Source organism: Tenrec ecaudatus, chromosome 12, assembly GCF_050624435.1.
Source record: "Tenrec ecaudatus isolate mTenEca1 chromosome 12, mTenEca1.hap1, whole genome shotgun sequence".
NCBI classification, from domain to species: Eukaryota; Metazoa; Chordata; class Mammalia; order Afrosoricida; family Tenrecidae; genus Tenrec; species Tenrec ecaudatus.
The window spans coordinates 64,425,932-64,498,020 of NC_134541.1; positions in this window are offsets into that span (position 1 = coordinate 64,425,932).

Genomic DNA, 72,089 nt, shown 5'->3' on the forward strand with positions numbered 1-72,089 from the left:
TAGAGAACCAACAACAGCAGGCAAACCTTAAAGCACCAGACAGGACAACACAACACAACCCAGAAACCAATATCATAAAAGCAGCAACCAAAACAACACAGACACCAATAAAACCATAAAAGAAACAAAGGACCAAACAAAATCACAGCAACAAATGAAAATATATAGATGATGACACTGAATGCAAATGGATTAACTACACCAATCAGAGCAGAGAGAAGTGGACTGGATTAGAAAAGAAGCTGCATCTATGTACACGGTAAACTCAATGATAAAACTAGATAAAAACCAAATAATGGTGAAAAATCTGCCAAGCCTATAGCAACCATAAAGGCAGTAATAGCAATATTAATCTCTCATGAAATAGATATCAAAGTGAATAATGTAAGGAGAGTCAAGAATGGATACTACCTACTGATTACAGGAATAATTCACCAAGAATATGTAACCTTAGGAAACATTTATGCACTCAATGAAAGACCCTCAAAATACATCAATAAATGCTCACAAAGTTGAAAGCAGAAATAGACAGCACCATAATAATTGTAGGAGATTCAGCACACCACTCTCGAGGAAAGAAAGATCATCAGGAAAGAAACTCAATAAAGAAACAGGTTAAACAACACAACCAAACTGCTTGACCTCCTAAACATATACAGAGCACTCATCCCCCAAACAACATAACATACATTCTCCAGTGCACACAGTACATCTTCCAGAATAGATCATATGTTAGGCCACAGAGCAAATCTCAACAAATTCAAAATCATTGAGAGTCTACAAACCCTTTTCTCAGATAACACAGCTTTACAACTGGAAGTCAACAATAGGAATAACAGGAGCATAAGGAAAATCTCACAGAGCCTGATCAACATACTACTTAAAAATGACTGGGCACAAAACAAAATGCAGAGGAAACAAAGACATTCCTTGAAACTAAGAGTAACGATCGCACATCATACCAGGAACTTGGGGCTCTGCGAAAGCAGTTATAAAGGAGCAATTATAGGAATAAACACAGACATCAAAAAAGAGGAAAGATCCAAAATCAGCACCTTAGCACAACACCTCCAACAATTAGAACAAGAGCAACAACATAAACCCTTTAACAACAGATGAAAAGAAATCACAAAGATCGGTGCAGAAATAAGTGAACTGGAGACCAGAAAACAGTGGAAAAAGTCATGAGAAGAAGATGGTTTTTTTGAAAGGATTAACAAAATTAAACCACTGGCACACTTAGCAAAGGGAAAGAAAGAGAAATTTCAAATACCCAGAACTTGGGATGAGAATGATAACATCACAATAAACCCATGTGAAAGGAATACAGTAGTACTGTTAAAAAAAAAGACGGTCCTCCAACAAGTTTGATAACTTAGAAGAAATGGACAAATACCTAGAAATAGGTCGTCTACCCTAACTAACTTAGACGGACCTAGAAGACTGGGAAAGACCCACAGAGAAAGAAAAAATATAGAAGATAACCAAGAAACTTCCAACCAAGAGAAACCCAAGCCCAGATTGCTTCACAGGAAATTCTACCAAGTATTCAGTGAAGAGCTGTCAGCAACACACAGATTATTCCAGAATATAGAAAGACATCGGAAATGCCCAAACTCACCATAGGAAGACAGCATGACCCTAATGCCAAAATGAGCAGAGATCCCCAGAAGACACAAAGCTACAGACCAAAATCCCTCATGAAGATATATACAAACTTTTTTCTATTAAAAAATCATTTTATTTGGGGTTCATACAAGTTTTACCACAATCCATACATATGTCAATTGTATAAAGCACATTTGTACATTCATTGCCCTCATCAATCTCAAAACATTTGCTCTCCATGTGAGCCCCTGGCATTAGCTTCTTACTTTTTCCCTTCCCTTCCCGCTCCCTGCTCCCTCATAAACTCTTGATAATTTATAAATTATTATTTTGTCATATCTTACACTGTCTGACATCTCCTTTCACCCACTTTTCTGTTGTCTGTCCCCCAGGGAGGAGGTTATATGTAGATCCCTGTAATCGGTTCCAACAAAATTTTAGCCAATAGAATCAAACACCATATAAAAAAAAATTCATCATGACCCAGTGGGAGTCCTATCAAGGATGAAAAGATGGTTCAACATTCAAAAACCAACTAAATGTAATCCACCATATAAACAAAACAAAGAATAAGAACCACATGATCATAGCAATAGGTGCTATGTATTTAACAATGCTATGTATTTAACAATATCCAACACCAATTTCTAATAACAACATCTGAAAATATAGGTATAGAAGGGAAATTTCTCAATATAAAAATAAAGGCCATAGCTGTAAAGCCAATGGGCCAATATCACGAACTAGGCAAGGTGCCTCTTGTCACCACTTTTATTCAACATTGTGCTGGAAGTCCTGGCCAGAAATATTAGGGGAAATAAATCAAGGGAATTCACTTGCACAAAAAAGAAGGGAAGTTCTCGTTATTTGAAAATGATTTGATTTTATATAGTGAGATTCTCAGGGTCTCTAATAAAGGGCTGTTGAAACAACGGAAGATTTTTGTTAAAGTAGAGGATGCAGAAATCAGTTGGATTCCTTTATACCAGCTAAGAGAGTTCTGAAAAAGACATCCAGAAAAAAAATATCATTTTCAATAGCCACACAAAAGATTAAACAGAAGGCCTGTACAAACTGTAAAACTACAGAACATTATTACCAGGAACCAAAGAGACCTACAGACATGGAAGAAAAGAAATCACATGTCCATGGATAGGAAGACTTTATATTGTGAAAATATCAACACCACCAAAAGCAATCTACAAATACATCACAATTCCAACCCAAAGAACAATGTAATTCTTCAAATAAATGGAAAAACTAATGACCAACTTCATCTCGAGTGGGAAGAGAGCTAGGATAAGCACAGAACTTCTCAAGAAGAAGAAAAAAGTAGGAGGTCTTGTACTACTCAATCTCAAAACCCATTACACAGACACAATAGTCAAAACAACTGGTAGTAGTATAATAATAGGCAAATAGACTAACGGACTAGAATAGAAAACTCAGAAATAAAAGCATCCAGCTACAGAAAACTGATTCCAGACAAAGAACCAAAAAAGCATTAATTGGAAAAAGGACACCCTCTTGTATACATGGTGTTGGGGAAAAAATGGATCTTCATCATCAGAAGAATGAAACAGAACACATACCTCATCCAATGCACAAAAATGGGCTCAAGATGGATTAGAGATTTACATGTATACTCTAGCTCTATCAAGATTTTCAATGAGAAAGTTGGGACAAGCCTAAGAGCCCTACGGGGTAGACACAGGCTGCCAAATAAAACAAAGGAAGTGCATACAGAGGACGACAAAGAGATGGTTGGTACCTATTAAAAACAAAACACTTATGAATATAAAAAATGTTCATCAAGTAAGTCAAGAACCCACCGACTGGGAGGAGTGGGGAATCAAGTAAATGACATAACATATGAGACTAATTACAAAATCTACAGAATTCTGCAACAACCCAATAAGAAAACAACAAATAATCCACTTAAAAGGTGGGCAAAGGACCTGAACAGAGAATTCACAAAGGACAATGCTCGAATGGCTAACAATTATATTAGGAAATGCTCATGATCACTAGACATATGGGAGATGCAAATTAAAACAATGATGAAATATCATCTTACACTCATGAGAGCCCATTTCCAAAAATAAGAGAATGATATTGCTAGAGAGGATTGGGAAAGACCAGAACTCTTATATGTTGCTGGTAGGCTTTTAAATATGTACAACAATTGTGGAAAATGATCTGGCAATGCCTAAAACAACTGAGAATGGAAATACCATATGACACAGAAATACGTCTGGTGGGCCTATACCCCAAAGAAATAAGAGGCAGAACACAAACAAGCATAAGCTTTCCCTTGTTCATTGCAGCGCAGTTCACAGGAGCGAAAAGCTTGAAACAACCCACAAGACCATAAGTAGAAGAATGGATAAAGAAGCTCTCGTAAAGGGAACAATGAAGCACTTCATAACATGGAGAGACCAAGAAACCATTATGCTGAGTGAAGTTAGTCATTACCAAAGAGAAAATATTGTATGAGTTCATTACTGTAAGATGAAGGCATTGTTCTAGTCCAGTGCCCTGAGCAACGAGGTAGAGATTGCCTGGTGCCCATGAAAAAAATCACCCCATCTAAAAGTACATCTTAAAAACCACTTCGGCAAAGGAGACCCCACTTCACCTGGGGCCAGTTCTTCCAGATCTTGGGAGAGGACAAAATTGTGCTAAACTCACCAATCCAACAGGCATGCCCACCAGAGTGAGAAGGCACCCTTCTGTGAATTCAAGTCAAGATGGGGAATGGGAACATGCATGTCTCATAGTGGACAATTACTCTGTTGGTAGGAAAATGAGGAGAAGCCACTTCCCAGGGGGAAAAGAAATACTTAGCAATACTTAAGTGGAACTGTGTTACTCTGGGTACTTTAGAGAAACAAATTCACAGAAACTAATATGTATAAGAGGAAGTTTTATATAAAGGGTAAGTGCACATCAAGAGAACACCCAAGCCAGTGCTGCCCAAGCCCACAAGTCCAACATTAACCCATATGTCCGACACCAATCCACAAAGTCCTCCTTCATCTCACAAAACACACACAATGACACCAACAGCAGGAGGAGAGCCGAATCAGTGAATGTGTAAGCATCTCAGTGCGGGCAAGAGTCTCCATGCAGCTGCTCCAGCATCCAGCACTGCACTGGGGTAGGTCTATGAGGCTTCTCCTTGGGGATATCTTGCTTTGTCATTTGAAGCAGGGAACTTGCTAAGGCAGCTGCACCCTGGTCCGACCATCAGAAAGCAAGAGACCCGAGAACTAGAAAGGCGAGACTCACCGAGTCATTTATCTCTACGCCCTTCAATTAACCCCACATGTGTTTAATTGGCCAGGTTGGCACAATAAACATTAACTATCTCAGGAACCAAAGGGAAAAATACACCTGGTTGCAGGTTCCTAATTAGACACGTATGACGTAATTTCTATGCAGCCCTTGGTGACTTACGCTGTGCTATAGACTACTGGGTCTTTAGACTCTTTTCTTTCGAGGTTCACAAAATCCTTCATAAGCTCCATCAACAGGGCTGAAGGCAGAAACCCTGCTAAGTAAACTCGGCTTTACCTCAAACACACCTGTAGTCCATGGATTTAAGGCTGAAATGCTTAGTGTGAGAAGCAGAGGACTACTGCCCAAGGACATAGAGCTGGCAGATGGGAGACTTTGGTATGAATCTCTTGCCTTGAGGTTGCCCAATGAATAGTGACCCAGAACTACCCAACACTTACTAGTTTAATGCCCTCTTTGCTTCACTATGTCATGGATTAATCTGCTGAGAAAGGCTCTACTGCTATGAATGCATATTATTGGAAGATTTGCCTTGTCACTCACCCTGTTATTTGTGTAAATAGTGTCGTCACTTATGAGTTTAATTTGTACAAGTTCTTACGACATGGCTCTGCTTGATGCCTGACCTCATGAGGGGATCACTGAAGATGTGACGTTAGAGGAAAGTGTCGTGGAGACACTAGATGGTGCCTGGGTAGAAGAAAGCATAACATATGGGGTCTTAAAGATTTATTTTCAAATAAGAAGTCTTCTAAGGGAGGTGTCAATTAAGTCCACATGGAAGAAGCACACCACCATGTGGGTTCCAAGGATTGTGAATCATAATCCAAATCTAAAGTAGGGAATGACTTTACAGCTTGAATTGTGAACACCTGACTTTCAGAAGGTTATGGATGACAATGGAAGCCCCAATCTATTTACAGGGCCAAAAAATGGATTTAACCTTCACAGAAATCTCTCTAATCAGAGTTGAGGGATGTAAATAGCCTATTAACATACGGAAACCATTGTAAAGTCAATTATGGCAGACGTAGTTACATCAAAATGTAATGTATATATTTGGCAGCGTAGTGTTTTCTTTTTCCAAAACCATTTTATTGGGAGCTCTTACAGATATCAAGCCCTTCTATAGTTCAATCATATCATGTAGTATTGTACAATTGCTATTTTTTTCATTCTTGAACTCAATATTGGCTCACCTTTACCCACCTCTTCGAAACTGGATGCCCCCAGGAACCCTTATTCTACTAGTTGTCTGTATAGGTTCATCAAACCTAGGTTTCATATACCATTTTAGAGCTGTTTCCAGTTTTAAAAAAAACAACATAGAGGAAATATACATGGATTAACCCCCTGGGGAAATACAAATACAAAAATGAACTCAAGATGGATTAAAGATTAAATATAGACCATAGAACAATAACAATCATGAATGAAAAAACAGGGACAAATTTAAGGGCCCTAATAAAAGACTAAAATACACCAAGCAACTTACCATATATACTCGTGTATAAGCCAAGGTTTTTCAGCACATTTTCATGTAGCTTTTGTGGTAAAATTAGGTGCCTTGGCTGATATTCAGGTGGGCTTATATTCGAGTGGGCTTATACTCGAGTATTTAGATAATTAAAAACACGCACACTGGAACCTTCTAAAAATACTGCATTTATGTACATCAGAAGACTTCATCAAATGAGTAAGAAGGCAAGTCACAGATTTGGGAGATATTTTTGGCAATGATATCAGATAACAGATTAATCTTAAAATCTTTAGAAATTTTTAATAGTTTAATAAGAAAAACACAAATAATACAATAGGAAATTGGTTGAAGACAGGAATAGACAACTCACTACGGACAACATCCATGTGGCCAAAAATCATATGAAGCAGAGCTCATACTTTTTACCTAAAGAGAAATAAAAATTAACACAATGGTGCTATGTCAGCTCATACTAACACTGCTAGCAAAATTTAAAAAAACAGAAAATAACAAATGCTGGAGAGAATGGTACATTCATACACTGCTGTTAGGATTTCAGAATTGTACAACCACTATTGAAAGAAGTATGGCAATTTCATAAATACATGTCAGAAGAAATACCATATGACATTGCAACTTCTCTACTTGCATATATTAAAAAACAAGAATAAAATAAGAACATATATATGAGGGGGTACCAAAAATAGAATTTAAAAAAACTGCATTTATTTATTTTACAAAACAACTTTATCATTTTCAGAGTACTCTCCATTGCACTCAAATCTGCATTTCCATTCTTGGAACGATTTTTCAAACTCATCTGTTTGGATGGCTGACTGCACCTGCCTTGTTTTTTCCTTTACCTCTTCTACATCGTCAAATAGCTGTCTTTCTTTGTCGCTCTGCATTCGTGGAAACAAAAAAGAAGTCTCACGGAGAGATGTCAGGTGAGTCAGGTGCATGGAGCAAGAGAGACATGCTGTTCTTTTTGTCAAAAACTGGCACACTGAAGATGGCTGCATGAGCAGGTGCATTGTTGTGGAGGCAAAATCAGTGCCCTGTCTATCACAAATGAGACTTTTTTTGGGTCACACATTATTGTTATGCATCTTTTCAGAACTTCGAAATAGAAAGCTTGGTGAACAGTCTGACCTGGTGGAAAGAACTCCAAATGCGCTATGAGTTGACATTTTCATCCATGTGGGAAGGTGCTGGATGTCCACAATGGGTTTTGTCATCAATCTACATTTTACCTTTTGTGAAACAAGAAAAGCACTTGTACACGAGTTTTTTACACAGCGGTGCCCTCGTAACCTGTGTTCGACATCACATCCCTTCCTGCAGCATTTTTCCCAAGCAGGAAACAAAAATCCACAGCAGCTTGCTGTAGTCTTAAATCAACATTGGCAAAAAACAAAAAAAAAAACCATCTTCAAGTGAAACTGCTTTTATGAAAAAAATCATTGTGACCAGAGAGATCCTTTCCAGGTTACACCACTGGGTGCTCTAACTCAGAGTGATGGTTGCCTAGTGTGGAAAAAGCATATTATGCATGCTCCACTCTGTCAGCACAATTCCATTTTTGGGGGCTATCCCCTTGTATGGTCACCCATGTTTACTGCAGTACTTTCTGTAATAGTAAAAAAAGATGGAAATAACCAAAGGGTCACTCTGTAGAGGATTGGATAATTAAACTATGGAACATGTACGCAATAGAAATTATATATCCTAAAAAAATAGCCAATAATGACACTGCCAAACACTTCATGACATGATGAATTTGGAAGCTGTTATGCTCAGCAGTTACTCAATCTCATAAAGACAAATAATGCATGCCGTCATGATTATAAAGATAAAAAAGAAAAATTGTTTTTCACCCAAAGCAGTAGATATTGAAGGCTATGATAAGGTGAGGGTGGGGCCAAAGGGAGTGGAGGGTGAGCAAGAAGGAGAGTCAGGACGATAAGAGGGGAAAAAAGAAGAAAGAGCCACATGTTAGGACATGGAGGTTTTACGGAGACAATGTCATTATTCTGATGAGATGGATTGTACAATTGTGTTTTGTATGTTTTGCCCTGTGTGTGTAATACTCCACCAAAAAGGGGTGGGGAGATGGAAACACACACACACACACACACACACACGAGCGCGCTAGCAGAAAGTGCTTAGGAGGTAATGGTATGACCCACACACAAGACATGATGAATAAAATTAGTAACACCTGACGTGGAGGGAATAAACTCAGCTCCATTCTTGAATTACCCACATTACCCAAGTCTGATGCTCTGTTAGTAGGAAATAAAAGGAAGGAGGGAATTGCACTCTAATCACAAACAATTGATGGGACAGATACAAAGAAGCAGGTGTGAAAGAGAGGTGGGGATTGACAGGACAAAAAGAACTCTCTTTTGCCACATTACCTTTAAAGTGATAAATGATGTTCTCAAAATGGAGCGGTTCTAAGACATAACAAAAACATGAGTATAGACCAAAGGAATTGAAGAGACTAAAATATATTTAGAGTCAAGAACCTCAGTTTGCAGTCTGGATCATGATTGGCATTCTTATTACATTTCCTTGAGGTTATTAGAAAGGAGAAAGCATATTAGTTGCTGTGAAAAAATGACGTGAAGAAACAAATGTTTCAATGAATAAAAGCAAGTTGTCCTGATAATAGTCTTGAGGGAAGTTGACAGGGATGGAAAAGCTAAGCATAAACCTAATGCAAGAGAGGCGAGAATGATAGTGATTCGAGACTAAGTATCTTTGCTTAAACTTAATGCAAGGATAGCTTGACAGTGAGCATACTTGTCGATTAGCAGAGTCTGCACACAAAATAAGGGGTGCATGATCACAAACACTATGAGGGGTGAAAGGAATGTTATCTCATTGGTTGTGGCAACATACTGAGGAAATATGCTGAATAGTGGGAGATGTTCAGGAATTTACAGCCAGAGTCTAGCACAGATGGGCCTTACAAGATCAAATTCTGAGTTTGCAAATCTTACATATTTAACATAACATTTCTTATTTTTGTATTTGTGTGTCCCCACCCTATTTTTTGGCCACTATTACCCTGGGCAAACATGTGATTCAAATGAAATTTGCTGAATTTCAAGCAGCCACACGTGTATGAAAGCTGCCCAAGTTAGATATTTTGGAATGCTGATTTTTCCATACATATCAACATTTGGCAATTATCATCAGAACTATTCATGCAAGTTTAAAAGTGGAAATACAATTAAGAGAGATTCAACAAAGGTTTGCGAAGAACCTCAGAAGACCTATTTGGTAACCCTTAGAGGTAATCAGTCTTTTCAACAAATACATAACCATTAAGCGGTATGTGACCAGGCACGCTTTCAGTTCAACTTTTAGAAACATTTTAAACAGAAATATCTGACATTGCCTCTTTAAAATCCCGCAACTGGTGCAATACAAGCACATTTTAATAAGTGTGCTTCAGATTTGCAGTAAGTCTATGTTTGTATCGTTTTCTAATTGTTCGTTTTGTAAAACCAGGGCTTTCCTGGGCTTTGCTTTCATTCTGTCTTGAAGGTTTAGCACCTAGGTGTTAAATAATACTACCACTGACAGTGTGTATTAATTATTGATTGCGATGTAATAAACTACTCCAAAACCTAGCAGCAAAAATCCAGTTGCAGCCAAGTAATTTCTGACACATGAATATCAAGAGCAAAATTGTGCTCTATGGGGGGTTCCAGGGATGACTTTTCAGAAGTGGATTGTCAGGATGATTTTCAGGGGCACTTCTAGGTGGACTAGAGTAGACAACCGTGTGACTAGCAGACTAGTCACAATTTGCACCATCCAGTCGCTTCAATGTGGCAATCACCATGATGATTTCTGATACTTTTCTCCAAAATGATATAAAGTTCTGACCTGCAAACTTAAGCAACAGGTGATATATTTAAATGTTTTGTGTAAGGCAAATATCCAAATGCATTTTCTCCTTTATGAACCAATGAACTCAGCTCCATTCTTGAATTACACACATTTTTTCACTAAAAAATAATATTATTTTTGCCATATATTAACTTGAGCGTGCACGCACACGCATGTGTGTGTAGTTTGGTATCATTATTCTATTCTATTGCCTATGCTTTGGTGAATTATATGAATTATTTGGATCTATAATAAGTTTTGATATCTGGTCAGGCATGATAGTTTTTTATTTTTAATTGGTATTTTATCTTTCAAATTATTTTAATATTGTAAAATTGCACAAAATATCTGTTGGGATTTTTTTTAGGTAGAACTGCTTGGTGCTATAAATAGTTTGGGGTAATAACTGAATTTATAACATTGAATATTTTATAAGGTATTAAAATGAAATATTAATCAAAATGGTATGACTTAGAAATTATTGAAGTTCGATTGGATTCTTGTTTGATGCACCTCTTCATTGTTGTGAAATATTCCTTTTAATGGCTGCAAATATTTTAAAATCTAGTTATCCTTACTTCTAATATTTAAAAATCTGGTATAACTTACCATTTTGATAGTGTATTTTGGAGTTTTTCAAGATGCTTGTATTTTTAACTTATATTTAATTTTTATTTAAGTACATTTCATCTCCTCTATAGCAAATCATTGACATTAGTTTATCATTTTTATTCCAACATGACCATCACTTTCTTTTCATGCTCCATGTATAACACATGTCTGTCAGTTTGTAGTATGTTGATAGCTTGCATGTTGGTGAAAGTTAGGATACAGTTATTTTAAATACTAACAAGGCTTCCAGCCTAAACTGGATTAGGAAGGATGAAAGATGACCCAGAGATAAACTTCTGGAATAATTTTACCCTGAAAACTTTATGTAAAGTACTAATGTCATAATGCTGAAAGATGAGTCCTTCAGGTTAAAGGGTACTCAAAATTCAACTGGAAAGATCTGCCTCCTCAAAGTAGATAACCTTAATGAAATAAGTGGAGAAAAGAATTCAAGGCCTTTATTTACTGCAGTATCATTTCTAAAAAATAAAAAGAAACAGCTGAAAATATCCATTAATTGTTGGAAATGGAATGAATCTAGGAAAACTGGAAGTTATAGAAATGAAATGTAATACATAAGATTAAAATCCTCATTGATGAATTGAAATGAGCTAGTATTGGCCTACAATGCTGGGATGACAATTTGAAGAGAACTGCCATCACTTTCCTTGTTTAAAAGAGTAGTCAAGATCACTCCTGAGCTACAGCCTGGTCAGTGTTAGGATAATAGCCATGTTCCTATAAAGAAAACCAGTGAGTACGATTAATCATATTTACACACCAACCACTGTTGCCAAAGATGAAGCAACTGAAGACTTTTACCAACTTCTGATGTCTGAAATTAATTAACCATGTAATCAAGATGCATTGATAACTACTGGTTATTGTAATGTGATAGTTGGAAAAAAGAATAAGGATTGGTAACTGGAAAATATGACAGAAACTAAGCCATTGAGTGCAAGATAGAATTTTTAAAAATTATTAATTGGGAGTTAATGCATAAATCATATCATTCCGTAGTTCCATCATGTCAAGTAGTATTGTATAATTGTTATACAATCAGTTTCCAAACATTCTTTTCCTGCCTGGACTCCTTGACATCATCTCCTCTGACAGGGCTGTCTACCTGCTGGGGAGACCTCATCAATAGTTTACATGGCAGCCACTCGGTAGACAACATCCCCTGCCCCTTCCTTGACCATTTGATACACACTGATGCGAGGTGCCCTCTAGCAAAGTGACCTTAAAAATAGCTTAGCTAGAGCAGACAATGTATGGTTCACTGTCACTGGGCAGGCTCTCTACCAGGCTGTCTGGCCCCCTGGTCAGCAGAGTAGATGCCCTACAAGTCTGAGCTTGTGTCCATTCTGCTGTTTGTTCCTACAGCAGTGCACTCACAATATTTGTCCTTTTGTGATTGACTAACTTCACTCAGCATAACGTCTTCCAAATTCCTCCATGTCTTGAGGTGTTTCAGTTTCATCGCAGTTGGTTAGGGATGTGTAGAATTTCATTTTTTGTACATACCAAAGTTTTGGTTTTTTTATCCAATCTTCTAGTGATGGGAATTCAGGCTGTTCCCAGGTTCTTACTGTTGTCAGTGTGCTGCAATGAACATGGGGGAGTATACGTCTGTTTGTGACCTGCTTCTTAGTTCTTCTGGGTATATGCCTAGTAATGGTATTGCTGGGCCATATGGTAGCTCTCTTGCCACCTGTTTTAGGAATTGCCATATCACCCTCCACAGTGGCTGTATGTATTTGCAAGCCCACCAGCAGTGGATAAGAGTTCCAATCTAACCACACCTTCTCTGGCATTTGTTTCAGTTTTTTTTCAATTGGGCTACAGCTTCAGGTGTTAGATGTATCTCATGATTTCTTTGACTTACATTTCCTGGATGGCTAATGGACGGGGCCATTTCCTCATGTTTATTACCCATTCTAGTGTCATCCTTTGAATTGTCTGTGCAGGTCCTTTGCCCCTTGTTTAGAGGGTTATTAGTTTTTTTCTTGTTGTGGGCTTGTAATATACTGTAGATGTTAGTTATTAGTCCTTTATCCATTAAGTCATTATTAAATATCTTTTCCCCATATGTGGGTTCTCTTTTTACTCTTTTAATGAAGTCTTTCAATGTATACAAGTATTTTATTTTTAATAGGTCCCACTCATCTACTTTGTCTTTCACAGAAGGTATGTCCTTTGTTATCGCTGATTGCCCCACGTGTGTGCTCCATCAATGCCCTCTATCTTGTAAGAGGGAGCAAAGCAATGTCCTAGAGAATTTAAGTAGCTTATATGCGCAATAGACCACTTAGGAAGCATAGACGAGTGTAAATAAAAAAACAAATAACCGTAAGCCAGTGGTTCTCAACCTGTGGGTCACGACCCCTTTGGGGGTTGAATGACCCTTTCACAGGAGTCGCCGGATTCATAACAGTAGCAAACAGTTATGAAGTAGCAATGAAAATAATATTATGGTTGGGGTCACCACAACATGAGGGACTGTATTAAAGGGTCGCGGCATGAGGAAGGTTGAGAACCACTGCCCTAATCTTACGACCAGCTGCAACTGATATTTGTCTGTTTTCCCTCCTGTCTTTTTGGTATGAATATGCAGAAAAGATGGACAATCTTGGGATTGTACTTGATGTATAATTTATAGTCTGCTCATTTCCTCTCTATTCAAGTCTCATGAAAAGTTGTTTATTTTATTAAATATTCAGTGATATTTCACTTGGATTTGTCCCAATTTTCTTATTGATGATCCGGATAGCGTTGGATTTTTCATTTAGGTCTTTGATAAACCTTGAATTTGTTTTTGTGCACAGGGTGAGATATGGATGTTGTTTCATTCTTCTGCGGGTTTACAGCTAATTTTTCCAGCACCATTTATTGAAGAAGGCATCTGATTCTTATTTAATGCTTATTGGGCCTTTGTCAAAAATCAGTTGTCTGCAGGTAGATGTTTTTATTTCCGGATCCGTCATTGTAAGAGTACCAGGCTGTTTTGACAACCGTGCTGTATAGTAGATTTTGAGGTCCGGTAGTACAAGACCACTTACTTTGTTTTTCTTTTTGAGCAGTTCTTTGCTTATCCTGGGTTTCTTCCCTCTCCATATAAATTTGGTAGTCAGTTTTCCCATTTTTTTAGAGAATAAAGCTGGAATTGGAAATGGGTTGCATTTAATTTTTAGATTTCTTTAGGTAGTATTGACATTTTCACAATATTGAGGATTCTGATCCATGAACACGAGATAGTCTTCCATTTGTGTAGCTCCCTTTTGGGTTTTTTAGTAGTGTTCTGTAGTTCTCTTTGTATGGGCCTTGCGTTATTATTATTTTTTGGGGGGGTTATTCCTAGGTATTGCAGCTTTTGTGTGGCTATTGTGAATAGTATTGCTTTCTTGATGTCTTTTTCAGTATTCTCACCATATGTGTATAGGGATCCAATTGATTTTTGCTTGTTAATCTTGTATACTGCTACTTTATTTAGCTCCTCTGTTGTTTCCAGCAATCGTATTATGGACACCTTAGGATTCTCAATATATAAAATCATATCATCTGCAAATAGCAAACCTTTATTTCTTCTTTGACAAATTACACTCCCTGGATTTCTTGCCTCAGTTTTATGACACTAGCTATGGCTTCCAAAACAATGTTGACAACAGTGGTGACAGGGGCCATCCTTGGTGGGTTCCCTATTCAGTGGAAATGTTTTCAGCTTTTGTCCATTGAACATAATAGTGGCTATTAGTTTTTTACCTTTAGCCTTTATTGTGTTTGAGCATTTTCCCTTCTAATTCTATCTTCTTAAGAGCTTTTATTAGGAATGGGTGTTAGATAGTGTCAAATGCTTTTTCTGCATCAATTGATATGATCATATGGTTCTTATAATTTTTCCTGTTAATGTGGTGAATTGTGTTAATTGCTTTTTGAGAGTTGAACCATTCCTGCATCCTTGAGATGAATGCCACTTGGTCATGATATACACAGATATATATAGATGATATAGATAGAGATATTTAATTCTATTGGCCAACATTTTGTTGAGAACTTTTACATCTATGTTCATGAGAGATATAGGTCTGTGATTCTCTATCCTCGTGGGTTCTTTGCCTGGCTTCGGTTTCAATGTTATGCTGACTTCAGAGAATGAGTTTGGGAGTTTGCTGTCCCTTTCTTTGTTCTGGACGAGTTTGTGTAGGATTGGTGCTAGTTCTGACTACTTGGTAGAATTCTCCTGTTAAGCCACCTGGATGGGTTTTTTTTTTAATTGAGAGTTTCTTGATGGCCTATCTTTTTCTTCTTTTGTTCTTCTGCTCAAGTTCTTAATGTCCATAATTCTTAACATGGGGAAAGAGTGTTTTCTAGGTATTTGTCCAAGTCATTCACATTATGGAATTTGTTGAAACACAATCTGTCATAACACTGCATCAATTATCTTTTTATTTCATTAGAGTCTGTTGTGACTTCCCCAGTTTTATCCATAATTGAAATATTGTCATCTGTTTCTTCTTAACTTTGTTAAGTTTGCTAGTGGATATTTGATTTTCTTTATCCTTTCAAAGAACCATCATTTTGCTTTGTTGATGTTTTCCATTGTTGCTCTATTTTCCAGTTTATTTATTTCTGCTTTAATTTTTATCTTTTCTTTTGCTGTTGGAAGGTTTAATGCTGTTGACTCTTTTCTAGTTGTTGGAGATGTTATGTTAAGGTGCTGAACACGATTCTCTTCTCTTTTTTTATGTGTGCATTAATTGCTATAAAGTGACTTCTGATAACTGTTTTAGTTTTGCCACAGGTTTTGGTATATTGTGTTATTAGTCTCACTAGTTTCTAGTGTCGTCCCAATTTCCTCTCCTATTTGTGCTATTACTCAGTCTTTTTGGAATAATGTGTTGTTGTATATCCAAGTGTTTACCTTTGTCTTTGATTCTTTCTATTGTTGATTTCCAGCTTTATGGCACTGTGGTCAGAGGAGATGGTTTGAATGATTTCTTTCTGTTTGAATTTTCTCAGACTTGCTTCATGGCCCAGGATGTGATCTATTGTAGAATATGAACCATGTGCATTGCAGAAGAATGTGTATTATTATTATTAAATATTATTTTGCTATTGGTTGGAGAGTTCTGTAAAAGTCCAGGAGGTCGAGTTGGTCGATTGTGTTGTTCAGCTCTTCTATTTCTTTATCAAGTTTCTTACCTGTTTATCTTTCTTTAAGAATGATGTGTTGAAGTCACCTGTGAGTATTGTTGGTCTGGTTATTGCTCTTCAACTCTGAGGATTTGATGGAACAATTTTGAGGTTCTTTCATTGGGCTCATATATGTTTATTATGGTTATATGTTCTTGGTCTATTGATCACTTGGGTATTATGTAATTATCTCTCATTGTGTACCTTTATGTCTATTTTGTCAGAGATTAATATTGCCACCCCTCCTTTTTTGATTGTCATTAGCTTGGAAATTTTTTCACCATACTTTGACTCTCAGTCTGTTTTTGTCTGTGAGCTTGAGATGTGTCTCTCGAAGGCAGCAGGTTGATGGATTTTGTTTTCTAATCCAGTCTGTTACTCTTTTAATTGTTGTGTTTCGTCAATTGGTATGCAGTGTGATGAAATCTAAATGGTGATTAGTTGCTCTCATCTAATGTTATTTTACTTGCTATTTTCCTTTCTTGCCCTTTTAATGGGTGATGTGTGTGTGAGGAGTTTATTCATGTCTTTGCTTCTCCACTAGAACTGCAATCTGTTTTTAGTGTGTTGACGTCTATGAGGTGTTGCACCCTGCTGTGGTCTCATGTTTGATTACTGTAATTGTTGGTTTCCTGCCCATAAAGAACTGGATAATATTTTTTTGTCATGCTGGTTTAGTTTTCACATATTCTCTAAACATTTCCTTGTTTGAGAAAACTTTTATTTCTCCTTCAAATTTGATGGAATCTTTGCAGGATATAGGATTCTTGGATTACAATTGCTGTCTTTCAACTTTCAGAATCTGCTGCTCTAATTTTCTTTCCTGCATGGTCTCTGCAGAGCGGTCTGAGCTTATTATTATCTGTTTATCTTTATATGTGACTGCTGTTTTCTTTATAGCTGCTCTCATGATTCTTCCATGAAGGTAGATAATGTGTATTTGCCTTGAAGTTGGATAATTTGACTATTATATGTCATGATGTGTTTTTTGGGGAGTTTAACCTATTTGGTATTCTCTCTGCTTCCTGGATGGCTATTGTCCCCTCCTTTGTGATATTGGGGACATTTTCTTCCAAGAATTCCCTTTCTAGTTTAACTGTAGACTTATTGGTTTCTTCCTGCTCGGGTACCCCAATAATTCAAATATTATTTCATTTCATGTCATTCCATATCCTCAGGCTTTCATCAGAGTCAATTGTATTTTGGTGTGATTGTTTCCCTCGTGTGCTGAATTCTGCTGGCTTGTCTTTGTGATCACTGACTCAATTTTCCATTTCTTCTGTTTTTTGGTCATATCTTGTAGTTTGTTTTCATTCCTACCACATCATTCCTTAGGCCCTGAATTAACTTTGGGTGTGAGGTTTCTAGTATCTCCATTATTTCATGTGCTTTCAGGATTGATCTCCTAATCTCTTACACGGCCCTAAGCATCGTTTCCCTGTATTCTTTCTCTGACAGTTTAAGGGATTGTTTTTCTGTGTATTCCACTGGCTTTGGATAACCTTCAGTTATTGACTTTAGTTCCTCTTGGTTTTTTTTGTGGTAGCTGCTGATGTCCTCTGTTTGTGCTGCATAGGGGATGAGCTCAGTTTTGTAGGGGGGATTGAGGTTGGCTCTTTAGGTTTGAGAAGGATCAGCTAGGAGCTAGAAATTGTATTGTGTGGAGATGAGGAGGTAGTGATAGTTGGTTGGCATAAGGAATAAAATGTAGATGCTTGGGAGTAAGTTTTAAGTGGTGGTATTAATCACAGGAATCCTTCCTGTTAAGAATAGTACTTTTTGATAAGTTGGAGAAGATTATAAGAGATGAGTTATTGCTTGGTACGTTATCAGCTAGTGTGTATTACTGAGGTGGAGGAAGCAGGGTCTTGAGGTAATGGTGGTTGGGGTAGGTGAATTATATCCGGTAGATATAATTATATAATTTCTTAATATAACATAGATATTAATAAATCTACCAGAGGCATTTATCGACCCAGTATATTATATAGGGTGAATGTAACCGTTCTGTTATTGTGTTTATAATTGAAAACTCTTTTATTGTGTGTTTCTGTACGCCTCAGTGTTATTTGTTCTTTGTGTGTGCTCCCAGGGTGTAAATAGACTATTAGAGTCAGGGCCCAAGGTTTGGGGAACAAGGGAACATCCAGTCAGGAGGTGGTCCTGCTAAGGACCATAAGTTTCAGTGTCCAGCAGACACCTAGATAGGGAAGGGGGAGCTGCTGAAAAATATGGGAATGCTGGCTTCTGATTAATCTGTTGGGAAAGAGTTTTGTGGTTTTCTTACTCAAAATAAATTAGGGAAAAAATCTAATATACTCTTGAAGTCCTCAGATGGTTCAAGTTGTGATCTTGTCTTACTGGGGCCAGATCCCTTTCAAGTTAGCTGGGAATTTTTATCTGTCAGCCATTAGAGCTATGTCCTTGCAAGAAGAGGAAGAGAGGATATCCAGCAAGAGGATGTAACTGTGAAGGCTCTGTTCTGGGGCCGTGGTGAGCTCCAGCATCCAGGGCTCCCATTGGTCTGCAAGGGCTTAGGGCTGTGGGCTCCACTTGTGAGATGGTCTGGGTTGGGAAATTCTCAATGCTTGCAGGTTGCAAAAGTAGAGGGGAAGGGAGGAAGCTGGCACTTGCTGCCCCTCTGATCCTGCTATTTGGGGGGAAAGGGGAGACTGTGATGAGCTTTGCTACATTCTTAAAGGGTAAAAATCTGATCTAACATAACCCGGGAGCCCTGAGAGTCTGGGTCCCACATCTAAATTCTATGAATTGGCTTCACCTGCTGATTCTGGGCCACGCAAGGGGATTTCTACGCAGGGGACTCTCTTAGCAGTGTCTTCTTGGAACCTCTTTCACAAGATAGAATTTTTGCAAAACCAACAATGTATGCATTGAAAATACCTTTTCTCCACATCGTGGAAAGTAATATGATAAACCGTGCAAGGAAAAGTGCCCCAGTGATGTAGTGGTTATGTGTTGGGGTGCTAGCCACTGGGCCAATAGTTCAAAAACAGTAGCCACTCCTTAGGAGAAAGATGGTGCTTTCTACTCCTATGCAGATTAAATTCACAGGGGCAGTTCTATCCTGACCTACAGGCTCACTAAGAATTTGAATCAATTCAATGCTGGTGAGTTTATTGTTGTTGTTTTATGATTTTGTGCAAAGAAATAATGAAGCCCAATAACAGTAGTCAGAGCAAGGCCAGAGGAAACAGTGGCAGATATCATAAAATGACCATTAAATACAAGTTGAAGTTGAAAAAACTAAAGCAAAATCTACAAGAACAAAAGTATAACCTTAAATATACCTCAAATGAATGTAGAGACTATCTCAAGAATAGAATGGGAGTCTTGAAACTGGTGATCAGGTGAGTTGTGGTATGTTGGCACAAATATCACTCATGAAGAAAGCTAAAGGGCATTAAAAAGAGAGGAAAGAAAGAAACTAACAAAATAGGTGTCAGGAGAGAATCTAAATCCTGCTCTTGAGCATAGAGTAGCTAATGTGAACCAAGGAAGTGGTGAAGTAGAAGAACTCAACAGGAATTTTCAGAAGGCAGCTGAACAAGATAAGGCTGCATTGAAAACATGGGGAAATGCAAGGTCCCAAGAATTGATGGGATGTAAATAGAGATATTCCAACAAATGGAGGTAGCACTGCCAAGAAATTTGGAAGACAACTACCCGGCCAACCAATTGGACTCCAACACATTTAGGCTGCTAACTACAAGTACAACAGTTTGAAGCCAGCAGCTATTCCATGAGACAAAGAAGAGGCTTTCTATTTTGTAAATATTTAGAGTCTTAAAACCCCACTAGGGCAGTTCTTCCATGTTTGTACTCATTCCAAAGAAAGGTGACCCAACACACCCAGAATATGCAAACAGTGTCATTAATATCACATGAAAATTTAATTTTGTCAAAGATAACTCAACAATGATTGCAGTGATATACTGACAGTGAGCTGCTTGAAATTCAAGCCAGAGTCAAAAAATGATGTGTAAAGACGGATATAATTGTTCATGTCAGAGGGATCTTGGCTGAAGAAAGAGAATATCATAAAGATGCTTCTTGGTTCTTTAGTGAGTATACAAACCATTAGACTCTGTAGACTGTAGTATATTATTAAGAACAGGAATTTCAGAACACCTGACTGTGCTCATGTGGAAATTGTTCATAAATCAAAAGGCAGTGGTTTTCACAGACTGCCTTTCACCAGACTTATTCAATCTGTATGCTGAATAAGTAATCTTCAAGGCTAGACTAAATTAAAAATCACAGTATCAGAATGGGAAAAACTCTCAACAGTTTGAAATATGCAGATGAGACAACCATGCTTGTTGAATGGGAAGACGATTTGAAACAATTACTGATGAAGGTCAAATATTTCAAACTTCAGTATAAATATTATGGCAACATAAAGAGAGCAAAATTCCACATACCTGAGTCAATAAGAAACAAACAGACAAAAGATAGAAGTTGTCGATAATTTCATTTTGCTTGGATCTATAATTAGTACCTAAGGGAGCTACAGTCAAGAAATCAAATGACAGATTACTTTGGAAAATCTGCTGCAAAAGACGGGCTTAAGTGGAGAGCAAATGCTTTGAAAATGATTAGGGCAAAGAATGTGCAGATGTGCTTTATACAGTTGATGTATGTATATGTGTGGATTGTGATAAGAGTTGTATGAGCCCCTAATAAAATGATTAAAAAAGACTTCTTTAATATGTTAAAAAGCAAAGTTGTTACTTTGAGACTAAGGTGTGCTCACCTGTCCCAAGTCATGATATTTTCAGCCTCTCCTCTCACCATCCTATTTTTATATATGAATGAAACCATCTTGTATGTGTTGCATTTCCATGTTTGTTTGTTTTTTACTTAAAATATAGTCTTTGTCCCCCTAATTTTCAGTACATATAAATATATTAACAGAATTTAAGTCTTTGTCTTACAAGTACAAGAGAATTTTATATAGAGACTTACCAGCCAGAACCTTTATTTCTTGCCTCCCACAGGCATACAAAGCATTTGAACAGTTTCTGCACACACAAAATTCTGGTGAGCTTCCTCCAGCACAGGAACTTCCTGTTATAACAGGGGTTATAAAGAGTTCTGGGATATGTAGACCCCAAACATTGTCAAGGACTCCATACATCTATGTCTGAATCTCACCCCTCCCTCCCTTGCCCTGCCTCCTCAGGTTTATCTCAAGTTTTACAAAAGCTTTATAATAGCTCCATTATATTTTTATCATAAATTAAATCGAACCCCTGTTGATGAAAATTTAAACCGGACCCCTGTTGATGAAAATTGTTTCCTTTTAATTTTTCTTAATTGCCAAAAACCTCCAGCGACTGTCTTTTCAAAGACCTTAACTAAGTGAAGCAGATTCATTGTAATCACAAATAAATTATATATGAAAACAGAAATGACTGGGTGTGGTGTTTTTTATACCCCTTTTCAGTAAGAATCAAAATCCAAATATAAATCTGGAGAACACTTTAGTGAGTTGTTTTGAAAACAAACTATATTCTCATCCTAAAATGGGATAAACATCAGTAGGTGAGAAAGAATTCAGATTTCTCCCTTTTCTATTAGAGAAATAAGTCAATTTCTGCAGACCAGAAAAATAGAAATAACAAACTGCTAAGCAGCCAAGATCCTGTTTACATGCAAGTATTGGTAGTAGTAACCAAAAAGAGAAACGGTGTAACAATATTTCAAGAATAGAATCTGAAGGAAAAGTTGCCGTTGATAAATATTTCGGTGTGATTTTGGCATGGTTTGACACTGCTTGAATCGCTCTTCCCGAAAGCCAACATCAGTATTGTACCAGCTGTGCAGGAAGTTTATTCTGCAAAGACAAAGACCAAGAAAGCTTTGTAAGGCAGCTTATTTCTTCTTAACAAGGAAGACAATTTTGCAGTGCTTCTTATTTTCCCCCATTAGCCCTCAAAATCAGAAGTACATTGGAGTAGAAATGTTTTACCTAGGATGTTGGCTCTTTATAAAAGGAATATAAAGTATAAAAGAATAAGGCAGCAACCTTATTCTTTTTAATACAGTGGACTCGCTACTTTCTGTGGAATACAGAAGTTAAAGGAATTATTCTAAGTACATTTATATAATTATTTAGTAGTCGACTTATATATGTAATCTGGGATAACTACATAAGACTAACATTTAATGAAAATACTAAATGGATTTGGAAGTTATTAGTCCTGAGTCATTTCTTATACAATTTTTTCTATCTACTTCAGTATCTCTTTCTCCTCACCATATTGTCAATTTCTTAAAGGAAAAGAAAATATTTTTATATTGATTTTACTCAAGTGCATTGCTCTGTTGTCTAAATTATAGGTGTGGAATAAATATTTACTGACTAAGACCTCATATGCATAATTTGTAGCTTTCAAGTGCACATGTGCTTGCCATGAATGGGCATTGGCTTTAATCACAACTAACCACAGTAACGGAACACTTTATCACAACTAAGTACAATATTGTGTAGTGGTTATGTGTTGGGCTGCAATTGTAGGCAGGTTGAAACCACCGCAGCTCCACCCAAGAAATATGAGACTTTCCACCCTGGTAAACAGCCTCAGTCTCGGACATTCACGCAGGGTCACTATGAGTCAGCATTGACTCAATGGCAGTGAGTTTTTCAAAACAACAACAATGATGCTAGGAAACAAAGATCTGAGATGCCTGTTCCTATTTCAGTCAAAGACAGACTAAGTTAATTTGAGAAATTCCAAGTTTATTTTGGGAACCACTTGACAGATGGAAACAATGGGATTTTTCGATCTGCAAACTGCTTCCAAGATCCAGTGAAAATCAAACAAGGTATAGACCCCAAAGTCCATGGCAGGCTGAGGCCAGGAAATAATTACCAGGTTTTATAAGAGACCCAGGAAAAATATTAACACGTTTTACAATGATCAGGACTCTAAATAATGTGAGCAGGTTTTACCGGAGATGGAATTGAGGTCTACATTTCTCCAGGGGCAGTCAACCTGCACTGGATCCACTTATTTGAATGGTCTTTTTTGCCTGCCTCCAGAGTTAGAACATCCTTACAGTTTAAGGTTAAAAGGAGGGAAGGAGCTGCTACATTTTGGATTTTTAGCACGTTAATATTCATCAGGCTCAACCCCAAACTATATTTCATTGCTAGTATTTGATTAATGGTGGGCTAACTCTTTTACCTCTATCAGACAGTACATTTTTACATGCCATATCTCATTTTTACAGTATTGATTCACTCAGTAACTTGCTATTGAACACCTACTATACGGCAGAAAATGTGTGGAGAGTTGCTCATGAACCTAATATTGTCCTGGGTATGCCAGATAAGCAAGTAAGTCTTAGAGGCAGGCAACAAGCTTTTTGGGTAGAAATGCTGCTGCCCAGTTCCTAGTAGTTTGCTGAGATCTCCCAGATTTGCCTCTCATTCTGTTTCAGTTTTGTGATTCTGTTAGAATTAGTGTTGAATGGGCAAACTTTTTGCTGTTCCCCTTAGATGTTAAGGTTGACCTATTGATATCTGAAAGGCCGGACTCAGCTGACACTACCTGCATCAGGAAGGACTTACTTGCCAATACTGCAGCCAGGAGGGAAGTCATACCTCCAAGCAGAAAGAAAAAGCTGGCTTATCTAATGGAACACACAGCTCCAGAAAGCCCCTCCCTCCATGTCCTGACTATAAAGCACCTCAAACCCTGTGCTCCAGGAAGTAGGTTTTGATGGGTACGGTCCAGCCTGCCTTCCAGGCTACTAGTCCTCAATAAATATTCCTGCTTTCTCTTTCTTTCTGTGAACAAGGTTCAGGATTGCCTGTCACTGTTTCAGCCAAAGACAGAGATCAGGTTGATTTTAGAAACTTTAAGTTTATTTAGCAAGTGTAAGACAGAAGGAAATAGTATGGTTTGCTGCCCCTGAACAGCTAAAAAAATCCAGGGAAATTAGGCAAGTTATATACCCCAAACTATGTGATCAAAAATAAATACAGACTTCAATGATCACAGGAAATAATGATCTATACTTACATTCTCCAGGGGTTATTAGACCACCTCTGAAACATCATGTGGGTGGTTTATCTAAATGGGGAATGCTCTGTACCTGAATACTTATCTTAATGGCCTTGCTTATCACTTTCCTCGGTCAGTACATCCCTAATGATTAAGCTGAAAAGGAATTCTTACTGCAAGGGTGGTGGCTGTTACACTTTGGATTTCCAACAACCTATTTCTTAAAAGATGGTATGTTTCTAGTATTTTGATTAACTTCAGGTTAACTCTTTCACCTTCTGCCCTGTCCCATGAGTTGGCTTACTGGTGACAGGCTATCTGAATTATCCTGGCTGAAAGAACAGAAAAAGTTCTCCAGGTCAAGACCTGAAGCATGAGTAGGAGTTAAAACACAAAAGTTCATTGCCAGCAAGGAGACTCCCACTCATAGGACCCTGTAGGATAGAGTGGAGCTGGTCCTGGGGCTTCATGAGACTCTTCATGGGAGTGGAAAGTCTTATATTTTTCCTGGTTTCAACTGCTAACCTTGTGGTTAGCAGCCCAGTGTGTGACCCAATACAACCCAAGGGCTTCACGAGTAGAAGTTAGTCAACTAAAACTGGATGGAGTATGTGCAGGAGGAGTGTGCACAGCACCACAAAATGTGAACGGCATATGCACAGGCCAAAGAGTTGAGAGAGCAAATAGACCATTGAGATACTGAATGCAGATTTTGCACATAAAAAAGGGAAGTGAGAATCATTGGAATAGAACCATATTGTGGAGGACTAAGGAAATTCTTACTTTGAAAAGAAAACCAATTCTCCTTTAACAATCGATCATATCTAGTCTGTATTATGTTATTAACTTTCTCTCTTTTTTTGAACCTCAACCTAATATATATCACTTCATTATCAGTTCTACTTGAAAAATATGAAATAAAGTATATATATCCACATATATATATTATGCCAAACTCATTACCACCTAGTTGATGCTGATTGATGACGACACTATAGAACAGGGTAAAACTGACTCAGTGGGTTCTGAGACTGCTTCCTTTTGCTGGGAGGGAGAATTGTCTTTCTCTTGCAGAGTTGCTGGTAGTTTTGAACTGCTGACTTTGTGGTTTGCTGTACAATGCATACTTCTATGCCACCAGGGGTCCTTAGTGAGACACAGCTATTAGCCATTCCTCTGGGATTTTGTCCATGATACGCTAAAAATAAAATGAAGAAACTGGATATCAATCAGATTCCAAAAACTCTCACCTCACTGCCATTGAGTTGATTCTAATCATTGTGACCTTAGAGGATTGTAAGTTTTTACAGGAGTAGAAAGCCTCGTCTGTAACCATCGGAGCAACTCATGGGTTGCAATGTTGACTGTATGGTTAGCAGACCAACAAATAACACGAAACCACCAGGCTTCTCTCAGTAAGACTGGAATGATTTAATTTTGCTTACATCTCAGAATGAACTGTTTAGAAGAAAATTAATAAAATACTCCTACTGAGGAGTGGAAAGGAAAAGAGATAATTTATTCTTTTCATATCCTTATTTATCTGCCGCTAGCTTTTTATATATGAGCACGTGTATACACATGTGTAAGAAATATACACGATTAAAATCTAAGTAATTAAGATGTGATCTTTTGGGCTGAGAAAGAGGAGATAAGTTGTACTTGCTTTTTGAACAAAAGGGAATGAAAAAACTCCAGTAGTTTTTAGAAATTAAAATAGCCATTTCTGTTATTTGGTAATGTTCCTATTCACTTCCTTTTTATATTTCCTATGAATCACATGCACTATCTTATTTTATCAGTGCTTGTTGACTCCTAGAGGTTGACATTGTCAAGACAATTGGCAATGTGGGAGTGAGGGGAAATAATTTGAAGTAGAGAGTTTTATCAAAGTGTCCCTAAACCAGATACAAGGAGCTCTTTAAGTCAGTCCAAATGTTTCTTTAGGAAGAGAGTGTCTAAGTAATAAGCTGGAGAGTCTCTTTATCAGGTGTTTGATGAGTTTCTTTGATTCCTACCTATGTTCTTCTTCCTTAAGGCCTGTTACTCTAAAGTGCCTATAGGAGATGCTGCTAAGCAAGGGCCCACCTCTTTCCCATTGCCCAGGGGACACTTTCTAACACCAACTGTGCAAGACTTGTATCTGATGGGTATCATGTGTTTTCAGACCCCAAATGGAATTCACTGCCATCCTTTCAATGCCGACTCCTAAGGACCCTACAGGACAGGGTAGAACTGCCCCTGCACATTTTGCAGACTACGCTTTACAGGAGTAGAAAGTCTTAACATTTTCCCTTGGAGCAACTGGTAGTTATGAACTGCTGACCTTGCAGTTATCAGATCAACTAATAACCAGTATATTTGTTTTCAGAAGTCTTTACAAAAGACAATTCCATAACCTAATGTAAATGCTCCCTATGAGGGGGTTTTCCCATATGTAACATAAACTCTACATATTTGGGGCAAGACTAAATTATCTCAAACAATTTTTTTATTTTGTTTTAAAATAGCTCATTTTTCACTGTTTGTGTAAGAAAATACTATAAAGGAAATGTCTACTTCATATGCCTAAAATAGCTTATCTCTTTTCCATACTGGTCTGTTTCCATGGAACTATGTAAGTAATATTCACTATAAAAAGTCTATAGTCAAGTCACATTGCCTGGCTATATACTTTGCTTATAAAATATAGGCATCTCCTGAGCATGTTTTAAAGGCACCACAACAGCTCATATGGACATCATTAGAAAAGCAATAAACTCGCTCTAAACCCTCTTCTCTCTCATACGACTAAGCAGGACTAACCCTTGAATTTTAGACACTGGAACTTTTGTCCATGGTGCCTAAGGGAGTCATTCTTTCAATGAAGAAGAGGACTACCTACGGCTTACAAAGATGCCACACTTGTTTATGGTGGCACTGGTTGAAGTAGAAGAGTGCATTGGGAGGGAAAATGAACAGATGATTCAGTGAATGTGTTTTTAAAGGGATGTGGAATTCAAGTTGAAGTGTGAGATAGCAAATCAAAGGAAAAGGACCATATCTTTCCAAGGGCTAAGCTCAGAAGAAAAGAAGGGGTAAGAAGAGGGAGAAATGGAAGTGGGAAAAACAGGGAAGGGGTGGGATAAATGACGTAACACTGTGGGGATTGTGATCAATGAAATGAATAGGAAATGTGCATGGATAGCTGAATGGAAAACTTGTCTACTCTGTAAATCTCCCAATCAACATAAAAAGTAAGATACATACATACGTAAATAAATTCTCTTACTCGCGACATGACCTCTCTCTTTTGTTTTCCTGTTAGAATTCAATATTAAAAAAAAAATCTTTTCCCAATGGCCCTTCACTGTAACAGAAACACACAAGCTATTTAAAGAGAAACCAACCAGGACAATTTCCCCAAGGCAAAGCACAAAGATAATTTCTTGTCCCTAAAGACCTTGGGTCAGTAAGAATCTGCCTGTCTGAAAAAAAAAAATCTATATATATAAAATTACAGAGTGGGAGGACTTTAGAAGCTTGCAACTATGAAGTTATATTTGGATGACGCTATGGACCCGTGGATAAACTTCCCCAGGAATGTAAAAAAGTCAAATATGCATATCATCTGTGATTGCGGGCAAGAACTACTGAAGGAGTCAATCAGGCCATGTTGTTGACTTTTTTAGAAAACAAGAGGAGGTTAAACATTTTAAAGAAAATTTCAGGTTATGGGGACTGATCTGAAATTAACAAAAGAAGATATTCTCTGCCCACTGACTATTGCAATATAAACATAAAGAGAGACTCTACAGTAAAATATAGATATTATAAGACTGCTGAAGTTCTTAACAGCTCTGAGCCTCTACTGACATGGTTGAAAATGGAGATAATAATAGATTAGGTTGGATTGTGTTAAATGGTTCCACATTATAAAACCGCATAGGGTAGACACAGGTAGGTAGGTAGGTAGGTAGGTAGGTAGGTAGGTAGGTAGGTAGGTAGGTAATCTAAGTGTGAGGTGTTTGGAAGTTATTCAGGATGATGAAAACACTTTTTATCTGAGCTATGTGGCTTGGATGAGTTCTGTTTTTTTCTTTTGGTGCCTTATTCTATTTCAGGAATCAAACTTATTCTATTTCAGGAATCAATGAAGGAAGCTTCTCCTTCATTGACAGTCCTTCCAAGCCCACTCCAGGTAGTTTCTACAGATGATACCAGCATGTTTGTATCCACTGTATCCTTTGTCATGCTTCAAAGCCCGAGTCGTTAAGACCTGGATTTGATAGAGTTGTTTACCTTGCAATTTCCCCAAACATGCTTTGAATAAAGAAATTATAAAATTTAGTTTTGTGGGATATACATTATGTTTCTTTCCTTTCCTCCCCTTAAATTATGACTGAAGTTAGCCCCAAAGCACATACATGCTAGCAATTTGCTCTCAATATGCTCTGCTTCAATTGGCTTTAAGACTAATCTGATCACTCAAAATGCTGCCCACGCCAGCCCTGAGGATGGGGGATGGTGGGTATCCAGGACTAAGAGAGCACTTTGCCCAGGTGTGATTATATTAAAGCCATATTTCACTTTAATGGGGAAAGGCTGGAAGAGAGGTGGAGGGATGTGGCCCCTCCTCATGCTTGGGACTCCATTTGGGCTAATAAAAGACCACTTAGTCATAAGGGCTTGTTACAATTAAATTGTCTCTGAACGGTTGCTTGCTTGATGAGCCCCAAGAGTAGCTGGGGAAGCTAAGGTCTGCCCCTGCCCCTGGAAGTGTAGTAGAATCTAGAGATCCTTATAAATCTAACTACATAGGAAATGTCTTGAATGCCCTTAATGGGTCTTCAGCAGAGGACTCACAGTCAAGTTACAGCTTAGTATAAGGAATCACTGTCCTTCGCCTTTCTATCTTATTCTGTTTGGGTTTCAAGTGAGTATCAGCTTTTTGTTACATAATTGGGTGATTGTTGCTTTCTTTTCTATTTATAGAAGAAATTTAGTAATCGAAATTATTTGTTATCTGATAATTTAATTGAATTTGCTATAACGTGATTTTGCTTGTAGAGCTCTTTAAAATGTAAACTTTGGTAAGTTTTGACATATGGATTTTGTTAGTCGCCCACTTCTGTAGTGGTATGAGCCATTTTCCTGATACCCCCACCCTTTTCTCTCTCTCATTTTCCTGCTATAGCCTAACACATGTGTATATCTATGAAGCCATCACCACAACCAAGGTAATAAAAGTATCCAGAGTTTCCAAAATTATTTTTTCTCACTATGTAATTCTTCTCTTTGGCTTCTCCATGTATTTTCTCAAATCTGGTCTCCAGGCAACCAAAGATGAAATCATACTTTTCATTTTCTAGAAATGTGCATGAAGAAGCCAACAGAGTATGTGTTCTTCACTACCTGGGATTTTTCCATAAGCAAAAGCGTCTGCTAATGAAGATCAAGGACTGCAGGGCCCAGTCTGCAAATATAAAGAAAACCAAAATCTTCAAAACTGGACCACTAGATAAATATTTAAATTGTCAATGTAAATGAATTGTATCTACAATTCATGCTCATGGAAGCAGAAGCCAAGAAATCATACAACGTATTACATGGAATAAGTCTGTAGCACAAGACCTCTTTAAAGTGTTAAAGAGCAAACACGCCACTTTAAGGATTAAGGTGCGCCTGACCGAAGCCATGGCATTCTCAATTACCTCATACCCATGTGAAAGTGATACATTGCAGAAGAAAGTCTGAGGAAGAATTGATGCATTTGAATCATGAAGCTGGTTAAGAATGTTCAAAGTACCATGAGCTTCCAAAAGAACGAACAATTCCATCTTGGAAGGAGTACAAACAATGCTTCTGGGAAGGGAAGGTGGCCAGGCTTTCTCTTGTGTACTTTGGGCATGTTGTTGGGTCAGATCAGACCCTGGAGAAATACACCATGCTTGGCACAACGGAAGGACAGTAAGGAGACGATAGAGATTGGCGTGGTGGCTGCAACATTGGGCTCAAACTTAATAATGGGAGGATAGCACAGGGCCAGGAAGTATGTCTTTCCGCTGTACTCAGGATTGTTATGAGTTGGACCCCACATCATGGCAACCAGCGATGACGATAACCAATGGTGTTGAGTGTGGTTTCATGTGCTCATTTGCCATTTGTGTTATCTTATTTTGTTCAATTCTTTATTTTTTAATTGGAAATTTTAATATTATTATTGCTTTTTAGAGTTCTTTATTCTGGGTGCAAATCTATTATTAGATATATGATAGATGAATGCTACTCCTTGTCTATGGACTACCTTTTTAAGAGTGTCTTTAAAAAAAAAGTGTCTTTCAGAAATAGATGCTTTCAATAAGATTTATCAATCTGTTCTAATATGGATCGTGTCCTTGAGATCACAATTAAGAAATTTACATAACCCATGGTCATAAACATTTGCTTTTATGTTTTGTGCTAAAATTTTATAATTTGAATTTTTATATTTGATATATTACCTATTTTGAGTTCATGTTTATATATAATATAGGTTACAGATTGGTTTTAGAAAGATTCTATAGGCTACATATTGAATGATGCAGGAAGCATTAAGAAAAGATGAAAAGATTACTCAGAAAAGAACACCAGACAGAACTAATTGATAGTCCACTATTTCAGGGGGTAACATGTGAGCATGGACCAATGATGCTGAAGGAAGAAGTTCAGACTGTGTTGAATGCATTAGCCGAAAACGAGGCTCCAGGAATTGAGGGAATGCCCAGTCTATACGTGAGCAAATCATCAGAGAGGCTGGATTGTATGAAAAGAGTGCAGTGTCCGAATTTGGAGGAAGGCTTATTAACAACCTGCTGCATGCAGCTAACACATGTTTTTGCTTACTGACAGCGAGAAGGAATGGAAGCATTTGTTGATGAAGATCAAGGATTGTAATCATCTGTATGGATTAAGACTCTGTAAGGAAGACCGAAATCCTCCCAATCGGCCCACTACATAGCATCATGGTGAATGGAGAAGAGTACGTGTCAAGGAGTTTGTCTTATTGGATCCATAATCAAAGCTCATGGAAGCAGCCATCAAAAGATCAAAAGACACATTGTATCAGGCAAGGCTGCTGCACAAGCCCCTTTAGAGTGTTGCCGAGAAAAGATGTTTCTCTGAGGACTAACCTGCACCTGACCTATGCCATAGTATTCCTCATTGCACCATATGTATGTGCAAATTGGACATTGAATAAGGAATACCATGGAAGAATAGATGCATTTGAATCGCGGTACTGAAGAAGAATATTGAAAGTACCATTGACAGCTGACAGGACAAACATCTGTATTGGAAGAAGTAAGGCCAGACAGCTCCTTAGAGCCAAGGATGGTAAGATATAATCATACATGCTTTGGACATATTGTCAGGAGAACCAGTACTTGGAGAAGGACGTCACGTTTGGTAAAGTGGAGGGGTGGCGAAAAAGAGGAAGGCCTACAATGAAATGGATTCACACAGTGGTTGCATCAATGGGCTTAATCATAGGATCATGCAGTGCTTGTTTTGTGGTGCAAGGGTCATTAAAGGTCAGAGGCAACTCCATGGCACCTAACAACATAGACTGACTTGTTATTTTTAATTTTACATATAAAAATTCAGTTATTCCAACACAATTTGTTGAAATGTTTATCCTTTTGTTTTCTTTTAAAATGTTTGTGTGTTCTATATCCTTTGCATTTTCATATTAATTGTAGAATTAATCAGTGTTTACCAAAGCAACAATAAAAAAGATTAAAGTTTTGGTTGTACTGTACAACAGGTCCATTTGAGGAGATTTTATAACTTATCAATATTGAGTTTTCTAACCCACAAAAAGGTATAGCCTTTCATTTATTTAGGAGTTTATTCACTTCTTTCAGATATACATTGTACTTTCTGTGTAAAAGCTTTTCATATTTTTTACCAATTTATTCCTAAATGTTATATGTAGTTGATATGTTCTGAAATTGGTTTTGTTCATACATCTCAATTTCTGATTATTCGTTGTAGTGTAGTGCAGAGAGACCTATTTGGATTTTTAATGCTAATCTTAATCTATCCTACAAACTCCATGAACTAAATTATTAGTTCCATCAGATTTTACTTAGAGTCTATCATACATAGCAGTATGATGCTAATAGTCCTATAATTGAGAATAAAGACAAATTTCCTTTATTCCTCCTGTAAAAGTTTTTTCTTGCCTAATTTCACTGGCTAGAATCTCTGGTGTAGTGCTGAATAGAAGTAATGAGGGTGGACATACTGATCTTGCCCCTGATGTTAAGGGGAAAGCATGCACTCTTTCACCTCTAAGTATGCTACTGTTAGTTTTGTTTTTGTAGGTGTTCTTTATCAGGTTGAGGGAATTTCCATTTGTTATTACTCATTTCCTACAAGTTTTTAATCATGATACAGTATTGGATTTTATCTTCTTTTTTTAACGTATCCGTGAAGATGATTTTTGTCTTAGTCTCTACATACTGCTAATGCTGAGCTGTCACAAGTGGGTGGCATTTTGTTGCTTTGGTTAGGTGCTATCAAATTGATTCTGACTCGTAGCAATCCTAAAGACAGCAAAAGGAAACAACACCAGCTCCCCTGCCATCTTCACAATCACTGTCGTCTGAGCCCACCATCACAGCCACACAGGCAACCTAGCTTGCTGAGGATCTTCCTCTTTTTGCCCGCTCCTCTACTTTGCCAACATGATATGATTTTCCAAGGCTGATCTCTTCTGATAACATGTCCAAAGTACCTAACGTGAAGTCTCGCCATCCTTACCTCTAAGGAGCACTCTGGCTGTACTTCTTCAAAACAGATTTGCTTGTTCTCTCAGCAGTGTGATACTTCAATAGTTTTTGCCAGCACCAATAATTCAAATGCATCGATTCTTCATTGGTCTTCCTTATGTCCAACTTCCATATACATATTGGACAAAATATCAAGGCTTGGATTAGGTACACCTTAGTCCTCAAAGTAACGTCCTTGCTTTTCAACACTACAAAGAGGCCTCGTGTGGCAGATTTGCCCATTCACTGTGTCATTTACTTTCTTCACTACTCTGCTTCCATGAGCACAGATGGTGGATCCAAGAAAGACGACATCCTTGAAACTTTAGCCTTCTATCCAGTTGTACGGATTTTGGTTTTCTTTACGTTAAGTTGTAATACATAGTGAAGGTTGCATTTCTTGATCTTCACCAGCAAGTGCTTCAAGTCCTCCTTTTTTTCAGCACACAAAGTTGTGTCATCTGCCTATCACAAGTTGTTAGTAAGCCTTTCTCCAATCCCGGTGCCACATCACCCTTTATAGAAATTGTTAAATGTTCGGTTTACAGAGTGAATAAACACGACGACAGCAGCATGATGCACAGTTTCCTGATCCAACTGCTTCTTGGTTCGTGTACAGATTCCACATCAGCACCATTCAACGTTCCTGAATCCTCATTCTCCTCAAGGCTTGTTGGGACCCACATAGTCGGATGCCTTTGCATAGTCAATAAACCACAAGTAAACATATTTCTAGGGTTCTCTGCTTTCAGCCAAGGTGCATCTGACATCAGCATTGGTATCCCTTGTTCCATGGCCTCTTCTTAATCTGACCTGAATTTCTAACAGCTATTTGTCAATAGACTGCTGAAAATATTGTTGAATGACTTTCAGCAAAATTCTACTTGCGTGTGATATCAGTGATGTTGTTCTATAATCTGTGCTCTCTGTTGGGTCACCTTTCATTGAAAAGGGTACGCATATAGAACTCTTCCGGTAAGTTGGTCAAATTTCCTGGCATAGAACAATGAGGGCTTCCATGGCTTCATCAGCTTGCTGAGACATTTCAGATTTGCTATTCTATCAATTCCTGGAGCCTTGACCTTGGCTACTGTCTTCAGTACATCTTAGAATTGGTCTTACAGCACAATTGGTTCTTGATTATATACAGCTTCTTTTAAAAAAAAACATTTTATTAGGGGCTCATACAACTCTTATCACAATCCATACATATACATACATCAATTGTATAAAGCACTTCTGTACATTCTTTGCCCTAATCATTTTCTTTTTTTACATTTTATTAGGGGCTCATACAACTCTTATCAGCTTCTTGATATGACTGCAATTTGATTAGTTCTTTTGGGTCCAGCAACTCTTTGTAGTCTATTCATCTACTTGCTGCATTATTAATAGTTTTCCCATAGAATCTTTCAATATTATAACTTGACACTTGAAATTTCTCTTTAGTTCTTTCAGGCTGTACTTCCTTTTTTTGGCTTTTTAGCTCTATGTCTTTGTACCTTTCACTCTAATTTACTTTGTCTGCTGTTAGGCTCTTTTAATTCGTCATTTCTTCCATTTGCCTTAGTTACTTTATGATAAAGAACAGGCTTCAGAGTCTCTTCTGACTCCACTTTTTTTCTTCTTATTTCCATGTTTTTTTTTCTTTCCAGTCTTTTTAATGACCTTATGCTTTTTCACATATGATGTTTGTGATGTCGTGCTACAGCTCATCAAGTCTTCTGTCATTAGTGTTCAATGCATCAAATACATCCTTGGGATGTTCCCAAAATTCAGGTGTGTTATACCCAAGGTCATTTTTTTTGGCTCTTGTGGACTTGCTTTAATTTTCTTCAGCTTCCACAATAACTTACAGATGAATAATTGATAGTCCGGTCCACAGTTGGATCTTGCCTTTGTTTTTATAGCAGTTATTGAACTTCTCCTGTCTCCTCCCACAGATGGAGTCAATTGGATCTGTGTGTTCCAGCTGGAAGAATCCATGTCATTGTTTAAGTGATTGCAAAAAGGTATGTGATGAAGAAATCACTGGTCTTGAAAAATTCTATCACGCAATATCCAGTGTCATTTCTATCACCAAGCCCACACTTTCTGACTACTGTTCCTTCCCCCTTCGTGTCCAATTTTTGTATTACAATCATCAATAATCAGTGCATCTTAATTGCATGTTTGATCAATTTCACACTGAAGAACAGTCTTCATCACTCGCTCTAGTGGTGGGTGTATAAATTTAAATAATAGTTGTATTGATTGGAGTTCCTTATATGTGGATAGATATTCTATTACAGATGAAAGATCCTGAATTGTCCTTTTTCACAATGAACTTGAATATGTCATTCTTCGCATAGTAAACCATATGACTGTCAGATTAAACATGGTTAATATCAATCCATTCGAGTCCACTAATGCCCAGGATAAGGGTCTTATGCATTCCATTTTTGATGACTTATAATTTTCCTAGATTCATGTTTCCTACATTCCAAGTTCCAATTACTCAAAGATGTTTGCGCTGTTTCTTCTCCTTTTGAGATGTGTCTCACCAGCAAATGAAGGTCCTGAAGGCTTTACTCCATCCACATCATTATGTAAACTGTACTGTGGGAAGGCAGCTTTCCTAACTGAAAGGTCATCTCCTGGCACTATGTCTGACAAGGTTCTGCTGCTCCTCATGAGGTTTTCGGTATTGATAATGTTCCACTGCTATCCCTAAACTTTCCAGTGACTAATTCTTTAGAATGGCCAGCCTCTTCCTTCTTCAAAATCTCTTCTTGTTTGGAAGCTTCTCACTTTGTGTGACACGGCCGGTTTTTGAGATGCCAGCGACAGAGCTTCCAGCACCCCAGTAACACAGAACCCACCAGAGTGCGCCAAACTGACAGACAATTGGTGACTGTCCTATAGGGTGATCCTACTGTTGACAATAGTTCAGCTTTGACTATATAGGTATATAGATGAATTGTTATGAGAATTAATAACTTAATTCTCATAAAACACACAGAACACTGTGGCACATAAGGATTTATGAAGTGGTAATTATTACTACTAATGTGATTTCATATTATTTTAATGTTTTAAAAAAAGAACAGATTTTGTGATTGCTATTAATAAGTTATGATAAAAATCATCCAAATAGTTTCCTATTAAGAATCAATGCAGGGTTAATTTCAGTTTAATGCAAAATTTATATAAAATACTCCCTATTTTTTCCCACCAGACAGTGGGAGTGGGGTGTATTATAGGCTTTTGGGATGCCAAGTTTTAAGTAGTGCTCTAAAGTCTTTCTGCATATAAGCTTCAGGGAAAAGAGAAATCAGGGAGTGAGTGAAGCATAAACTACTAAGCTGAGTTGATTAGTGGTTTTAGTGTTGAACACAAAGTTGATTATCTGATATATAAACCCTCACTTAATTTATGAAATTAAAATTTTCCTCAAAAAGAAAGTTTCTATGTGCATCCAATGGATTGGAAAGTGAGGAAATGGGTAGCTAGTATAAACTGAACAAGGGAATATGAACTCTTCTAGACAAGGGGATGGCTACATAGGCATGCACACAGGAGTGAGCTTCCTGCAATGGTGACCATGGAATTCAAGTTCATTAGCCATTCTATGCTGTTCTAACTAGCACTGCAAAAACAAACAGTTTGTGTATTTGAAGTAATCCTAGAAGAATCTCACAAGTATTTAAAAAATATTTAATAAAAGACATACACATTTTCCTTCTCTCTTCTGTCCAGGACAGGCATTTGTCTTCCCTATTTGTTAGAATGAACAAGTAGATTCCTTTTCTGGATCCTTGAGGCCAAGACCAGTTTGTTTTTTTTAAAGAAAAAACATTATTATTATTTCTTTCAAATCATCATTAGTACTTAATCCAGACACTGTAGTTACATCATTTCACACAGTGTTATACAATTGCTACCACAGTTTCAAAACATTTTTTTCTTCTTTTAATTCTTGATATCAACCCCCCCTCTTGCCCCTCTAACCCCCTGCCATACCCACCATGGACCCTTATTTTATTTACTGTTTCTATAGGATCTGTCCTGGGTTTCATATACTAAAAAACATAGAAAAATACATAACAGAGGGTTAACAATGACAAAATGAAAAAATAGAACAGATATAAATCCTACATATGAAGAAAAAACAAACACAAAAATCATTATAAACCAGACCAAGCACAAAGTATATCAAAAGGGAAATCATATGACATGATTTTATCCATTTAAGTTAGATTCATCATTTTAACCTACTAGAGTCAAATTTAAATACTCTGTCTGATCACCAGGTTATACCCATGCATCAATTATGGTTAGAGGGAAATTGTCAGAGGCTTATTCCCTGTGTAGATCCTTTAGTCCTCCACTGTCATCCATAACCTTATGCATACCAGAATCTCACAATTTAAGTTCTGATACTATTTCCTTCTTTGAACTTTGATTATATAATTTATAATCCTTGGATCCTGAATGTTGATGTACTTCTTCCATGTGGCCTTTGTTGGGGTCTCACTTACATAGCTGCTTGTTTGAAATAAGCCTTTAAGACCTCAACACTGTTCTATCTGAAAGCTATGAACAATCTAATTTCTTCACCACATTTTTCTGTAGTACACATGTCTTCCATATTTCCTACATGAGGGCAAGTCTCATGCAGGGCCTTGTCAAGGAATGAATTGTTCTTAGACTGAAGATAGGATTAAATGGGATCCCAAAATCCATTCCTGAATCTATGCTTTCTATCTACTTCTGGTTCACCTTAAAGACATTTTTGCAAAATTTCCCAACAAAATCCTGGTCAATAGATTCCAAGAACATATAAAAAAATGCATCATGACCAAGTGGGGTTCATACCAGGTATGCAAAGATGGTTCAATATTCAAAAAACAATTAAGGTAAATGAGATAAACAATAAACAAGATATTAAGAATCACATGATCAAATCAAGTGATGCATAAAAATTATTTGACAATATTTAACACCCATTCCTAATGAAATCAGTCAATAAGAAAGGAATAGGAGGGAAATTCCTTAATAAAATAAAGGTCATATATAAAAAGCCAACACTAACTGGAGAAAATATGAAAGCACACACACTGAAAATGGGAACCAGGCAAAGATGGCCCTTATTGCCACTCTTATTCAACATAGTGCTGGAAGTCCTAGCCAGAAACAAAAGACAACAAGAAGAAATTAAAGCAATACAATTTAGCAAACAGAAAGGGAAACTCTCGCTATTTGCAGATATTATGATTTTATATAGAGAGAGCCCTAAGGTCTCCAAATTATGATTGTTGGAAATAATTGAGGAATTTAGTAAAGTAGCAGGATACAAGATTAACAAGAAGAAATCAATTAGACTCATATATTAGTGCTGAGATATGCAAAAAAGACATCAAGAAAATGATACCATTCACAATAGCTACTCAAAATGGAATACCTAAGAATTAACCTAACTAAAGAAACAAGAGACTTGTACAAAAACCCTACAGATCATTAATACGAGAAACCAAAAGAGACCTAAACAAATGGAAGGATGTCCTGTGTTCATAGATAGGAAGAAATTTTCAATATTGTGAAAATGTCAATACTACCTAAAACTATCTCCAAATTCAAGGCAATCTGATCCAAATTCCAATATCATTCTTTAAAAACATGCAAAAACTAACAACTTCATATGGAGAGATAAGAATCCCTGGATGAGCAAAGAACTTCTCAAGAAGAAGAATAAAGTAGGTGGTCTTGCACTAACTGACCTCAAAACCTACTGGACAGCTATGGTTGTCCAGGCAGCTTAGCACTGGTATGACGATAGGTACAGAGACCAATGGAACAGGACAAAAAACCTGGAAGTAAAAGCATCCACCTAATGATAACTGATTTTTGGCAAAGGGCTAAGAACATTAAATGAGAAGGAGATGTCTTCTTCAACAAATGGTGATGGGAAAACTGGATATCTATCTGCATAAGAATGAAACAGGACCCATACTTCACCCCCATGCACAAAAACGAATTCAAGGTGAACCAGAGGCCTAAATATAAAACCAAAAGCAATCAGGATCATCAGTAAGAAAGTTGGGACAAATCTAAGGGCGTAAGGGCATGCAGGGCATACACAGGCTACCAGATATAACAAAGGAATCACATCTGGTGGAAAATAAAATAGATGAATGGGATCTATTACAAACAAAATCACCGTGTCTATCAAAAGATTTCATCAAAATAGTGAAACAAGGGCCCACAGATTGGGAAAATATATTTAGCCATGATATTTTCTTTTCCTTTCTTTATTTTTTTTAAAGATTATTTCTTTCCAAGTATATGGAGTTACAAGCATTGTACAGTTTTAAGCTCCTCTATCGATAAAGCTCTGCTGCCTTTCTATTTGGCCACGGTTATCTGTTCCTGGAGCACGAGCATCCAGTGGCTCTTCAGAGGGATGGTTAATGCTGAGGGCAGGGCCCAATAAACTAGGAGTGGGACTGCTACTGGAGCTGCTCTTCTGCTCCCTGGGAATAATAGCATCATCCACTCAGATATCGCCCCTACAATGTGCCAGAGACTGACTATCTATCTATCTATCTATCTATCTATCTATCTATCTATCTATCTATCTATCTATCTATCATCAATCTACTTATACATGCATAATTTATAATTATTTATAATCCATGTTATTGTCTTACATAGTCATGATTAATGCCTTTTGAAATGAGCTCAGGATCACACAGTAAGTTAGTCTATCATATGCCAATGAAATTCTACCTACATTATTTCAATACTATGCTCTTTCTTCTATGTTGTGCTATTTTTCTATGACTGTGTGTTAGTGCAGGTTAACGAGAGAAGCAATTCCAGTGACACTCATACATGTATCAGAAAGTAAGAGCTTTTTATCAAGAGGTACTTATATATCAAGAAAGTACGCAAGCCCAGTCCAACTCAGTTCTGAAGTCTAATACTAATCCATAAGTCCCTCTTCAGACTCACACAGTCACGTGCAATGATGCAGAGTGCAGGAAGATCACAGGCCAGAGGGTGCAGAATTGTGTGGATCCAAGGTTGTTGGAAATATGGCAGGCCTCAAGGAGCTCTTAGGGCCAGTGTCCCAGTCCCAGCAGTCAGGAAGGCAAAGGAGGGTGGAAAGAGCTGCTCCCAGTGTCTCACACTTTTATACCTTCAAGGAGTGGTCAGCCTGCGGCTTGATGGACAGGTTTGAGTGTACCCCTACACTTTTGTACATCTTCTCTTTGACATAAAATTATCTAATTACCACAGGTAGCATCCATTTAACACACACAGTGGTTATATTCAAAGTTCCTAATAAGCACTATTTCAATTATTTTAACAGAGCTTGTTAAAATACATATGCTTGTAAATATACATCATTGTAGTTTCTGTTGTTGCCCTTGTTAATTGATATACTTCTGATTCCAACTAATAAAGGGAAAGTTGATTTTGTTATGCAAATTACCAAAGTCAGAAACACAATAGATCAGATATTTGAACTTGGGTCCCTTCTTATAATCCCTACCCTTTCCAATTTACATTGCTGCTTCTGTTACTTTTGTCAACAATGGTTTTATCCTATCTGATGTCTTCTCCAAATTTATCATCATGATGCTGTGGCTCTGATTCCGTCACATTTTCCCCCAAGGCAGAGGTTCTCAATCTTCTTAAAGCCACAACCCATTAATACAGTTCCTTATGTTGTGGCGACTCCCCAACCATAACATTATCTTCATTGCTACTTCATAACTGACATTTTGATACCATTGTGAATCAAGCGACCCCTGTGAAAGGGTCGTTTCACCTCCAAAGGGGTCGCGACTCACAGGTGGAGAACCACTGGTTAGCGGACTTCACATGAAAAACGGAGTCCATTTCTATTAATTTTAAAATGTGTATGAATTTGGGGGAAAGTATTTGATTTCTTTAACAGGTCTCAGGGCTAGACAAATATTTTGGCTTTTATCTGTAAATCTTTGTAATCTTTTTCCACTTTATCAATTGTAGGTTAAAGTGAGTGGGGTGTGGGATAAGGAGTGATAGTCATAATACGATTATTTCTGAAATCATAACAATTCTTCAAGAGTTAGCTAGAAAATTATTAAGTAAAGAACAAGAAACATTGTATATAGAAGCCCACTCTTCCTATGAGCTTTGTACTAAACAAAAAGTAACTTCTCTTAATCCTCAAGATCCATGACATGACCAAGCTATACGACATCTCCTTAAATGTACATAGACTTTACTTTTGACACTCACTTAAAATTGGATGAGGATGTTAAAGTTCACTCTACATAAAAATCCTACCTTTTTACAACAGATGTAGGGTTTGTTATGGAAGTAGTAAATTCATTGAGTAACATTTCAAGTGAAAAGACCCCTCTTTTCCTAAAACCCAATGAAGAGGACGAAGTTGGTAACTGTTATGGAGTCAGTGGCAGCTCTACATATTTTTAGCATATAGGCATTCTTTCTAGAACTCTTTTGTAATGTTGCCCTGAACTAGAAATCTCATTATCTTTTTCCATTAGTTAAATCTACTCCTCAATTTTTCATTTTACTCTCACAACCTTTTTAAAAAATCATTTTATTGGGGGCTCTTACAGCTCTTATCATGATCCAACCATCCATCCATTGTGTCAAGTACATTTGTACATATGTTGTCATCATCATTTTCAAAACATTTTCTTTGTACTTTGCCTCATTTTCCCTCCCTCCCCCATCCTCCCTCCCTCATGAACCCTTGATAATTTATAAATTATTATTTTTTCATGTCTTACACCGACTGCTGTTTCGCTTCACCCATTTTTCTGTTGTTCATCTCTCTGGGGGCTGGTATATGTTAATCACTGTGATCGATTATTTTGCCTCCCCCCCCACCCTTCCCTCCTGGCATCGCTATTCTTATTGGTCCTGAGGGCTTTATCTGTTCTGGATTCCTCAGATTGTGAGCTCTTATCTGTACCAGTATATGTGCGCTGATCTAGCTGGATTTGTAGGGTAGAACTGAGGTTGTGATAGTGGGGGTAGGGTGGTGAGGAGAACTCATCAAAGAAGTAGAGGAAAGTTGTATGTTTCACCGGTGCTACACTGCACCCTGACTGGCTCAGCTCTTCCTTGTGACCCTTCCTTAGAAGATATATCTAGCATTGCCCACAAGCAGCACATAATAAGACTGAACACTTCTCAACTTCTAACAACATGCTGGCATTCTAATAAACGCTTTGCAATTAATACTATAGTAACATCTTCTAAGACCCTTATGAGTTAGCTAACATCATATGTATTTCACCCATGAGGAAACACAGGCCAGGAAGATGAAGAAACTTTCCTAGAACACACAATTACTAAGTTGATAAGGCAAGATTTGAACTCAACAAATCTGTTCCCTAGTCTCCATCTTCCGAGTGGCATCATGGTTACGAGTTGGGATACTGACTGCAGCTCAAAACCACCAGCTAATTGTGTGCGAGAAGGTCGGGCCTTTCTTTCCCATCAAGAAGGACGGTCTCAGAAGCTCACAGGGGCAGGTTTACCCTGTCCTACGGGGTCACTGAGAGTTGGCAATGACTCAGTGGTAGTGAGTTTTGTTGTTGGTTTTTAAATTCTCCATTGAGGTCTGTATAGTTCGTAAGGCAATGTTTCCGTCTTCTCCAACCCTTCTCTGAATAATTATGTGTTCTTTGATTTGCATCATGTTAAAAAGACAGTCTTGATATCCTCAAGGGGGTCAAATTATGTTGTTTTGAAATGTTCTTTGTTTGGGGAACAAAAAGACGTCTCTTTGATACTCATGAAGAATGATCAGGTTCATTGGCATGATCGAAAAAAAAAATCCAAAATGACATTGTTTTGGCTATTTTCAATTTTCTCAAAGCTTCTTATTTTCAATTTTCTTAAGACTTTGTGCCTTTCAAGAAAATCTGTCAAGATTAACTCTTTAGGATCCCCAAAACAGTGGCCAATGCCTTTTGAACTGATCTCTTTCCCTTGAATTTAACTGGTCCAACAGGTTCTCCCAGAAGCCACTATTTTGATTGGACCTATCTTTAATAAGAACCTAAAAAGAGTGACAGGTACATCATGGAGAGTTCTTGTCTGCAGGCGACCACTGATTGTGCTGACAGGTTCAAACATGTTTTATTTGGAACAAACCCATATATTTAAAGACTAAAACTCCTATAACAATATATTGGACCTAATCTTGTGTATATGTATAACATATTATGAATTATATTATATATGAATGATATATATTGTATATCTGTATACTATATACACAAATACCTATGTGTATGTATATATATGAGTGGATATTGCTATATTACATTCACTAACATATTATACACTGTCTCAATATGTATGGAATTAAGTAAATGTATACACATGTATATATTAATATAAAATTATTCCACAAGTATTTGGGGGCATAGTAAACATATATTCTATTATATCTAATGTGTGAAAATTAAGTGAACAATATTCATATGTCTTGAATGAATAAATCATCTGTATGACCAATTTAAATAGATGCCTCCTTCATTCTCTTCTATTTTCCCTTGTACCTACGACTCTGGTGGCAATTGAATTATCCAGAGCATACACATGCAAGAGGTTTCCAGAGAGTTGATGAGATGGACACATGTCTATGCCCTCAGCTATTACTAATATCTACTGGGCCAATTAAATTCATGGCAAATAAGTCAGCTCAGAAGGTGATACCACTGGTTTTGGGGAACATCTCAGTGGGTTTCTTTGAAAGACATGAGATAGTTATTAAGGCTTTTTGTGAAGAAGTATAAAAAGAATTGAAAATGGCATTGGTGGGAAAAACGCCTGGGAAGTTGTACTGAGCATTATTTTCCGTCACAACAATGTACCTCCTCATTCCTTGAATGTAGCAATGGATGTCCTATGAGCATTTTGGGGTGGGGACAGTCAAAGGAGAGGGGGGAGAGAAACTTTACTCAATTTACTGATCTTGACCCCTCAGCCTTTTTTTTCACTTCCCCCACTCAAAGAACATTTCAAAGGTACATGATTTGCATCCTTCAAGGATGCAAAATTGCTGTTTTGACATGTTTTGCAAATCAAAGAGCACAGAATTCTTCTGGAAAGTGTTAGAGAGGGGGAATATTACCTCCATAAATGTGGAGACCTGGATAGAGGTTATGTTGAGAAATAACAGGTTCACATTTTGCTAAATAAAGTTTTCTATTACTTTGTAACGCTACTTTATGACTTACCCGGCAGAAGATTTCTTGAAAATGTTTAAGTTCAAAGATGTTGCTTTGAGTATGAAGATGCAGCAAGCCGTGGTATTTTCAATTGCCTCACCACATATAAGTGCTGGACCATGAATAATGAAGGATGGCTAGAAAAGCATCAATGCATTTGAGTTACGGTGTTGGCCAAGCATATTGAATGTGGCAGGAGTTTCCAGACAATGAACAAATCTGTCTTTGAACAACAACCAGAAGGCTCCTTACAAGCAAGGACAGTGAAACTTTGTCTCACGTACATTGGACGCATTTTCAGCAGGGACCAGTTCCTGTTGAAGTTCATCATGCTTGGTAAAGTAGGCGGTCATCAGATGGCAAGGAGACCCTCTACAGAACTGACAGTCCACGGACTTTGGTTCAGATTTCTTGTTTTGAGGCTTCCCAATGAATGAGATCCAGGACAAAATATATATTTACTCTTTTAATGCCCTTCTGGATTTCTTATGACATGCGTTAGTCGTGTAGTTATGGTTTTGCCTTTGTGAATGTGTATGAAAGTTTTGCCCTCTCTTCAATCCCCACTCTTTGTGTAAATGGTGTCTGATCACTTAAGAGTTTAGTAAGTATAAGTCAACAATTCCTATATAACCAGCCCATACTTGTACAATTTCCTTTTCTCAACAATATTTTAAATTCTATACCATTGGCTAAATTAATGACATTGTCAATGGAATTACTTTATACCCTGGGGATTATTATAATGTTCTCTATTTTAAATGATAATGATGTCTCTAACCATGCATATATATATACACCATAGCCACATCACACTTAATTCTAGCTCCAATCTAAGAATAACAATTAGTTATTATGACATGGCACCCCTCGGTGCTCATCCTGATGAAGAGATCATTGAAGAGATGGGTGCTGTAACAAAGTGTAGTGAAGAAACCAGATGGTGCCTAGTTATAAAAAAGAATAGCATCTTAGGTCTTAAAGGTTTGTCTTCAAACAAACAGCCATCAAGGGAGTCATCAATTAAATCCACATGGAAGAAGTATGCCAGCCTTTGTGATCCAAAAAGTGTAGATAATACAATCTAAATCCAAAGGAGGGATGGTGAACCCCTAGTTTTCAGAACACTATGGATGAAAATGGAAGCCCAAAATCCATTTGCTATGTCCCCACATAGTTTGTCTCTGGTGAATTCCCTCTGACCATAGTCAAGGGATGTGAACAGTCTCGCAATCAGACAGATAGCATGGTAAAGTTGCTTATGGCAGATATAGTTAGGTTAAAATATAATACTTCATCATCTCTCTCCCTTTTGACCCATTTTAAAGACGTTTCAGTTTTTAACATTTTCTGTCCTTTTTGATGGAAGCTTTTTAATGTTTTGTGTAGTCATTATTGTTTTTTTGTGTGGTTTTTCTTTTTTCTTTTTGCTTCCCTTTAGTGCTTTCTCTATATGAAATCCAGAATAGGTAGATCAATGTAAATAGTAATTGGATTAATAATTGCATGGCTGAGGAGGATGAGAATTAACAAGTTAAGCAGAAATGTTCTGAACTAGATTGTGGAAAGCGCTTCTTAATATGATTGACTAATTGAATTGTATGATACGTGAGGTATATCCCAATAAAACGATGAAAAACTTTCATGAAAGAGAAAGGCCTCCAGTGAGAGAGTTGACACAAGGTTACAACAATGGGTTCAAACAGGAAAGATTGTGAGGATGGTGCAGGGGTGAGCGATGCCTCGTTCTGTTGTACATAGGGCCACTATGATTTGGATCCAAAATAATGGCAATACACACACACACACACAAACACACACACAGACACACACCACAGTGATTTAAATGCTAGCCTACTAATATAGAAAAAAATCAATGGTTTGATGCCATCAGCGGCTCTGTAGGAGGAAGTTGTGGCTCTGCTTCTGTAAAGCCTCTGCGAAGCTCTGCTTTGTCCTACAGGCTTGCTATGGGGCAGAATCAAGTTGATGGCAATGTATTCGGTTTCATTTTCTTGTGTGTGCGCGCATGTGTGCGGGTCAGTGTGAGGGTCTCCAAAGTTTGTAGAAACATTCCCTTACCTTTTAATTCCATTTTGCCATGAACTTTTTGAAGCCCCTTTATATCTTTGCTGGGTAAATAAAATTATTTGCATTCATGCTGTTTCTTTAAGCCCCCAGCCTTCAGTGAGAGCCTCCACTTTCCCAGAGCAGTTCACATGAACATGGAATTGAAAGCAGATGTGGACTCCAGCATGTTATTGCACAAGGGTGAATGGGGCACAGGGAGGGAAAGGAGGGGGAGGTGGCAGGGACCTCATGAAGGGACCTTCAGCAGCCCCAGGACTCTCATCACTCGAGGGGGTCTGAACTCCAAATTCCACCAGCCTGCGCTCTTAACATGAACTCCTAACAGAAAACAGATGGGCGTGGACCTTGCTTGGGGGAGGAGAGATAGAGCGAAGCCTGAAGAAGAAAGTGTGATGAGAAAGGTTAGAGAGCAGGCAAAGTTAAGAACGGGTACAGTGTCGGGGTTTATTAAACTTCTCTGTGTAAGGCAGTAGAGGTGAGGCTGGTAGGGATGAGGCGTGCTCACAACATATAGAGTCTCTTGCAGATGGAATTCCCATTGTTCTCAGCCTGGTAAGAAGAACCAATGGCGAAGAGAAGTCCCAAGAACAGGAACAATCTAACCAGAGTGAATTTGTTTTCTTTCTATTTTTGTCCTGGGAAAAATTTCATTCAAATAGACCACTTGCTCTTGCAAGTGCTAGTACTCCCAATAAATCAAACTCACGGTACAGCACAGCTTTCCCTAAGGGCTTTGTCTGAGCAGAGGCATGCTAAGAGGCATCGTCAGTGGGGGAGCAGTACATAGTCTGGACAATAGTACCTCCCAGGTCTTGTCATCTGGGGAAGCGAATTCATTTCTGCTTTCTTGGAATAACTTATCAGAGAAGTGACAGGTTCCAGATTTGAATGAAAACGTTTCCATTAAAAACACACAATATGCAACAAAATAACTTGATCCTCCCTCTTTAGCAAGTGAGAGAGGAAGTAGATAGATGCGGGGCTGTACTGAATCTCAGGAGAGTGCTGTCTTTGAATTTTGCTATATTCAGTTTGGAGAGTGCTCAGCCAGCCCTATGTGCTTCGGATGTGGGGATAGGAGTATTTAGTCCTTGATATCTTTGCTTGACAAGATGGCTTAAATACTCATGGAGAGATGAGCTCCATTTAATCACAAAGTAGTAGTTCTCAGTAAGAAACCGCGGTGGGGGAGATTGTGTCCCACGAGAGACATTTTTGGTTGTCATAACTGAAGAAGGGGCTGTTATTGTCATTTAGGATCTAGAAACCAAAAATGCTGCTAAATATCTTATAATACACAGCACAGCTCCACCAAGAATAATTTTTAATCTAGCTTCTAATGTCAATATTGTCAAAGTAGAAGAGGCCTAATCAAGAATTGCAAGGACATACTTTTTGAGAAGAAAATCATTCTTGCACCTCATTTTAAAGTGATATTTTTGAAAATCAACCCCCAGTCCCACACAAAATAAGACATTTACTGGTGATGATTCAGACATGGGAGCACTGGCATAGCCAAGAAGTCAAGCTTTCCGTTTCAAAAAGAGCTTTCTTTGCACACGGAGGAAAGCAATGCCATCCCAAGAAAACAAAAGACCAACTAACCCTCTCATCTCCTTTCTCACTCATGCTACTTCCATGTGTGAGTCAGCTATTCACTGTGCAGATGATGGTAGAGAGGAAAATACTGGACAATCCATCGTGGTTTTTCCTCTTAGTCCTTCCTTGACAATAAGTTAGAGAGGGTTTTGAAGAGTCCACATGGTATCACTAAGTCAAATAAGAACAGCATAGTTAATTTTGTGTAGCATTGGAATTGTTCTGTTAAGAACAAAATATAAATACATATGCAGGCATATAATGGAATAATTCAATGATTCTGCATCAAGTTTAAATTTATTATATATACATATAAATTGACATTGGACTATATAAAGATGAATGGTAAAATTCATGCTAATAATTTAGAAAAAGAACTTTTCTTAAAATGAAATTGTCAGCCAGCCAGTTGCCCTTGAGTTGATTTGGATTTATAGTGAGGCCTTGTGTGTCAAAGTAGAGTGGTACCCCATAATGCTTTCAATGGCTGTTTTTCAAAAGGCTACTTCCAAGTCTTACTTCCAGGTACTTTTGAGTGGACTTTAACCTCCAACCCTTTCATTAGCAGCAAAGTGCTTTAACTATTTGAACCATTGAGATACTCCAGAGTATCATTAAAGAGCTAGAAGCACCATGAGAAGTCAAGAGAAAAATGTCATAGACAAAGATAAAAGCCCTATTATTTTGTGATTTTCAATGACACTTTTTCCTTCTGGGCATTGGGTCCTGGAATTTCCCCCCATTGGGCCCTCCAAGTAATGTATCTAGCGCTTAGTAAACGACATAGTAATGATGAAATTCTGGCACTATGAATCTAGAGTCTGTATTGTTATCTACTTAAGTATGCATTCCCACTGTAGAATCCGAAGTGATAAGTGTGCTAGACATCAATAGTAATGTCTCTCCGTGGGACCAGACACCTACCTCCCAGAGTGCAAACCTTGTCAATTTTTTGCTGTAGTGAACATGGAGTCCCTTTCTCACAAGGGCAACTCCTGGTTTATAGGTGAGTTTTTATGATCTTCTAAGAAGTCTGCATGTGCAAAATAATCTAAAAGATTAGCGAAATAATGTGCTGCACTCCAATTTCTGTACTATAGCATCACACTTTCTACTCATGATAACACGGAGACCTGGCGGCTCTGCACGTGAGCCGTTGAACTGCTAACCACCCGCTGGTGGTTCAAACCCTCCAACTATTCCTCAGGAAAAAGATGAAGCTATCTAGTTCTATAAATATGTACTGTCTTGGAAACCCTATGGATCAGTTTTACTCTTTCCTAAGGGCCCCATTGGCACTATGGGTAACTTCCAGGTCAGCAGTTCAAACTCACCAGCCACTTTGTGGGGAAAGATGGGGGTACTTGCTCCCATAAAAATTTCAAACTCGCAATCCACAGGGTTACTGTGAGTTATAATTGACTCAATGAAGGTTGATTGGCTATATAGGGTTTCTTTGAGTCAGAATCAACTCAGAGTATTAAGGTAGGGTTGGGTTGGTTGGGTATGGTTGATAAATATTTTGTTTATTGATCTCTCTAATCAATATGGTAGGTATTTTACATATGTTAAACACCTTCATTCTTAAAAATTGATCTCTTGAATAAATGATAATTAGAACTTTTATGTAAATTGCTCAAGTCTGATAGAAGAAATTTGCAGTCATAATTAATAGCTAGTATTGAATTATGTCCATAGCGTATCTAATGTTTAAGAGGTTTCCTTTTTTCTGAAAATATCTATGCTTGGCCATTCTCCATCATGTATTCTGTTGAACTGAACGTATTCATTTCTCAGTCAGATATTTTTAAGGACAATCAATACCTGTGATTTTTAAAATATCCAACCAAGTTGATAGCTTGAGAAAGCTGAACTTTTGTGATTTCTTAATTTTTAGAATTTTTGCTTAAAATCAAACTCACTTAAACAATTTAAGAACCTTATTAAGCAATATTTTTATAAGAATAAATGATCCAGATGTGGTTTTCTCTAAGAAGCAAAATAATTCTCGATCGTGACGTATGTTTGAGTCACTGTGATGTTTGGTGATATCACTGGTCCTGTTCTGGATGCAAAGTATTATAGAATTGTTTAACCTTTGCTTTGCATTACTCTGATACTCCAAAAAGAGATTTTATAGGGAAGCTCTCAAAAAGCACAATTATAAGCAAATTCAATTTTAATCCAATTTGTCTACATTCTATGGCTGTTAATCACATTTCTTTTCAAAATTATATTTGTAGCCCTTGAAATAACATGTGAAATAATGAATTAATTGGCACAAAGCTGCCTTAAATTCTCTGATAGGATTGGTGGTATATCCTGCCTCCCTCATCCAACTTCTCAGAGGAATGTGTCAGCACATAGTCTTTGAAAAAGACCATTGGAGGGAGAAGATGGTGTGCGTTTATTTCAAGTTTTCAGAAGAAAGACATAGACACATAGCACCATTTGGAGTATGATTATTCCATAAATGTTTATTTATATTGCTTATTTGTTTTTTTCTGACTTAACTTAGTTTTGAACCATGTGCATGTGTGTATGCATGTGTGTTTGTGTGTGTGTGTGTGTGTGTGTGTGTGTGTGAGAGAGAGAGAGAGAGAGAGAGAGAGAGAGAAAGAGAGAGAGAGAATTTGTGTGTTTGGGGTTGATCAGTCTAGCAGGAAGATGAGGGCCACAGCTTTAGAAGGTATACAGAACCAAAGATAAAGCAAATGAGTTGCTATCTAATCTATCCCTGCTCATAACAACTCCATTAGTGCAGAGAACTGTGTTCCATAGGGCTTTCAAGATTGTGACCTCCTAGAAGCAGATCTCTAAGCCTTTCTTCTAAGATGCCTATGCTTCAGTTTAAAGCACCAATCTTATGGTTAATAGTCAAGCACTTAACGATTGCACTATGCATATTTAACCACCATTTATTAGCAGTCATGTGCACATTAACAAAAAGGACTCAATTTAGGGGGCCAAACATAACTGGTTACAATTTCCAGCACTTCTATGTAATACCATTTTCACTTTGTGCCCATTTGCCTAACCATTCAATACATAATTTTTCTTCATCTATACTTGAAACAAAAATAATCTATGTAATCTAAATAGATGACATGAAGATTATATGACATAAATGTAAATTGTCTAGCATATAGTAAATGCTTCAAGAATCTATATATGGTATTTATGACATTGTTAGCTGTCAATATTGCTACAGGAAAAGGTATTTTGTTTTTTAATATAGTGAATAACTGTGCTGAAATCAAACTATTCTTTATTGATATCAAAATACTCCAATAAGACTTCCAGGAAGATGGCAGCTCAGCAGCATCCCAGGGATCAGGCCCATTGCATGTCGCCCACCCTCTCCATTCCAAACCCCTCCCCCCAATGCATGCTGCCTGAGTGACTGCCACTTGTGACCTGGTTCCTGGGGCACATTGGCCAGCAGCACCTGCCACAGCTCACTGCCAGTGGTCTGCCTGCTGCAGCTCACTACCAGAGGCCCACCCACTGTTGTTAGCAACCAATGGCCACTCCCTCTGCCACTTATAGTCCGTGGGCCCTGCCCCCTGCTGTTCACTTGCAGCCCAACTGTTGACCTACTGCCTACACCCTGCCACCATTTGCCAGAGATCCATGACTGAGGTGTACTCCATTCCCCCATACACACACCACCTACATTGCCTACAGAATCTGAGCAGCCTGCAGATCAGGCCAGTGCAGGCCATATGGTCAAGGCCATTGTTGATAACTGGGGTTTGCGACCCACAACCGGTCCCACCCCTCTGCTAGTGCTGGCTGTGCATCCTGAGGCCTGTGTCTGGAGGCCCCTGGGCAGCACCACCTGAGCCAACCATGCAGTGCATGCAGCCAGTGACCTATAGCAGTGATCCACCTCACTGCTTGAGCCCCAGCCACTTCAACCCACACCAAATGCCACTTGAGCCACACATGGACCCAGCCAACCCTGTCCACTGGGTTGTACATATCACACATAACAACCACCCCCAGTGACACCAAAATGTGTTTTAGACCACTACCCACACCAGCAGTCACTAAAAGAAAGCAAAAGAAACAAACCACAATGTCTGAAGAGCATCTGGACTTAGAGATGTATGTAGAAGCAGCAGACTTTGAGCCAGCACAGGAATGCATCTTCAGAATGCTGCTTAGAGTCATTCAGGATATGAGGGACTCATATAGAATAAGGACAGAAAAACATAGCAAGGCTAGAGTCCCCTTTCTGAAGGGAAATACAAATGATAGGAGTGACTCAATATAGAAAAAATAGCAAGGCTAGAATCAACTTTCTGAAGGGAAATACCAGAGTTAAGGGACAAGGTAGCAGAAGTAAAGAGAACAATAAAAAGGGTGGAAGAGGCAAAGAATTGCATTAGTGACCTCGAAGGTAGTCAAGCAGAATTCAACAAATGTGAAAGAAAATCAAATAAAATAATCAAAGACGCTGAAGAAAACCTGAGAACAATGAGCAATGCAATAAAGAGGAACAATATTTGAATGAAGCAAGACATAATGAAGAACTCAGCATCCAAAACAGCGAGGGAATTCCCGGAAGAAAACTTCCCCAACTTAATGAAGGAGACCAGGCAGTCATCCAGGAAGCAGAAGACACCATAGGAGAAGGCGTAATTGTAGTCAAATTATCCAACTTTAAAGGAGAAAATCATAGAAACAGCTAAAGAAAAAATTGCTGGCACTTTCAAGGGTATTCATATAAGATTATGCTCAGACTTATCAGCAGAAACCATGAAGAAGAATAGAGAATGGAATACCATTTTCCAAAAGTTGAAGGAGAATAAAGGTAACCCCCAAATCCTCTACTCTGCCAAATTCTCCACCAAAATAGATGGGGAGGTAAGTATTGTTACAGATCAGGAAACATTTAGAAAATACGTTAAAACAAAACAAAACAGCACTACCAAATTACTTTCCAACTTGCTTTGGACAGAAAATCAAAATCCACAGAGCACAAATCAACGCAATAAAAACAATTCCCAAGACATGTTTGACCTAATGGTGAAAATAAGGCTTATGGTTAATACCCTATTACAAAACTTGTAGCAATTGGAAGAGAGTCAACAGAATAATCATGCTAATAGCTAAAGAAATGATCAAATAAGGGAGGAGACTAATGAGTGGGAAAACAAAAAAATGGAGAAAATCAACACCGTAAAAAGCTGGTTGTTCAAAAGGATTAAGAGAATTTGAAAGTCATTGGCAACCCTAACAAAAGGTAAGAAGTCAATATCCAGGATGAAGGATGAAGCAGGAAATTACAATGGACTCTAAAGAAATTAAAAGACTAATTACATGCTACTCTGAAGGATTGTACTCCAGTGAATACAATAACTTGGAAGACATGTACAAATTCCTGGGGGGGGGGACCCTCAGATCATTTCATGTAGATATCAAGAACTTAAAGAGACTCATAGTAAAAGGAGAAATAGCTAAGGTTATCAAAGAATTACCAACTGAAAAAGTTCTTGGCCAGATGGCTTCACAGGAGAATTCTACCAAGCATTCAGAGAAGAGCTGACACCAATTCTACACAAGCTCTTCCAGAACATAGAAAAGGATGGTAAACCCCTGAACACATTCTATGAAGCTCGTAAACACTGATACCAAAACTGGGCAAGGATCCCACAAGAATAGAAAGCTACAGGCTGATATCTCTAATGAACATTGATGCAAAAATCCTTAACAAAACCTTGCCCAATGGAATACAAAAGTATACAAAAAGAATAATCCATCAAGACCAAGTTGGATTCATACCAGGGATGTGGGGAAGGTTTAACATCTGAAAATCCAGTAATATGATCCATCATATTTAAAGGTAAAGGACAAGAAGCATATGATAATACCATAGACTCAGAAAAAACATTTGACACCATTCAACACCAATTCCTATTACCACAAAATAATTCAAGCTATATTCGAAAAACCAACAGCCAGCATTGCAATCAATGGAGAAAAGATGAAACATTGCCACTGAAAAAGGGGATCAGATAAGGATTCCCCTTGTCCCCACTTTTATTCAACTTCATCGTGGAGCTCCTAACATAATATAAGGCAACAGAAAGATATTGAAGGTGTACATCCGGGGAAAAAAGTAGTGAAATTATCGTTATCTGCAGGTGACATGATTTTATATACCGAGAACCCCAAAAACTCCACAATAGGAACACTGGAAGCCATTGAGGAATATGGTGGAGTGGCAGGATACAAGCTCAACAGGCAGAAGTCGATTGGAGTGCTGTATGCAACTGATGAGCTTATAGCAAAGGAGACCAAGAAGGCAGTCCCCTTTCCAATAGCCAAGCATACCGTGGGATACCTAGGGATATACCTAACCCCAAAACCATAGTAGACCTATACAAGGAAAACTACTGTGCATTATTACAAGAAACCAAGAGGGACCTTCACAGATGGAAGAATATTCCATAGTGTGCATCAGAAGACTCAATATTGTAAAGATGTCAAACCTACCTAAGGCAGTATGTAAATTCAACACAATCCTGATACAAATACAATTATCTTTTCTCAAAGAAATGGAGAAACTGTTTACCAACTTCATATGGAAAAGGAATAAGTCCAAAATTGGCATTTAACTCAAAAAGAATAAAATGGGTGGGCTTGCCTTATTGGAATTGAAAACGTACGCAGCTATAGTCGTCAAAACAGCACGGTACTGGTATAATGAGAGATACCGGACCAATAGATAAGAACAGAAAATCCAGAAATAAAATCAGCAGCATTCAGATAATTGATCTTGATAAGGGCCCCAAATATCAAATGGGAAGTGAGTGCCCCGTTTAACAAATGGTGCTGGAAAAACTGGATATCAACCTGCAGAAAAGTGAAGCAAGATCTTTACCTCACTCCACACACAGGAACAAAGTCAAGTGGATCACAGACCTCAATGTAAAACGCCAAACTATCAGGATCATCAATGATAAAATCGGGACAGAGTTAAGAACCTTACTGCAGGGAACCTTAATCAGAATTAAGGAAAGGCACACTTTCAGGGGAAGAGAAAACAAATGGGTGGGACATGCTAAAGATAAAACGTGTGTACATCTCTTCAGTAAGAGTGCAATAAGAGAGCCCACAGACTGGGAAGAGTTATTTAGTAATGACATACCAGATAAAGGGCTAAAATCTACAGAATCCTCCAAGCCTACACCAAGAAACAAATGAATAACCCATTGCAGAGTTGAGCAAAGACTTGAACAGAAGATTCACAAAGGAGGAAACCCAAATGGCCAATAAACATATGAGAAAATGTTCCCGATCATTAGCCATCTGGGAAATGCAAATTAAAACAACTGAGATACTACCAAACATCCACAAAGATTGTAGGAGGTGTTAGTGAGATAGGAATTCTTATTCACTACTGTTGGTCTTGTAAATATGTACAGCCACTGTGGAAAGTGATTTGGTGATACCTAAACCAGTGGAAATTGAGATACCTTATGACCCAGCAATACCATTACTGGGCATATACCCAGAAGAATTATGAAATAGACCACAACCAGACATCTATTTTCCAATGTTCATCACTATGTTATACATTATTGCAAAAAAAAGGAAACAACCTAAATTTCCATAAATAGATAAGTGGAGTAAAAAACTCTAGTAAATACACACAATGGAATACTACATATTACTAAATACAGTGAAGAAAAGATGAAACACGTCATCTTGTGGAAAGAGTTGAAGGATATTATGCTGAGTGAAGTTAGCCAAGTACACAAGGTCAAGTATAACATGTGTCCATTGAGGTAAGTCCAAGCAGCAGAACAGGCCTAAGAGAAAGTGAACAAAACACACAATTCCTAGGCTGAGGATCAGATACTCTAGCATAAGCCAGACAAATCCTATTGATACATACATCATCAAACAGAAATTAATTAAATAATAAATAAACCACAACGAAAACATAAAGCTGCAGATAATACCTGTGCTGAAAGATAACCCCCACCCCCACTGCCACCCACCTGTCATATGCCTTTAAAGCCCACAAAAGGCTGGGGGAAGAATAAAATGGCATTGGGGGACCAGATCACGAATCTACCCAAGGGGAGGGTATTGCTCATGTATCCACAGGAAAGGGAGATTGAGAGTAGACCTCATTCTGGTGTGCCAATCCTTAAGGGCGGTGTTCCTTCTTGGAGCATTTTGTTCCCAGAGATAACTACAGGGCTGGCCTCAGCTCGAGACATGAAGTCCTCTCCCTCCAGGACAATGCTATTGAGGATGGCCCTGAAAATACAGTTTGGGGAGAGGCTGTTCTGATGCGCACACATGAGAGCAAACCAACAGACCAGCAATGGGAACCAAATCTTGAAGTCCCCGAGGAATCCCTATTATAGACTTCTGACTCACTCTGGGGGCAGCACTTGGCACCTAACCAAAACTGTTTGGGGGCTACTCACAAAGGGGCCACACTGAAAGTCTAAAAGTATAACAGAGTGGGATCACTCTGTCCCTGACTGCAGGAAGAGCAATAGGGTAGGACCTGTAGGATGCACAACTTTCAGGCACTGAGAACTGAAAGAATATCAGTGCTGTTAGGTAAGCAGGTCCCAGGACATGGAACCATGAAAGAATAGGGGATTGGGCTGAGGGATTATAACAGATTCTGCTCTCTATTTAACAGAGAGGTATTCATCTACTTTGGATCAGGATACCAGTTAGATTTGGAAGTATTTGTATGGTCTTTCTCTTTATCTTTCTCTCTTTTCTGTGTCTATCTATATAAGATAGGCAGGATAAGCAACCCCATGGAGACAGTGACAGGACCAATGGTTGGGTTTGGGGATGGGGCATGAGAAGGGAGGAAGCAGGGGGGGTGAGTGATGAGTCAATAATGACAGGGAAAGGAAAATTTAAGGTTGAGGAGGATGTAGCATTACTGGTCAGATTTGACCAATCAAAAAGTATCTGAGAGGACTTACTGAGAGGTGAATGATTGGTAAGCGTGATAGTGGAGCAGGAGGAAAGAAAGAAGAAGAGGAAAGAAAAAGAAAGCGAAGTTACATATATATAAATATAGGTGTATTTGTCTATACATGTACATATGTAAATAAAATAAGGAAACAGATGGATTTTGGGTCTCTACTAAAATCTCACTTAAATACAAGAACAATTTGTTCTAATAATGAGCCACTCTATGATACTCACCTTCCCAACATGATTGATGAAGGTAAAAGGGGTGTATAAATAAATGTGAAGAAAGCTGATGGTGCTGGACTATTAAAAATATAGTGTCTGAGTCTGAAAGGCTTATAGCCAAACAAGCATCTATTGATGCAATGAAGCACACATGGAGGAAGCACACCAGCCTGTGTGATCAAGAGGTACTGAGAGGAAAAAGTATCACAAGTTCAAAAACAAGCAATCAAATTGATGTGAAGGTGTGCAGACAAAGTGGATACCCAAAATCCACCTGCAAGACAATTGAACAGGCCCTCGGAGAGGGTTTGCGTGCTGGGTTGGGGGAGGGAATGAAGAATTCAGTGTGCAGTATAGCACTGATGAAACACATAACTGTCTTCTGGTTCTTTAATATTTCCTCCCCTTTGTACTGAGACTTATAGGTATACCTCCACAGAGACATCATTAGGCTGTGTCCTGTAAGTTCCTCCATCCTTTACCCAAACTTTCCCAAAGGCACATGAAGTTGACAAAATCAAACCACCACAAAATGCAAGTAAAATTTTGACGAAGATCCTTCCAAAATGGTTGCAGCAATACATAGACAGGTTGCTGTCATACATTCAAGCAAGATTGGAAGAGGACATGGAACGGTTGATCTCGGCCGAAAGCAGAGAATACCTGATCTTTGTTGGTGCTTTGATGACTATGCAAAGCCAATAGCTTGTGTGTATCACAATAAATTATGAATAACATTGAGAAGACTGGATATTCCAGAGCATTTCATTGTGCTCATGTGGAAACTCTACATGGACAAAAGAGGCAGTTGTTTGAGGAGAATAAAGGTACACTACATGATTTAAATTTTTTAAAGCGTGTATCAGAGTTGTATCATTCCATCATATTTATTCAATTTGTAGTGGACTATGTAAAGAAGAACGCAGCAGGCACCATTAGCAAGTAGCAAGCTTTACTCACATGATAAACAAACCCTCTACACCAACAACATGAAAAAGGAGATAGGGAAGAAAGGCCTGGAGTCCTGAGTCTCTGTGGAAAAAGCAGGCAGTTGAACTGAATACTGGTGCCCCAAAGAGAAGCAGACTAGTGAATGACGTGACACTGGGAGGTCCTAGGCACAGCAAGCTCGTGGGCCACTGGCTCCAGTAGCCAGACACAGGAGGAAGGATAAGGGCAGGGGAGATGCCAGTTCTCCTCAGCATTTGCTATCAAAAGCAAATTCTCTACTGGCATGCCACATCCCCTTTTGCCACCTCACCACCACCTGCACTCACACACAATGCAAGGAACTCTCCTCCAGCCAGGAGAAAGGTGTGTGGGGGGGTATCTCCTTTCTCCCAACAGCCTCCTGGTGAACAGAGGAGAAACCAGTTCCCTCTCATGCATGCTCAACACACAGATAGGGTTATAGAATACACTCTGCAAACAAAAAAAGAATAGCAGAGAGCAAACGGAAACAGGGTGAGATATTGAAAAAGCCACCATGCAGACTCACATCCAGTGGTTAACATACATAGAAGTGGACCCACTTCTTGTCCTCACAGCCCCAGAGCAACTAAGGAAGGGCCAACACCCACATGAGCTTCCCAGCAATGGCTGAACTCCCTCGATCCTACACACAGAGCAGAAGACAAACTGGGAGTAAGTCCTAGTGTGCAGCCTCAATTAGCCACAGCACAGAAGCATACCAGGAAGCATAAAAATTTGCAGTGCCCCAATATTTCCTTCAATCTAAGTATCAACAAGCCACATCCAGCAAAGGCTGAACTAATATAGCGTGCCTCCAGGGGGGTGGCATACAAGATGAAAGAAAGAGCAGATCCTCCAGGAGCCACCTTCCGAAGAGCATGGCCTTGAAACTCAGATTCACAGTTAACATAGATGTAGTCTACAGCATACTGCCTGGGGGTTGCTTTATTTAGTTTTTACTTCCTCCTATTTATTTATTTGTGTGTTTGGGGCGGGGATAGGTGGAGGTGTTTTCTGTTTGTTTTTAATCTATTTGTGTCCCAGTTGTCTGTTTTTTTCTTCTTCGCTTTTTTTGTTCGTTTGCTTTTATTTCTCCTCTTTATAGCAGTACCTAACCAGAGACAATGGTCCCCACAAGACCAGGCCACTTTAGTCCCTCCAACAGGTAGACCTAGTGAATGAAAACTCCTATATACTCCAGTACCACAGGATTATCAAACAAAAAAATACAATGTCATAATGTCTCAGAGACAACATATAATTTAATTTCACATGAGAAACAAGCAATAATGGCACTAACAAGTGAACAGTATACAGAGCCATAAGATCATTATGAGAAAGAAAAACATTGGAACAATAGAAAAGGAATTTAGAATGATTCTAAGTTTCTTTCTTTAAGTGGAAAAAGAATCAAGAAAGCTATAAAAATTAGCAAAAACTTTAGAATTCAGGAAAACACTACAGGAACAATTTAACAAAAAGGAAAATTAGAAGCCATACAAAATCAGCAAATAAAAATCCATAAGATTAATATGAAGATGTTAGAAGGAGATATTACTTTGAAAGAACAAAGTTGTAGAATTGAAGTAATGGTATATGTGTCAGGCCTGGTTAACTAGAGAAACCAATCCAGTTGGCACTCATATATGTGTAAGAAAGAGCTTACACAAGAAAACGTAAAGGATCTGCTTTGCAAACCATCCAGTTCACAATAAAATGTTATAAAAAGAAGAAAAAATATGGCACCAGTATCAGAAGGAGGCTATTAACAACCTATTATGTGCAACTATGGTAGTTACATGATCTGGTGTCAATTTGAGAGGATTATGGGTGAAGGAGTGGTGTCTGGCCTGTCAATCAAGATATACTGAAGCGGTCTCTGTGTGGGCTTGGCCTTCTCCAGAGAATTCTGGGAACTCTGGCATTTTCCTCCTTGGAGGTGGGAGAGACTCTGTCCTTGCTCACTCTACTGTCACGGCATCCTTGAGGAGAAGCCACATGGACCTACACTAATGCAGCCCTGGGTGCTGGGGAAGCCACGTGGAGACCCCTGCTGCTGCTCCCTCCAAAGAATGTCTACCCACTGGCCTGTGATTGTCCTGCATTTGGCACCATTGCATGTGTATCATGAGTCTGAAGAGGACTTTATAGATTGGTATTAGATATATGGGCTAATATCAGACTTCTGGGCTTGCACTGGACTGAGTTGGGATTCTTTCTTAATGTACAATTATGCTTTATATAAAATTCTCTCTTTTGCACATATGAGTGTCTATGGATTTGTTTCTCTGGTCTCCCTGGACCTACACAGCAACCGAAGTAACATTGATTACTGAAAGTGAGGAGGATTTGAAGCACTTACTGATGAAGAGCAAGGACGGCAGTCATCAGTATGGATTACAACTCATTGTAAATAAAACTAAAGTCCTCACCCTTAGCCTAATGAGCAACATAATAGATGGAATTCATGAAAAACAATGAGTCAAGTCCTGATTTGTCCTAATGAAAAATCCACTGTCAGATTGCTGGGCAAGATAGCCACCTGCTGACAAGCATGAGCGTATCTTCTCTTCAATAACCAGGACAAGCCCAATGAGAGGAGAATCGAGGCTCCCTAGAAACTGGAGAACAACAGTAATGTTAAGTGGACTAAGGTCTGCACCTTCAGAGACTGTGGGAGGGATCAGAGGCAGGGGAGGAAAGGTTTCAGCAGAACGTGAGGTGACCGACACTCTCTTCTAGCTGCCTGTGGCTGTCGCTGTGTGCTTGCCTGCCACTGGCAGCATGTCTTTGCCATTGACCACTGGCTAGGGCTGATCCTGCACCCCCCACCCCCTTGCCCCAGCCCCACCATAGGCATGGATCACTATTGCTACCGTTTCAGAGTTCCTCTCTTACTCTATTCTTCCCCTCCCCCAACTACTGCGGCCACCACTGCTGTCACTTGTCCATGCTAAAAGAGCAGTCCACACCAGCTGCACATTGCAGCCATGGCTGTAGCCCCCTCTCTCCTACAGGCCACCTTTGCTTCGGTTGTCGTTGCATGTGCACGTGACACAGTGCAATCACCCTCACCGCATGGTCATGTTGTAAGCACCTGCCGTCAATGCCAGCTGCCACTGATCCCTCCACAATCACCTTACCTGTGCCACCACTGTCACTGGGCCCCCACTGCGCACTGCAGCTGATACTACACCCTCCATCTCCCCTAAAATCACAGTTACCACAGCTGTCACAGGGAGAGCTCCAGCTGTGGGCCACATGGCCAGCTGCTGCTGCCGCCACCAACTGTGGCACACTACTGTGTAAATGCTCACTCCAGCATTGCCGCCCGGAATGCTTCCCAGGCCCCACAATCTTGCCCCACTACTCAGTACCCTGGCCTTCTGGAGCTTAAACAATAGAAAGACTCCTAGGCGTAGGGAAGACCCCAGTCAAACAGGACTTTCTCAGTTTTTCTTTCTCCTCTCACTATCTTTTTGTTTTTACTCTTCGACTCTTTTAAATAATATCTATAAAGTGTTATTATGCCTTTAAAATATATTTAATATATATTTACAATTTAAAACTCAACCTTCTCTTGCTACTCTCTCTGCTTTTATCTCTGTTCTTGCTTTTTGTTTTGTTCTTTCTATTAATTCTCTCCCGCACCACTGGAGAGATCCAACAATCCCCCCATGACCCAACCTCCCCATACACCCTAACAGCTACATCATGATGTTGTGGAAACAGCAGAAGATATTGGTGTACTAAAAAAAAAATAAAACTACACAAAACAACAAAAAAGGAAAAATAAAAACATAAAGTAATAAGTGAACAATATCCAAATGCAAAGGAATTTTTTAGCATCGTTTTATTGGGGAATCTTACAGCTCTTAAAACAATCCATACATCAATTGTAAGCAATCTATTTGAGCCCTTGGTATCAGCTCCTCTTTTTACCCTCCCCCTGATGACCCCTTGATAAATTGCAAACTATTATTTTCATATCTTACACTGACTGCTGTCTCCCTTCTAACCCCTCCTCACCTTCCCCCTACCCTCCAGGTGTCACTACTCCCATTTCTGTTCCTGCGGGTTTTATCTGACTTGGATTCCATGTGTCATAAACTCTTACCTGTACCTGTGGACATGCTCCAGACTAGTTCTCAGTGAACTGTAAGATTGGGTCATGATAGCCAGGATTGAGAAAGCCTGTAGGGACCAGAGAAACATTGCATGTTTCATCGGTTCTATACTTCACCCTAGTTGACTCATCTACAAAGGAATTTTTGACAAAGAAAAAAAAACCCATTGAACTACCAGAAAAATAATTCAAAAGAATGATTTTCAGTTATTTTAAATGTTTAGAAAAATAATTTGAAATAGCAATAGTAAAAATGGAAAAAGTAGAAACCTTATACCAACCAACAATCCATAAAATGAATAAGATAAAGTATTAGATGATAGAATTGAAAAAATGAAAAGCTGAATTAGTAACCTTGAATACAAATCTCTTGGTTTTAACCTGTGAGACAAATAGCCAACAAAAAGAGCACAGGAATCTGGAGAAAGTCTAGGAAGTATGAGGGACACAATCAAGAGAACATTAGGAGCCAGTTATTAGGGACACGATTTGTACCTTATTAGGATTCCAGAACCAGAAGAAACAATCTACAGAAAAAATCTTCAAGAAACCCTGGAAGATAACTTCCCTAACAGCATAAAAGAGGAGAAAAAGCCGTCTAAGAAATTGAGGGAATTCCAAGCGTAATAGACTCCAAGAGAAAAACAATATAGTGTAGTTAAATTTTCCAATCACAAGGAAAACAAGAGAATCTTGAAGGCAGATAGAGGGAAATCAGTCACCTGAAGAGGGAAATCAATAAGAATAATTTCATATTTTTCAGCAGGAACTGTGAACATGGAAGATAATGGAATAGCATATATAAAAGCCTGGGGAATGGGGGTGGGGGGAATCCAACCAAGAGTTTTATATCTAGCAAAATTATCCCTTATATATTAAGGAGAAATAGGGGTATTTTCAGACCAGGATAAATTAAAGGAATTTTTAAAGAAACAAGACTAGCATTCCTTATGGAAAACAGTAATTTGTTGACATCAAAGGATGGAAAGGTATTTATGAAGCTAACGTCAACCAAGAAAATGTAGGTGTGACAATATTAATTTCTGATAAAATAGACTGCAATGCAAAACCTGTCATGAGAGACGAGGGGAAGTATATAATAAAATAAACAATTGTACAATAAAACATAATGATAATCAACATATACCAACCTAATATAAGACCCTCAAAATTTGTTAATTAAAGTCTTACAGAGCTGAGGGGAGAAATAGACAACCCAACAAACATAGTAGAGGACGTTAGCACATCACTCTCATAGAAGGACAAATCATTGGGAAATAAATATGCTAAGATCAAATACAGTTTTAATAAATTTTATTTCATTATTTTTTGAAACGATAATGCTATAAAACCAGAAATCAATATTAGAAAGAGCAGTGAGAAAAAAATAAAATAATTTGAAACTGAATAACACACTGCTTATTGACAAAATAAGGATTGAAATTTAAAATTGTTTTTAGAGAAAAGGAAAACAAAAAAATATACCAAATCCTCTGGGGCACAGCAAAAGCAGTACTCCAAGGGAAATCTACTGCAGCAAAAGCACACATAGAAAAGAACAAACAAAAATCAACACCTTGTCTTACATCTCCAGCATCTAGAAGTGGAGCCATTCTATTAACCTTCAAAAGGAAAGAAATCATAAATTTTACAGCAGAAATAAGTGAGTCACAAAACAATAGGAAAAATCCACAGAACTAAAATGGATTCTTTGAAAGGATGAACAGAATTTACAAAGCACTAAGCAAAGGGAAAGAAAGGCAAGGTGCAAATATCAAGAATAAGACAAGAACATACACTGCAAAGCCTCAAAACTATCACATAGCCACAGTAGTACAATCACTGTACTCCATAGCCAAGTAGTACATTACATGTAAAGCAAATGGTAAAAACCATATGATCATATCAATGCAGAAAAGATATTTGACAATATCCAGCACTCATTCCTGAACAAAAAAAAAAAGCAAAACAAAACAAAATTAAAAAAACACTTGACAAAATAGTAACAGAAGGGAGATTTCTCAATACAATTAAGGTCATTATATACAAAAGCAATGGTAAACATCTCATTTGATGGGAAAAACTGAACACTTTCCTTTGCAAATGAGAACAAAATAAGGATACACCTTATATCACTACTTTTGGTAGTTAGATAACTTTATGTTCACTTGAAGATCTATAGAAGTTCAGGGGTGGTATCCAAACCGACAATCAGGTCACCGCCTGACCATGCCTCTTTGGGGTTGTGGCTCTCAGAACCGACCCCATCCTCTGCAAATGACCCTGAACCTGCCAGAGCCTGCCATGGATCCACATGGCTCTGCACCCGCCAACCTGTAGTTTTCCTGCATTTTGTACCAGTGCATGCAGTTGTGGGAGTCTGAAGAGGGTCTTATGGACTAGCATTGGAATTAGGGCGTTGAATTGAACTGGCTGGAATACTTTCTTGATATATAATTTCTTCTTCAAATAAAGCTCTTTCTTATACATACGTGTATGTCACTGGATTTATTTCTCTAGTCCACCCAGCCTAACACACTACTACTATGTAGTATTGTGATAGAAGTCTTAGCTAAAGCTATTAGACAACAAAAAGAAATCAAAGGAATTTAAATGAGCAGAGAAGCAAACTCTCACTATTTTCAGACTACATGATTTTAAACCCCAAAGACTTGACAAAAAATTGCTGGAAACAATGAAAAGATTCAACAATGTGGCATGACACAGTATTAACATACAAGAAGCAATCAGCTTCCTGTTCCTGGGTATTCACAAAGAGAAGTCTTTAAATGAAATCAAGAATAAAATACAATTGTCAAATGAAGAAAAAAGAGAACCACACAAAAGAGGAAATACTTAGAAATAAACCTAACAAGAGGAACTAAAATCTCGTACGAAGAAAATGAAAATTACAGAACACTACTATAAGAATCTAAAAGACAATGACAGCCATACTAAAAAAAACAAAAACAAAAAACAGATTACAAATGCTATAGAGGGTAAGAAAGATTGGAAATCTCATACGCTGCAGATGAGTAGGGAAGTATGACAACCTTGGTGGAAAGCAATGCAGTGCTGCTGCAAAACACCAGGAAATAGAGCTCCTATATGATTCAGCAATACTCCTGGTGGGTCTGCACCTTACAGAAGTAAGAGCCAAAGCACGAACAGTGTGCACACCTATGTTTATTGCAACACTGTTAACAACACCAAAAAGATGGAACCAGCCCAACTACTATCATTAGAAGGAATGATTTAAAAAATACACAATGTAATATTAAGTTTTGGTAAAACAAAAATAAAACAATCATGAAAGCATGCAGCACCTCATAACATGCATGAACCTGGAGAACATTGCGTTGAGTGAAATCAGTCAATCAAAAAAGGACAAGTATTGCAGGAGACCATGGTTAAAAGGACAAAAACTGAGACTTTCAAACCAAAGGGAATAGACCGTGGCAGTCTCCACGAGGGGACAGCAAGGGAGTAAAGACAAACAACGGACTAAAGATGTGACAGACGTTCACTTCAGTGAAAGGGAGGATGAAGGGCCACAAGAGGGAGAAAAGCAATCAGGCGAGGGTGGGGTGAGTTAGATTACTCTGGGGATTGACAAGTGCTTTGAACTATTGAATGCAAAACTGAATGTCTGAAGTTAAAACCTTCTTTCCCACCTCCCGTGTCGCTCAGAATAAATCACATGATTATTAATAAAAGAAAATTTATAGTCTTAAAATATCTACTCTGTACAACCTTAAAAATGATGGTCATTACACTTATTAATCCTCCCCCCCCCCCAAATTTTATTACCCCTACGCTGTATGATAGGCACTGTTTGGAGCACTGGACTACAGAAATGAACAGGCCATTTCCTTGATGCTGCGAAGCAGGGTCCAGGCCCTACTCTAAATCCATTGCTAAGCAACAATAGACATCTGTGATCGAAAGTCGGTAGCCTTGATGTCCTGCAAGTCCTTTTGGAGGACAATAGTATTCTACCAGGGTCCCTAAAATTCCCTGTTCTTACGCTCTGTAATTGCAACGTCCAGTTCTACACAGCCAGAGAGTTATGAGTCTTTACCCCATCCTTCCCTCTGGGTCTCCCGACAGGAGCAGCTGTTTCCCATTATGAACTAAGCTGACAAGGTGCTGGTGTGGAGCAGCATCTCATTGGCAGGTAGTTTTGATGAGGCTGAGACCTAAGGGGGTGGGTGTCTCTGATGAGTTTCTGATGCTGTTATCAGCCCAGTTCAGCACCCTGAGACATGGCTGCTGTGTGTGCGAGGGCGGATTCCTGGCCCAGCGCCCATGCCTCCTGAGAGCAATAGTCATCTGTCAGGGCCAATCCATTAACTTTTCCTACTTAAGCCAATAACTCGAATGTGAGGCAAACAGCAGTCTACCTTTGGCAGAAAACTTGGTCCCTGAATACCGAGTAACCCTATCAGTCTGTCTGTACATTCATGTTTTTTAATCTCCCCCTTCTTTTCAGATAGTGAAGGCACAGTGCCAAAGACTAAGTAATAGATTTAGGGCAGAAAGAAAGCAAATTCTGCGTGAGAAAATTTCCCCTTCACAGCTAAACCATCTCAAAGGAGGGGACCTAGTAATGTTTTGTTGCAGGTATGTATCACTGGAGACTTCAAATTAGAATTTATGTTGGTGTTGATTTTCGAAAATGCCAGCAGTAACGTTCATGGCCTGTTGGTCAATTTGTTCTACTGTGGTGCCTTCCGGTTACTCTGATTCTGGAAGCTATGCACCTCAGCACTTAAAATATTAGCAGGGTTATCCAAGATGTACAGGTCTCCTCAGAGCTTCCAGACTAAAACAGGTCAGTAAGAAAGCGTGGTGGCATACTTTCAAAAATTTATCTGGTGAGAACCAGGGCTTTGAACCATGTTCTTTTTATTATCCTGATAAAAAAGTTCACTTTTCCACAAAAATACAGAATCAAATCTGCATTTTATAAGATGATTCTTATAGATCTTATATTGTCAAAGTAGATTTTCATTCAGTATATCTGAGGTGGAAATGTACATTCTCAGCATGGTCTCACATGGAGTGAACGGATGCTTAGAAGCACTGATGCCTCTGTGGATCATGGAGCATATCATTCAATACAGTCTTGGAAGAAGAGCTCCATAGGGTGGAAGACATTCACAATAGATAATGGTACCAATTATCAATGATGATGATCATTCATAGAACTGGACAAAGTCTTGTTGTGTACCACATAGGTGCTGTGTTGGACAGGGTTCTCTAGAGAGAGAAACCAGATTGCTAGTAATTATATATAAATATATTTATAAAGATATATAATACAAGAAATGAACCGTTAAATCATATACAGATAGATAAAACAATAAATTAACAGTTAAATTATAAAGCAGTGAGACACTAGCAGTCCTTCAAGTTTTGAGAGCCGCCAGTTGCCAGTCCCTTTCTGTAGAGAGAGCTGGGCTATATAAACCCAAGCAGCAAACAGCAAGGCAGGTCACCAACTGTCGGTCCCCAGCTCCAGAGACGAACATTCCAAACGTGTGGGATTAAATGGACCTCAATTTACAGCGACACAGTCCACAGGCTAGGCATCCCACAGGTAGTGTACCCCTTTCAATTGAGGCACAGAACTAGCAAGGCGAGGCTCACCGAGCCATTTATCCCTCCACCCTTCAATTAATCCTACTTGTGTTTATCGGCCAGGCTGGCACAATAAATTATCGCAGGTGCCATGAATCAAAGCTGACTGTAAGGCAGCGAGCAACAACAAGCAACAAGCCTCAGCTGAACGAGCTGTTGTATCCACTTCTTTATCTGGATATTGATATTGAAGACAAGGTACCTATTCTACATACTGGACTTCTGGTGGGGTTTTTTCCAGTAATTGGTTTTCTTTGGAATTCAATTTTATGGTTTAGAGCAAAGACGTGCCTGGGAAATACAACAGTTACCTTTAAGAGAGAAACAGTTCTTGCCTTTCATTTGCCTTGCCATAACTATATTATTTATTTTTGGAATGAACAGTGACCTCAAGAGACACATGAGTGCTTATCCCTGCTGTGAGATTAATAACAATACTTGCAACAGACACAATATAACTGTCGTAGCATTAGCACTAATGATAGTTATCAAACTCTTACTAAGAGTTAATTTGGACCAATATGTACATGTCACATGCATGATGTAACTTAAATGTCACCACAACTCTTCTCTTTTACAAATGACAAAATTAAGTCTAAGAGATTAAGTAACATGCCTAAGGACAGTATATATTGAAATTTCAAAGGTGTAATTTGTATCCAGGTGTGGTAGTTATATAATCATTGTGATATAATCATTGATGTTATATAGTTATATAACTATAACAAGTTATATATATAACAAGTGTATATATATATAACAAGTTACATAGTTATATAATCATTGACAAGTGCTTTGAACTATTGAATGTAAAATTGAATGTCAATTTGAGAGGATTAGAAGTGAAGGGGTGGAGTGAGACTGTTAATCAGGTCATAACCAATGAGGCCTCTGTATGGCCTTCTCCTGAGGATTGTGGGAACTCTAGTATTCCTTCTTGGAGGTGGGAGACACACAATCTCTCTCTCTCTCTGCTCACCTCCTGAGAGATGCTCTACTGACAAGACACATGACACTACACTGATGGAGCCTGTTCCCTGAGCACTGGAGAAGCCACATGGAGACCCCTGCCAGCGCTGAGATGCTTACAATGCCACTGCATCCACAAGGTTTCCCACCCACTGGCTTGTGATTGTCCTGCATTTGGCATCATTGCATGTGTTTTGTGAATCTGAAAAAGACTTCATAGATTGATATTGGACATATGGGTTAATATCAGACTTATGGACTAGATCTGGACTAGGCTGGGATGTTTTCTTACATACAATTACTCGTCATATGAAGCTCTTTGTTATACACATATGATTGTCTATGAATTGGTTTCTCTAGTCTACTGAGATTAACACACCAGGCTTATCTGTTTCTAAAACGTTCATTCTCTGTGCCAGCCTTCCTTAACAATTACTGAATAACCTTGAGTGTAGCATGATTTCAATATTCTCCTATGTAAAACCAAGGTGGAGATAGGGGTGCAGGGCATATTTGTGAATTCTTTACAATTCTGTGATCTTGAAAGGAAAAGGGACAGGAAATTGGCTGACTCTAGCCTGTGGGATGAAGCTCACATTAACAGTGCTGTTAATGATAGCATAATGAATTTATCAAGTTCCATCTCTTTTATGAATAAGGTTTTCAGAGGATTTTCCCCCTGAAGTGGGGAGCCGAGTCCTTCTTAGTTATCTGTTTTTCGTCTAGAAGCACCTTCAAAACCCATTCACTTGAAACACCAGCGACACAGCTTTCAGCGTCACAGTAACCCTCAAGCTACCGCAGTATGACAGACTGACAGACAAGTGCACAGGGTCACTCTGGGTCTGAGCAGACTCGAGGACTTATCAACAACCACAGCAATAATGGGTGCATTATATAAATTTTTAATTTTTTGCCTTAGTTGATCATCACAATTAATCATTTTACAAGTAAAGCCAATAACACTATAATTATTTTAGATATATGGAAATTGAAGCTCAGAGATTTGCTTGCTTGCAAGTGTCTTTGCATGCCCCTCCTAGCCTGATTGTTCTTTCACAACATGACTGTTTAGCCTAGAGGTATAAAGACATGTACACAAGAATTATTTAGCCAATATTTCCAAGGAACCACAAATACAAACTCAGCTTAAAACTTTCCCAATTTATGTACATGTATTACTGCTGGTTTCAAAGAGAACTTATTGAGGGGCACTGACTTCAGAGATGAGTTACCTTTGAATTTACTCTCACTCATGGCGACCTCATGTGTTACAGAGCAGAACTGCTCATTGAGCTCTTCTTAAGTGCCATCTTTATGGAGCAGATCACCAGGCCTTTGTTCAACTGCACCTCTGCAGGGGGTAAAACAAAAACCCTTTGGGTTAACATTGCATCATAAACCATTTATACCACTCAGAAACATTATTAATAAGGATCTGGGATACACAGCTACAATGAAATTAAAATGATGATTATCATGACTTCTAGGACAGTCTTTTATAGGCAAAGAGGAAGTCAAGCTCCTACCAAGACACCTTCTCTTGCAGTCACTTCCGTTCAAACAAATATATAAAGTTTCCTTAATTCCTTCAGTCCTGGTCACATTCTCAGCTCAGCCATAGGCAGAAGTCCTTGTTGACAGACGCTTTCAAAACACTAGCACAGCAGAGCTTAGGCCTAGACAAAAGCAACCAAAGTGGACATTCATTAAGGCCACTGCTCTGGCTGCAGTTCCAGAGCCCTCTTTGGATGGACATTGTTGTTATTGCTAGTGTTCTTGAGTTGGTCCCAACTCATCGCGACCCTCTGTAGAACAGATTGTCATCCTGCCCAGACCTGAGCCATCTCACTATCATTCTTTGGTTTGAGAGGCATGCTATACCTACCCCGACAGTGCTTCATGTACCTAGTATGCATATTTAGATTGTGTGTGTGTGTGTGTGTGTGTGTGAAGGCTTTCCCCTGAGGTCATTTAAAATATTTGAAAGATTTCTGACATTTTCTGCTTCATATCCAGATGCAAACAGGACAGACAAGAGGAAGGAAAGCAAGCAGGACAGAGCCTGATGGAGATTCCTGCTTAGAGAAAGCTCAATTACAACAGAAGATCTTGAGAGAGAAATTCTCTTATTCCCCATGTGTTCTCCTTCAGAGTCGCCCAAGAAACCAGCAGCTGGCTCCCCACTGAGTGTGGCTGAGACTGGGCAACTCTCACACCAACTCCTGTTGTCCATTACCCATAACACATATTGCCTCCAGTTGCAGGACTGACCCTTGCCACCAAACTCTGAGCCAAGGCTCATTTTAATCCTCCATATTTTCTTTAAGGTCTTTATGTAGCTGACAGGGTTCAAGGACAGATATATTCTGAACTGGAATAAATTCTTCTGAACTCCATCTCCTTTTCTTGGGAAATGGACAGCGTCCTGTGAGCAATGTCTTTCACAGCCAGCAGAGGCATTGAGGCTACGTAGGCAAACTGCATGTCCTCCCGTAAAGCCCAAGCCTGGGGAGTAAGCAAAGCTCCACTTCTCAAACATTCATGCTTCTCTCACACCACACGTTTTCCACTCATCAACTCTCGTCTTCAGATTAAAGGACCATTCCACGGTTAGCTGTGTGGGAAGGGTTTGGTTAAAGCTAAGGGGATATATAACAGATTTTGCAAATGGCGAAGAATGAGCATGTGGCTGGAGTCAAGTAGGGAATATGTTGAAAATTTGGACTGCGCAGGACTATTGGGGAAATGATTGTTGGAGCACACACACACATGCATGCACACACACATGCACACATGCATACACACCAGCTGGATGTCTCAAGAGCTACTATATTTCTATTTATTTCTTCTTTAGCACATACTGCTCCTTCATTTTGTCAGTTTTTCTTCCAACTATATGTTACATTGTACAGTCAGCCTCAAAGTAGATTTTAGAAAATTCACTGGAATGCGTATCTTTCAAAGTGCCCTTTTAAGTGGTTTGTCTTTTGCGACCCTGGCTAGATCCAAACATCTACAAATGATTCATATTTGGTGTGCTTTAAATCTCATAATTAGAAATAATTTTTCTAATTATAAAAATCTTTGCATTCTATAAACAATAAGCAATCAATGAAGTGTTAGTGCCTGGGAGTCAGAACAGAATGTTTTAAAATGTTTTTAAATGTATTAAAATGTTTTTCAAGAAGGTGATATTAGCTTTTTAAAATAAGATGTACACCATGAAATAGTGCTATCGTAAGGATTATTTTAGTTCTGAAGTGCTCACCACCAGGGCTAATTTTGAAAGTCATCAGTATCTTATGGTTTTTCTTACCATAA